The sequence below is a fragment of the Fistularia commersonii genome, chromosome 24 (genome assembly GCF_037954325.1).
Source record: "Fistularia commersonii isolate RoL2024-O1a breed Wild chromosome 24, RoL_Fcom_v1.0, whole genome shotgun sequence".
NCBI classification, from domain to species: Eukaryota; Metazoa; Chordata; class Actinopteri; order Syngnathiformes; family Fistulariidae; genus Fistularia; species Fistularia commersonii.
Genome location: NC_141307.1, coordinates 1707632 through 1766363, shown reverse-complemented (window position 1 = coordinate 1766363; position 58732 = coordinate 1707632). Strand labels below are relative to the sequence as shown.

The 58732-nt window shown below is 44.1% G+C and overlaps 3 protein-coding genes and 2 long non-coding RNA genes across 7 annotated transcripts; 3 read left to right on the top strand and 2 right to left on the bottom strand.

Annotated features, from left to right (window-relative positions):
• Positions 1–1199: 1199 nt before the first annotated feature.
• Positions 1200–5414, bottom strand: LOC147219624 (serine/threonine-protein kinase SBK2-like). Its single transcript, XM_086171333.1, has 5 exons — positions 5185–5414; positions 3363–3507; positions 3095–3297; positions 2855–3016; positions 1200–2715 (listed from the first exon to the last, which is right to left on the bottom strand). The coding sequence occupies exons 1-5, from the start codon at positions 5299–5301 to the stop codon at positions 2116–2118; spliced, it is 1227 nt and encodes a 408-aa protein (XP_086027459.1). The 5' UTR covers positions 5302–5414; the 3' UTR covers positions 1200–2115.
• On the top strand, positions 4158–12159 carry LOC147219623 (uncharacterized). Of its 2 annotated transcripts, XR_015108011.1 has the most exons (6): positions 4158–4455; positions 6622–6743; positions 6823–6968; positions 8856–9120; positions 9945–10653; positions 10816–12159. It is a non-coding gene; the product is annotated as an uncharacterized LOC147219623 (long non-coding RNA). The 2 variants fall into 2 exon arrangements; XR_015108012.1 differs by lacking the exons at positions 4158–4455; positions 6622–6743 and having other exon boundaries at positions 6763–6968.
• On the bottom strand, positions 8935–15125 carry LOC147219622 (uncharacterized). Its single transcript, XM_086171334.1, has 5 exons — positions 14976–15125; positions 10446–10600; positions 10183–10278; positions 9936–10103; positions 8935–9102 (listed from the first exon to the last, which is right to left on the bottom strand). The coding sequence occupies exons 1-5, from the start codon at positions 15073–15075 to the stop codon at positions 8935–8937; spliced, it is 687 nt and encodes a 228-aa protein (XP_086027460.1). The 5' UTR covers positions 15076–15125.
• Positions 15126–29017: 13892 nt separating this feature from the next.
• LOC147219621 (C3a anaphylatoxin chemotactic receptor) lies at positions 29018–34989 on the top strand. The gene is made up of 3 exons (XM_086171482.1): positions 29018–29165; positions 32283–32469; positions 32723–34989. Exons 2-3 carry the CDS (start codon positions 32290–32292, stop codon positions 33626–33628), a joined length of 1086 nt encoding a protein of 361 aa, XP_086027608.1. The 5' UTR covers positions 29018–29165; positions 32283–32289; the 3' UTR covers positions 33629–34989.
• Positions 34990–38086: 3097 nt separating this feature from the next.
• On the top strand, positions 38087–39305 carry LOC147219620 (uncharacterized). Of its 2 annotated transcripts, none has more exons than XR_015108038.1 (3): positions 38087–38127; positions 38730–38747; positions 38928–39305. It is a non-coding gene; the product is annotated as an uncharacterized LOC147219620 (long non-coding RNA). The 2 variants fall into 2 exon arrangements; XR_015108039.1 differs by lacking the exon at positions 38087–38127 and adding an exon at positions 38278–38583.
• Positions 39306–58732: the final 19427 nt, after the last annotated feature.

The window sequence follows — 58732 nt, the reverse complement described above, 5'->3', positions numbered from 1 at the left end:
GTTAATCCTGTCTGCCTGCTGGTTTCCTCTTTACGACCTGTGCCGGGGGGGCGGGAGGTCAAAGGTCACAGCGACGACTGATGGCTTTTTTTCCGTGACATATGAGCAAGGAGCATGCTGGAAAGTGTGTGTGTGTGTGTGTACCACAGCGGCGACTGAAATCAGTGCATATTGAAAGTTTTAAACCTGCAGACAGAGTTTTAACAGCGAACCGTCTTCCCACGTTTCCCTCCAATGCTGTTACCATGGTTACCCCCAACCTGCTTGTTGGAGTTAGTGTGCAAATCTGAGCCGTACTCATGTACTTAATGATAATCAAGTCATTTCCTGCAACCAAACGTGTTTGCCTGAACTTTATCCTGTTATTTCCAACTCCTGTATTGTTAAATCGCCGCGGTGGCGGAGGAAGGCTGTGTCACCCGTCCCCGTGACCTCACATGTTTTCCCATGTCGGTGTCAAAGATCAAATGTTCCTCGGCTAACAGGCTGTACCGTCGGCGGGCCGGCCTCCGCCTCCCCCTCCACCTCCGCCGCTGCCCAGGAAACCGAGCAGGCGTGAAGTAAACACACAGGACAAACAGGCAAGTGTGCCAGTCAAGTCAGTGTGTGTGTGTGTGTGTGTGTCACGTCATTTCAAAAGTACCGGTCCTGTACTGGTTTATGATATTATAGATTGTGTTGCAACTAAGAAATAAAAATAAATCTTAATTATTTAGCATCGATATGATCCCGAGCTTCGAGGCGGCCGCCTCACGCAGACCCGCCGCTCTAAAAAAAGGAGCTGCATGAAGCCGTCCTTGGCAGGGATCCGGGGGCCGAAGGCCCCGCGGACAGGAACCAACCGGCCTGCAAGTATTCACCTGATACCCTCGCACACGTAAACAAATTGCCCTTTCGAAAAAAAGCTGATGCACGCAGCTGTATTGTCGGACCTGAAGCCGCGAACGGTTTATGACTTGTGTCTGAGGCCAGGAGGGGGGTGGAGGGGGTCAAAGCTGGACCTACATGGTGCTGAAAAGATGAAGTGTCAAGTTTACAACCGCGGGTCTATTTTTGAAACCATCTGGGCAAACTCTTTGCTCACCCTGTGAATATTTGCAATGTGATTTATTTGCCGCTCCTGATCCTTCAGCAGGGCCTCACAAAGACCCCTGACTTTATCACACATGTATGACACATCATGCATTGTACACGACATGTAGGATTTTTAAATTCCTTTTATTTGTCACTTTTGGACATTACAAAATAAAAAGATTTCATCATTTATTCAAGTGCCGAAAACATTAAAGTTGGAATTCAACTTAATGTACGACTTTGCATCACATCAAAACAACCCACAGCTGACAGGGATGCAAAGTGCTGCAGAAAGTGCTAGCGGCGCCAAAGGACAAATGCTAAGAGTAGCTAGCTGCCGGCTACCATCCGAGTGGAAATGTACCGAATCGCTGCGTCCTATGAGTTCTGGGCTCGCTCTCCAACCTTTGAGAACGTCGGGATCCCCTCCCTGCAGCTGGAACCCCGTCTCAAACAAATTTACAGCAGCGCAAACCGGGACGCTAAAATTTACGCACCTCATCGTTCAACACGACCCGGGCTACATCACGCCGATACGCCGCAAACACAAATCGCCTCCTTCATCCTGGTTCTGGTTTTTGTTGAGGATTGCGATGCTAACGCCAGTTTTTCCACCGATGTTTTATTTCGATAGGACAAAAACAAAACAGCTGATCGGAAAGAAATATGAAATTAACCGCTCGGACGTAGCAAGGCTTTCTTCTAGTGGAGTACTTTTGTGCTTCAGAGTTGTCCGACCTTCATATTCCATCTCTTTGCAAAGGTGGACGCATGGATGGCGACCTGGTGGATTATCTGCGTTAGTAGTCCAGCGGCCTCGTTTTAACGCAGTTAGCCAGAGTAGCTATAACAGGCGTTGGCTATGCGGGCGGAGAGCTGCTACATGTTCTGCCATTACAAATACCAAGATTTTGAGATTACATCTGAAAAAAAGACAACAGAATGGCTGAATATACACATACGTGTATATTAAGACGTTTACACAGCGCCATTGAAACCCTGTGTCTAAAAAAAACCTCCATACATCAGGGTGTGAAGCCCCTATCTTTGCCCCCTCCCCTCCGTCTCCTTCAGGCTCCGGACGGCTCCTCCACCCCTGCTCTTCTTCCTCTCGGCCTCCATCATCCAGTCCCCCCCCAGGTAGAGCAGGGCGTCCTCGGGTCGGCCCCGCAGGCCGGGCCTGGGGTGGAGCAGCGCCTGGAAGAAGGAGCGGGCCAGCGGGGTGAAGCAGGCGAACTGCGGGGCGACGGCGGCGTCCTTCTTCCCCGGGTCGGACTCGGCGGTCGGCGTCCGGGGCTCCGCCCACGCGTCCGGCCCGTCGTCCGGACCTCCCGCCGCGTCCGACCATTCGCGGTATTTCTGGTATGAGCGGCAGTCGCTGGCCGTCTCCGCCCAGGGATGGCTGCCGGTCAACATGGCGTAGGTCAGGATTCCAAGAGCCCAGCTGTCGGTGCTGGGCTCCACCGTCGCCCAGACTCGGGGCTTCTTCTCCTCAGCCTCCTCCACGCCGCTGCCGCCGCCGCCGCCGCCGTCCTTCAGGCCCCGCCAGCTGTCCCGGTTCCCTCGGGCCGCCTCGGCCTCGGGAGCGCAGTAAGGGGAGCTGTACCACACCTCCGGGACTCGGGCGCCTTTGGCTTTCACCTGAGGTGAGACGCAAGGTTACTGGTGGGCCAAGAGGATCGGAAAATGCTAAGCTAGGAGCGCAACTCCGGCTCCAGTCTGACATTTTTTTGTTTTTCGTTTAATTTGTCTCGGCAGGCGCTTTGGTCGGGACGCTCACCATGCCGAAGTCTCCCAGCTTCACCCAGCGGCAGGCGGCGTCGCACAGGAAGACGTTCTCCGGTTTGACGTCCCTGTGGACGAAGCCCAGGGCATGCAGGTGGGACAGGGCGCCGCAGAGCTGGGAAACCACCCGCTGGACGCGGTCCTCCTCCACGCCCACCTGGGAGGACGACGGGGGAAAGGTGAGAAGAACGTATCGCCGGCGAAACCGGGGGGGGAAAAAGGGAATCGCGCTTACGTCGGGCGTGATGACGTCGAAGAGGTCGCCGAAGAGGCTGGCCTGCTGAGCGAAGATGTAGTGCGACGGCGTGGCGTAAGCGATGCCCAGCGCCCGCGTCAGCGATGGATGCGTGCAGAAGGACAGGGAGAGGCTGTACTCCCTGAGGAAGGAGAGCAGGGAGGTGGACTCGCGCGGGAAGAACTTCAGGGCCATGGGCGTACCTGCCGGGACGGCGGAGAGTCAGCTCGCTAATTCCGTTAGCCCTCCCGCTGCGGTGAATCCTCACCCGTCTTCCTGTGCACGGCCAGCATCACTTTCCCGTACGAGCCTTCGCCCAGGAGCTTCAGGAGCTTGAAGTGCTCCGGCGTGTCCATGGGCGCCAGCGACTGAGCCGTCAGCTGGCACATCTCCTCCAGGAGCTGCGAGGCCGCCTGAAAACACCCACACGGCCGTCAGAAAGCTTAGCGATTCCGCTAAGAATATTACACTTGGATTTGAGTTGATATTTTCAACCCCGCCTCTGTGAAAATAAACATCGGGCCTTCGCGGGGGAAAACTGCGAAAGGATTCCAGATAATTGTCCCGTGAGGTGAAGAAAGAAAAGAAAACACGCCGCGAGAGGCGCAAAGATGCCTCCCGTCGGAGCTGAGCAGGGTGTTACCATGGTGACGATGCCAACACAAACCCCCAGGACATAAACGCGTCCGCAAATAGCAACCCGCCGCCAATCCCGCCAAATCCTTTTTTCCAGACGTGGATCTTTGTCCCGGCCGTGGCAGCACGTCGGCGTCTCCGGCACAGCCGGCGGGTGTCGGGTGTCGGCGCTCATTACGCCTCATTACGGGCCGGCGAATGTTGTTCGCGGGAATACCAAGAATCCCGAGCGGGCCGTCGCTCTGCTGCGATGCCGCTTGACATATCCGCCATGTTTGAGCGCCGGGGGATCCACCCCGCGGAGGTCGAGGTCGGGGTCGCTGCCCCTTCATGGGAAGCATGGTTTCAATATCCTGTTTTTGGCGATCGACGACTCGCTGACCGACTTAAGGAGGGACGCCAGGGCCGAAAGAGTTGTTACGTAAGACACGAGGTCCCCGCTGTTTACACACCAACGTCCGCGGCGAGGACAAATGGTGACGCGACGACTGACGGGACGCGGCGTGTGTGTCAGAAATAGAAGTGCGTTTGTGTTTTCAATAAATAGCGGATGTTGACGAGCACCGCAGCACTCACAACTACATGGACTTGTACGTTTAGAAGGTCCTGTGACTTCACCGTGCACGCTTTCAACGCAGCCGAGGCAGACAGCGGGCTACGGGGTTAGCGTGCTAGCTGCAACGCACGGCTCAGATGCTGGTCCAGATTGGTCCGGGTCATGACGGGTCAGTCCAGGTCAATGCCGGTCTGGTTCTAGTCTGCTCCTGGCTTGGTTCTAGTCTACCCGTAGTCTGGTTCTAGCCTATCCATAATCTGGTTCTAGTCTGTTCCTGGTCTGGTTCTAGTCAGTTCCTGTTCTAATTCTAGTCTACTCCTGGTTTGGTTCAGATCTGTTCCTGGTCTACTTCTAGTCTGTCTGTAGTCTGGTTCTAGTCTACCCATATTCTGGTTCTAGTCAGTTCCTGGTCTAGTTCTAGTCTGTTCCTGGTCTGGTTTTAGTCTGTTCTTGGTCTGGTTCTAGTCTACCCCTAGTCTGCTGCTTGTCAGTTCCTGGTCTAGTTGTAGTCTATTCCTATTCTAATTCTAGTCTGCTCCTGGTTTGAATCAGATCTGTTCCTGGTCTGGTTCTAGTCAGTTCCTGGTCTGGTTCTAGTCCGTTCCTCCTCTCCTCTCCATGAGTTTCCTCTCTACTCCTGTTTATCTGATGCTGCAACTCTTAGATACCTGAGCCACGTCACACGCTATAAATACATTTGGAAATCAATAATTAAATAAAGTAGTTCAGATTCAATGAAACCAACATGTTTAGACAAATAATAAATTAGAAGAAGATTATTGCTGCTGCTACAACTACTAATAACCGTTACAATTATCTAATAATAACATTTTCCCGGTGTTGCGTGCATGTGCTGGGTTCCCAAACAGCGACGTGCACGGCGAGCACGGCGACTCACCGCCATCCGTCCCGGTTCCGTCCCGGTGTGTGTCGGAGGTCCTTCTCTCTGGGAGCAGAAGCTCTGCAGACGCGCATCAGCCGTGCGTGCGGTGCGTGTCCTCGATGCTTCCCGCATCTGCGGCTGCAACTTTTATCCCAAACCGCTTCGTTCCCGCGTCCACCCCCCAACCACACACACACACACACACACACACACACACACACACACACACGCGCGACGCACACCACACATCGAGGCGTGTCCTGCGCTGCTGCGTGCATGTGCGCGCACAAGGTGCACAAGTGACGCGCCTCGCTGCCGGACCGCGATCAATAATCAATACAGTGATGGATCGATAGCTATGTTTAGCTACATCTACATATCGATATCTTTATTTGTTCGATACATTGCTGTATCTGTATCTACATTATCACGATATCTTCATATATTTATTTATAATATAAGATAAAAATTGTTTGTCACAGCACCGTAACAGTTATTGTGTCAATAAATATGAATATAAATATAAATAGATAAGGTGGAGGGACTTTTTTTAATGGATTTTTCTTTATGCTTTTATGTGTCAGTTTATTTATTTTAATTTAATTTTAATTTATTTTATTTTGTTTATGTATTAGTATTTATTTAAATTAATTAAATTCATTTGTTTATTTTAGCGAGCTTGTCACTGTCTTGTCCCTGCATGTCTTGCGAAACTATTTCCCAAGCATGACATCATTAAAGTACGTCTCATCTCATAAACATGTTGATATTTACCATATATCTCGAACCAAAATGTCCGTAAATCTATCTTTCTATGTATATATATATATATATATATATATATACAATGTCTATATATCTTTATATATGCTGCTCAAAATAAATATAGGGGACACTAAAATAAAACATCCTAGATCTGAATGAAATATTCTTATGAAATACATTGTTCATTACATAGTTGAACGTGCCGAAATCACACAAAAATGGAGGACTGGATTTGGAGTCACACTCCAAATAAAAGTGTGAAAACACACTCCGGGACGATCTAACGTTTATGTAACGTCCTGAAAACAAGTCCGTGTTGCTTCCCAAGTGGACAATTTCATAGACTTGGAGTTACATTGTGTTGTTTCAGTATCCCCTTTATTTTTTTTGAGCAGTATATATAGATATATAAACATATATATGCATATATGTGTGTGTGTAATGGCGTGTAAATCAAGTTTATTCAAATGTTGTATTTCCTTGTCTGCGTCCTGTCAGGCTCCGAGTTAAAGGAAGAAAATACGGAGTGTAAAAATCCCCGCGCGTAGTGAAAGAAAACAAACCTCTGTTGTCGATGTTGGAGCCATTAACCTGTCAGTCAGCAGAGTATCAGCTGCCTCCACACACACACACACACACACACACACACACACACACATATTGCCTCTCTTCCCTCTCCATATTCAGCCATATTACTCCGACAGCCCCTCCGCTGGCCTGCAGATCCCACGACGCTCCCTGGAGGCATCCCGTGTGTGTGTGTGTGTGTGTGTGTGTGAGCTCATCTGTCTGAAGCCACATGTCAACAGGTCGGTGTTATGCAAGTCGGCGTCTGTTACTTCATTTCAAGCACACTCAGACAGACACTGTATCCTCCGCTCAATTCAGACGGCAGGAAATTACCGAGGGCTTCACGCGGAGGCGGAGGAGGGAAAATAAAAATCTAAAGGTCAACCACGCTGACCGGATCCCGATGTCTCGGCGGTTTGGAGGGAATACCGCAAAACATCTGGGACGGTGGATCCTGCGGCGAAGTAGGTCAGCTAACTCCTGCTGAGGAGAGCTGTGGATGTTGTGCATCCTGTCCGCTCACCGCTGAAAATAGTATAATTTGTCAATAAATTGCTGTATGTACACCTCTATATAATGTTGTTGCCTTATCATAAGAAAAAAGAAAGAAAAATAGATCACCTTGCAACAAAGAATTTTTTGGTCTGTAACAGAAAAGATTTAAAGTGCCTGAAATTAAAAAAAAAATCCTTATTTAAACTATAAACATGTTTTTAACCATTTGATACTGAAAAATAAAATTTTGTAAATTCAATAAATAATAATATTAAATTCAGTTGATCAGGACCACAATATATAAAATACTTAAAACTACAAAACAAATCAATTTGTGCTGTTTTTCTTTTCTTCCCCCAATGAATGGCTACAATAAGCACGTTTTGCAGCGCACATCTTTTCAAAGCAGGGTTTCCAGCATGATACTACAACTGTCAAAATATTTTTCACGTTTTTATAACCTCTTGACATCAAGAGTCCGGAAAATCCAGTCATAATTATTGTCATTTTGGCGACATTCATTTCGTGAAAATAACAGGGCATCATCTGCATATCGCCGAATATGGACCGAGTAATTATGGATAAATCCCCTCATCTGTAAATATCTAAAGACGGCATCACGAGCCCCGGTGTCAGCGGAGTGCGGTAATTCTCAGGACGCGCTGTAGTTGTACAGATTAATAATTTATTGAAAACAAATAGGTCATACAAAAAGTGAATGAGATGCACCTCAATCCCAATAAATAAACAAGTACTCTGCATTAGTGCTTGTTCAAAGGTCACCAGGTCAAACACTTTGATATTTGTCCAAAGCAGATTTCCAAAGAATTCAACAGAACAGATAAATAAACAGCTGGATTCTTTGCCACTCGCCAGGATCTTCATTTCTATTGTAAAACTTTTATTAATAACTTCATGAACATCATACAAAAAGAAATTACAAAACACATAAATAAGGTGTGAGGGTCACTACGGAAGTACAATATTTATTATTAATACTATTAAATATTGTAAATATTCGAGATGCCTGCATCTCAAAGTAAACACTGTCAGAAACATAGTATAAAAGCTCATAAATAGTACACTAAATAGATTAACATAAAAAAAAAAACCTGCAATGGTAGAAAAATATTTACGGTTGAGTCATTTAGCTTGTGAGTACAAAGTCACTGGCAGGCACTGTGAATGTAAACACTCTCCGAGAGAGTCGAGGTCGCAGCTGAGCGCAGTGCGTTAAGTACAACACCTCTTAAGGCTACACGTTAAATACCGCCCAACTAAAAACATACATTCTATCCCGTGTCCGTGAGATGTTAAATGTAACAGCCTACAGTGTAAATCGGAGCGCCGAAGCACCCGCCAACGCCTCGTTTCCACGTAGCGGCGTGTGTGTGTGTGTGTGAGTGTGAGTGTGTGCGCGGGGCGCTCGATCGTCCGCGTGTGTGTGTGTTTATGTTCCTTCTGCTGCAGATTTTAATGGATCTGCGGGGATAAACAGAGAAGCTAACAGTGTAGCCGTTAGCGGTAGCCTGACGTGACACGCTTTAGAAGCTAAAAGATGTATTTTGAAAAAGTGGCGGGCGCTTTCAGGCAATTAGGTGATTGGTTGAACCGTCGCTTTTCAGTTCTGATAAGGTAGCTTTGCTAACACCCAAAGCGGGTTCTTAGCAGGATCTCGCTAAAACTGCCTCGCTAAGTTAGCTGATCCCTAGAATCAAAATAAAAACAGAAACTTCTCGTCGTCGGACGGTCAAAGACGGTGGAAACTATGTGGAGACGAGACGCCTCGGGAACTCCGTGGCTTCTCCCCGCTTTTTTTTTACGTCAAGCTAACAGTGGTTTGTTTTGTTTTTTAGGAAGACATATTGAAGCCGGGCGGCCGCGCGGGAGGCGCCGTCCTTCACACTGCCGAGAGGGCCGGGGTTTTTTTTTTGTTTATTTGGGACAGCCGGACATCCTCTTCACGTTGCGCACCACCGTCTTGGACCACATGCTGAACACGTTCAGCTGCGCCGAGATCAAGCTGGAGAACTTGACCATGTCGAAGGCGGTGGAGACGGCGGGGAGCGCCGGGGCGACCACCTGGGGAACCTCCTCGTTGAGCTGACGGAAGAAAAACATGTACGTCACATAAAATCCAGCTACCGTATATAAGGCGCACTCAAAATCCTTACATTTTCTCAAAAATCAGGGGCGCCTTACAATCCAGTGCCTTCTATAGGAATCCTTATCGTGCTGACTGCTGCACACAGCAGCATAACAGTTATTGTGTCAAGAAATAAGAAATAAGCAACCACAACATAACACAGAGTGACAGTAGCAGTGATAAAAATGGGTCGAGACCAAAAGGACTAACTAGTTACCAGAGTTTGGACATGACACGAGTGTGGAGCTGGAATACAACAACCAATCAGAGGACAGGATGTAGCACGCTTATCGCCGACACTTTTTGCGACACTTTTACGAACTGCTTCAAACTCTATCATGATGGAAATCGAGCAGCCGCCAAATAATTCAACATTCATGAAGATGAGCTGCGGCGAGTGAAGAAGACCAAACCGAGTTTCCGAGAAGATTAAAGTTGGACATTTTGTTTTGCTTTATATAGCGTATGTTTTATCACGTCGTTTAGTTCTGGTTGTGTATTTTTCTCCCTTATTGTTCCTTCACGTTGCCCGTTATTATCCCTGATATTGTTGGTATTGTTGCTATCTATTTATTCGTGGATGTCTTGCTATCTTCTGTCTCTCTATTTATATTCAGATTTATTTGACATTAAAACTGTTATGCTGCTGTGAGAAAGGAATTTATCTTATCTTAACGCGACGCACCTTACGTGTGAAAATAGAGCCTTTCATTGATGCTGCGCAAAATACCGATATTATGTTTTCTTGAAGACGATTTACATTCTGTTTTTCGCCTCTGCGGTTCCTCACCTGCCGCAGGGAGGCGTCCAGCAGGTTGGTCAGCTGCAGGAGGTGACGCCCGGCGCCTCCTGCTGCCTGGGAGGGTAAGCTGGTGTTCTCCAAGCCCGTCTTCAACCAGTCCATGTGCAGCTTGTAGGACTGGGTGTACATGAAGAGCTGGACCAGAGACTTGTTCACCTGCGAGGGGCGGAGTCGGTTGTTGACGCGGATCTGGTCTCCGCGGCGAAGAGACAAATCTTGAGAGACGAAACGTTACCGTCATCCTGCGGATATGCGACGCCGTGTGGTTGATGTGAGGAAGGCTGGTCAGCTCGTCTCTGGCGGCGAGAAGAAGGGCGACGTCCTCGTCCGCCTGAGGAGACACGGACCAAGTTACGCGACTTCTAGATCGAGATCGACGCTTGATTGAATGTTTGTTTGCAGAACTGATGCTCTCAGACGAGGAAAGACGGTAAAGTCGGATCCGATCTTCCTCAAAGGTCCGAATCGGTCATTTTTTCCTAAAAGCTGCAGCCTCACCAGGCCTTGGAGGTCCTTGGACAGGTTGATGAGGCTCTCCAGGTGATGCACCATGGATCTGAACCTGCTGCAGAGGGACGCGGGGCGGCACGACGACTGGACCAACTGCTTGGCCAACAGGAGCAGCAGGAGACAGGGGGCGGGGTCGTGGAGCACTGCGGGGACCAGAAAAGTCGACCTTCATTAAACATCCGCAAAGGACTCGCAGGTGAGCTCCGACGCCAGGAACCTCCCGACAAAATTGTAAAATAAATTCATCCCCGCGGGCGTTGATGTAACTCCAGAGAGCGCGGGCGGCTCCGGGGTCTGGAATGAGAGAAATGCTGAGGGCTTCTTTTCTTCTCCTTGTTTTTGTTTTCCTCTGACTCAGGGTGATGACATCAACCTTTGGAGGGAAAACTTCAGCTGCCGAATCCACGCCGCTCGGATTCGGGGCGGCGGCGGCGGCGGCGAGAGGAAGTGACTCTGCAGAAGTTACCGCGCGATCAGCAGGACGAGGTGGACAAACAGTCCCGTCCACACGGGGAGGGGAAAGAGTGACTTCAGGGTCAGACCTGGACGCTTCTCCTGCCTGGAAAGGAGAGCAAACCAGGAGGTGCAGAGCGTTGTTTTGTCTGGAAGTCGGCGCGTTTTGTCCGGACCGCCGCGGCCGTTTCCCCTCGCGAGAAGCTCGGCGAAGCCCCGCCGGGGGTCGGGAGCCTCTGGAGGTCCTGGACCTTCTCGCCCGTAGCGACCTCGGCCCTCTGGGACCTCCGGGAAGATTGAAACCCAGAGAAGGAAAGGCGGGAATCCTGCAATGCCCGTGCGCAGTGCGCAGGCGCGGGGTGCGAGTGGAAACAGATGCGCGCTTGTCTGATCGGCGGCCAGCTGTTCTTGCGTGCGTGCGCACGTACACGCGCAGCTGGCCGGAGGTTCTGACAGCGGCGGTGGTTGGCGCGAGCACGGGCTTCTGGTGCCTCCGGGCGCTGTTTCGTCAGCAGAACCGGGGAATCGTCACGCACGCACGCACTCGCTGACACGCGGCTTCCGTTTTGGGGTCGGACTCAAACGCATGCGTGTTTCCTGAGTCAGAAGCTGCAGAGAAACACTGGAGTTTCCTGTTTTCACTCTTCTATCCCTCTCTCCTCTCCTTTTCTTTTTTTTTTGGTTTTCTCTCTCCAAAGCTGACCCCCGTTTGCCCTGGAAATTCCCAGCAGTGAAAGAAGGAAAAGAATCGAAATGAAATAAAATGATGAAAAACAACCCAGATCCGAGTTGTGAGATGAATGATCCACACAGAACTCATGAATGAACGTTGAATACAAGTATATTCACGGAAGAAAAACGACAAAAAAGTACACGAATAAATACTACTACTGAGTATTTTCATGTCACTGGCTTGAAATCCGTGAAGCCGCACTCGGGTTGTAATTACAAGTCACAGAGTGGCGCCATGACACACGCCATCCCAGTGGGAAAAAAACATAAAACACACACACTCACACGTAAACCCCCACACACGCGTGTCGCGTTTTGTGAAAGTCAGCAAGAAAGTCAATTTCAGTTGAAAAAGAAAACAAACGTCGCTTTGGCTTTTTCTGTGGACTGAAAAAGATAAAAATACTAAATAAATGTAAGAGAACTTTCAGTTTAGTCTCGTCCGCGTTTTAATTACCTATTTATACATATTTCAGTTCATCTAATTCAAATTGTAATAAAGTTCCCCGGTCAGACAGTTGTTTTTCGTTATTTTTTCATATTAATTAATGTATTCATTTTTGCTATTTTTTTATTTTTCTATTTTTGTTTTCATTTTCTCCGGTCAGGTGCGGACGGTACTTTCACCTGCTTCCAAAACAAATGTAAACAAAACAAACCTTCACCTGCTTCCTGTTTCCGGTCAACGCAGATGACGTCACACCCGGAAGTGGTAGCTCCGGTTTCTCGGCGTGGAATTCAACATTAATTTTCCTTCTCTTTTCATTTTTTCACCGATTACCTCCTCCCGTTTACCCTTTTTATACCCACTGAATGACGTATGGTAAGTTTTTTGATAGAACGCTAAGTAATATCAATAACACTTAATGTTATGACTTCATGTTATGAACATGAATGAAATAACTCGCAGTAACTTGCGAGATAATCCCTCAACGATGTCATTTAAAATTATTCAACGCTGTCAGAAGACTTACCCTGCTCTTAAATCAACTTTTCCATGAAGAATATCATCGGCTTTTACAATTATTTACAAATATAAAAGCAAAGAGAGGTGTCTAATGGAAGGGAACAACACCAATACATTAGTTTCAGTATAAACGTATTAAAACATAAGTTGCCATCAAGGTTCGAAGAATAAAAAATACATGATTTCTATAATATCTAAAAATATATAAACAAGCTTTTATGAAGACCAACTTGTATTTTTCCCACTTGCAGTACCACAACTGGCCACCAGGGGCAGTGCAGGGCGGCTGACTCACCGGCGGCCCTTTGACCTCCTGGTATTTCTCCCCTGACGGTGACGGTGCAAATAGCATTACAGTAAGTGTCCGATGATGTAAAAGCATGACATCAGCGTCTGCCTGCCAGACGGAACCGGTCCCAGTGTCGCATACTCGTATGACTGATGGTTTGTTATGACCCGGTTTCGCCGCCCCCGGGGGGCTTCGGACCGCCGCCACCGCCTCTGTCTTTGCAACATATTTTCCTGCTCACCGAAACGCATTCTCTCGGCCAAATCCTATTCTTTTGGGATGGACTGAGATGTAATTTCTTCTCCAGATGTCTCCACCTCATTTTTTTCTTTTTACAAAAGTCTTTTTTTTATCATATCGTTAATTATATCGGTTGTTTTCCCGTTGAGATTATGAAATATCTCTGCGTTTTGAAACGTATTAGCTCACTATTTATGCGTTGGTGTGTTAATGGAGCGGGGGTCGCTAGAAAACCATGAGTTGATGATTTTTTTTCCCAAGATATATTTTTACATGTCTTCATGTGCTCTCGATCTGTCTCCTAATTTGGTGGAAACATATCGAACAAAAAACAGTGGCTGTAAAAATAATAACAACAAAACGCCGCTTTTAGATTCCCTGCAATGTCCGGCTCTAAAATAACAATATGAATATATATATATATACAAAGTATAGCTCCATTGAATCTCATTCTATTGATTATAAAATACGAATCACGGACGGCCGCTCCTTGCAGGTGCACCGCCGTGTCATGGACGAGCTGCTCATCTCCAAAAATCCGTGCCGAGTCGTTGCCGAAAACATCTGAGTCAAGTTACAGTTCAAAGCAACGTTTGTGAGTCGCGGTGATTCAGAGCGTCTCTTTTTAGCAACTTAGCATTCTCAGCTAGCGTCTTGTCCGGGAGGGAGGGAGGGAGGGGGGCAGCACCTGTCAGCCCTTCCGGCGTTCGAAAAAAACATAAAATACGTGAGCGATCGCAATTCCCGCTTGTTTTGCCTCTTTTGCCTGCTGTAACTCCAGGTGGATTGCTTGCTAACGGCCAACCTAACCAGATGCTTATTTCCACGGAGGGAGCCGTCGGCCGCCGGCCCGACAAACCAGCGATTGGATATTTGTCCCCAAAGCCAAAATATATTCTCATATATAGTTTGATTTTACTTTCCTGGTTCAAGTAAACCTACATAAACAAGAGTTGTTCCAGGCTATCAGTGAGTCGCTGGCATAGCCTCGTAGCGCTAGCTGCACGTCACACGTGCCATTTGACAAACTCCGAAATCGCGGGTCAAGTCCACATGTTGCACCAAAACCTGAAGCTGACCAGCTCTGAACAGCTCGGCGTGTGAAGACAGGAATGAATGAATGAATGAATGAGTGAATGAATGAATGAGTGAATGAATGAATATCATTATAAAGAACTGAATATTTACTGAAAAGGACAGGAATCAGCAGCGGGTCTGATTCAGGTCACAGTTCCACAACAGTGATGTGATTCGTGTGTGTGTGTGTGTGTGTGTGTGTGTGCGTGTGTGTGTGTCGGTGTGTAAATACACAAATAATTCAAGTTCATATGACAAAATACTTAAGAAACAGTAGCTAAACTATTTCTGTCTTCAATTCAGACACACTTACTGGTAAACACACACACACACACACATACACACACACACACACACACACCTGCTATTATGAGCCAATCAGTCCCCAACCTGCTGCCTAACAGCGTAGTTTAGAAAAGCAAATTAAACACATTGAGGAGGAAAGCCCTTAAATCATGTGGTTCCAACCACAATTGTGAAGCAATTACTCACTAATACACACACACACACACACACACACATACACACACTCAGATACACATATACACAGAAGTTTACAAACACTTGAAAGTAAAACATAAAAGTTAAGACCACGTGTAGTTCAGATCCCCTGTGCCTCACCTCCTCCTCCTCCTCCTCCTCCTCCCTCTCCTCACCACACACACACACACACACACACACACACACACACACACACACTCCCACTCACAGTTGTTTTCTTTTGTTTCCTTTCTAGAGAAAGTATCACAAACACACTTACGTCTCATCTCTGTGTTGATCGTGAAGTTAACAAAAAGCCCAAGCGCCAGCCCGCAGTCCCGTGTGTGAATATATGTATGTGTGTGTGTATGTGTGTGCATGTGTGTGTGTATGTGTGTGTATGTGTGTGTGTGTGTGTGCGGCCGGCGTGCTGTTGGCGTGTGTTTGTGGACAAAATGTAAAAGTTCCCCTTTATAGCATAGAGTATGACACATCACCTGAGTCATCAGCCATGGTCGCCATTGAAGCATCAACGCCCACGCCGCTCGCCCCCTCCCCCCTCCTCCTCCCCCTCTCCCTCCTGAAAAACAAAAGCCAGATTTCTTTCTTTGTTCAGTTTATTCTCAAAATCTTTCGTGAATAAAACAAAATGTTGAATCAGCTTTTAAAAAAAAAATAAAAAAATAAAAAAAAAAATTGAGCAACTCCCTCTCCGGCTCTCTCCTCCCTCCCAGGATTATGTCACCGGCTCCTCTTTTGTTCGGCCAAGTCTTAAAAATTAACCTCTCTCATCTTTCTCTGCTCTTTCCACAAGGAAGTGAATGAAAGCGTAAACTCTCTGCAGGGAGCGAGCGAGCGAGGGAGGGAGGGAGGGAGGGAGGGAGGAGGAAAGAAAAGGGAAAAAAAAGGCGTTGTGTACAAGAAGAGGAAGAAGTGCGATAAGGTTTTTTTTTTCTTTCCTGGAGCGAGAGAGAAGAGGTGGAATGGGTTCGGAGGGAAAGAAAAGAAAGGATCGATGACATCAGCGCTCCATTAATAATAGATGAGTGGAGAGCAGGGATCTATCTATCTATCTATCTATCTATCTATCTATCTATCTATCTATCTATCTATCTATGAATAAGAACAACTTTATTTATCATGAAGGAAATTGTTGTGCCAGAGTTTCAAGTAAAACATAACAATAATAAATAAAAGTAGGAAATTGTATAAACAGTTAAAAAACAAAAAAGAAAAGGGGGGAGAATAAGAACTATAAATCTATCTATCTAAAGGTTTCAGCTGTATGGGTGCCAATAATTGGTCGTCATGGTAACGAGGTCAGGGGTCGTTCAGAGGAGCCGTACGCTGGGCTCAGACACACTGCAGTTTAAAGGTGTCATAATAAATAATAATAGTAATAATAATAATAAAATAACAACAATAATAATAACAGTAATAATAACAACAACAATAATAATAATAATAATAAAACAATAATGAATGAATAAGGGGCAGGAGCCGCAGCAGGACAGGCCCATGTCTGTTTTTAGCTTTGACTTGCAGGACCTTTGACTCGGAGTCATTTGTAAACTTTCAGAACGTCATGAAGGTCCAGGTCTGGTGGGAAACCTCCTCCGTGGACAGAGAGAAAACATTCAACTATTAGCACACTTTCATCTGTTATTCATCTTCTCCATCTCCGGCGTTGAGCAACTCTCGTAAACTCCAAATTCACTTTCAGTCCCTTTCATATGACACACACACTCACGCACACACACACACACACACAAATTTAGGAAACACAGGGTGTAACAAGCCGCCACTTTCTGGAAACGGGAGGTGAAAGTGTCGAGCAGGGAGGAAGTGCATCTTGCTGAAGTTTTCTTCTCCGTCATGACGTGTCTGGATAGAATCCTGGCGTTGGTTGGAGCTCTGCAGCTCCGCCCTCCTCCAGCGCTCACGCCGCCCGACGGGGCAAAAACACACACTGCTATTTCTTTCATTGCCTCAGGAAACAGACATGTTCTCTCCATGTTCTCCTTCCATGTTCTCTCCAGGCTCCTGGTTCTTCCCACGTTCCTCAAACGGTCAGCAGGTTCATTGAAGACCTCGAACTGTCTGAAGGTGTGAATGTCTGGCTGCGTCCCTTTGGCCTGTGATTGACAGCTGACCGGTTCTTGTTAAGCCCCGCCTCTTGCTGTGTTAGGCTCCACCCCCAGCTGTGTGTGTGTGTGTGTGTGTGTGTGTGTGTGGGATACGAAAATTTGTATAAACATTGAATGAATAAATGACCTGGGAAGTAGCTCGCTGCATGCATTTTAGCTTCAGTTAGCTTACCGTTAGCTATTGGTAGGCACTGTGAGCGGTCAGTTAGGACAAAGTTAGCTTCAGTTAGCTACTGTTTGGAGACAGCTAGCTTCAGTTAGCTTCAGTTAGAATACAATTTTTACGGTAAGCTGCAGTAAGAGACAGTTAGCTTCAGTTAGCTACACTTAGGAGACCATAAGCTTCACTCAGCTATAGTTTGGAGACAGTTAGCTTTCAGTAAGCTACTGCTAGTTATTGGTAGGTAGATAGATAGTTGGCTACAGTTAGGAGACAGCTCCAATTAGCTGTTGTAAGGAGACACTTAACCTCAGTCAGCTACAGTTTGGAGACAACTAGCTCCAGTTAGCTACAGTTAAGATATAGTTTGTTACAGTAAACTGCAGTTAGGAGACAGTCACCATAAGTTAGCTTCTGTTAGCTATAGTGAGGAGACAGCTTCAGTCGACTACACGTAGGACAGCATAAGCTTCACCTAGCTATAGTTTGGCGATAGTTAGCTTCAGTTAGCTACACTTGAGACATCATAAGCTTCACTTAGCTTCAGCTAGGAGACAGTTAGTTTCAGTTAGCCACAGTTAGCACGAGTTGAGAAAATGCACATTGAGTGAGGAAGTCAGTTTGCATCAGGCAAAAGGAAGAAGTAAGAAAATATTTTTTTCAAAGAAGGACGCCAGCGCAGTTTGAACAGGAAACGATGTATATTTTACAACCTCAGTGTGGTGTATTTTGGTGCAAACGCATTCCCATAACAACTTCCCTTTCACTTTTCTACTTCGCCGTGTGCGTAAACTGACCCTGCTAAGCGTCTCTGACCCACTCGAGAAAAGCAAAAACAAATACACGCCAGATGACAATTAAATCAACTTCCTCTCCTATAAATGCAGCGACCCGTGGAGAGATTCACACAGCAGCTGGTTTCCAAGAAGCTCAGACTTTCCTGCTTCTTGAGAATTTCGCCGTTGACATCTACACCCACTGGGTTAATAAATAACACATGAGATATGGATAATTTCCCCCCCCGCCCCCTTTTTTTTTTTTTTTCGGGGCGCCGAAACTGCTGATGTCCTGCACGCCGCGTCACAACGGCCACCCGGCCTCCTTTTGTCGTCCGGCGGCGAATGCCATATGGGGGAATGTAGCGCGGGGAGGTGAAAGTCCCGTCGTCAGTGGCGGTTTTCACCCGTTTCATCATTTCCCCAGCCACCCACAGCCCGGATATCTCTGACTTTTTAATCATCTCCCTCTCTCTCCGTGTCCTTTGGCCTCCGCTGGAGGCTGGAATGCCAGGAATGCGACGGTGAATGGGCGGCGAGCGTGGGAGGCTGCGCAAACACACACACACACACACACACACACACACATCGCTCGCAGGGAACCAGCGCGATGGGGCCACACAGGAAATCCCGCCGGGTTCAAGTGGAAGTTTTTGACGTCCTCCACGGAGGAGATCCGACACTGTCATTCATTTGTGCGCTGAAGAAAGCGCTTTTCTTAAAAATGAGTGGAAAATGAGGTGGGCGTTAAAGATGGATTATTATTTCTGTGGTATTTTGGGTTGTGTTTAGCATTTCAGGGCAATATCTGACATCTTATCATTGGTGGTGGTGTTTTATTTTTTTTTTGCATGATTTTGCATTTTTTTTTGTGATTAAATAGCCATATTCTAGCCCAAGAAGAAAAAAAAACAGTTAAAAGTATACTAAAATTAAGCTAAAATTCATTCACCTGTCTCTTTGAATTTTCCCTCCGTTTGTCGTCTTTCCTCTCCCACATCTGGCTTCCGCCGATATTTACACCTTTGCATAACAGTTTGTCAACAAAGAATATCTTTATTACACAATAATTGTTTTATAGCCTGGAACGGAAAAGGTTTCAAGTGCATGGATTTGCCTGAAATGTTAAAAAAAAATCCTCTGAAAACTAAAAAAAAAATTGAATATAATAAATAGATAAACATGATGATAATAATTTCAAATTGATCAGCAACATTAGGTTTAAAGTGCATCAATTTGCCTGAAATGTAAAGAAAATTAAATCCTTATTTATACTATAAAAGTTTTTGACTGGAAACTGAAAAATTGAATAAAATCAATAAATAAAAATAATACCTACAAATTTATCAGCAACATAATTCAGGACCTTTTTTTTAGACAGCCAACACTTTCCTCGTAGTCACAGGGAAAGAAAAGAAAATCTCTAAAATGTTTTTTTAACATTATTATTTTTATTTTTTTTTTAATATTTCTATTTTTTTGAATTAATTTTTCTTTCTTTCTTTCTCATCTCTTCGATTGAGGACACGGATAAAAATGAGAATTATAGATCAACTTACAAAAAAAATAAAATAATGAGCATTTATGAACATAACAGTGCTTCCTGGTTCGCTGAAGTAGCTTTATAAAAGCTGATGATTCTTGCTAATATTTGGCAAGTCTTTGCTGAATAAACTCAAGCGGCTTCTCATTTATTCGGCTCCATGCCGTCCGCTGCCAACAGTGCAATGAATCGTACAACAGACTCGCCCACTGCTTGATGGCGTTTATGGAAGCAATATATTCGGCAATCATGATGGGTTTTGGGGAGAAACGTTCCCAAAGTTCCACACTTCCATATGTTATCGGCTCGTTTTGAAGCCTCCTGTCGCCCTCGAGGCCAGAGGTGTCAAATGTACGGGTCCAATCCGGCCCGTGGAATAAATCTACAATTTGAAAAAATACATAAAAGTAATGAACTACTCGACCCGATATCCTATTTCCCTATCTTAACACGATCACCACTATAAACACTCTGATGACCAGAGCAAACAACCCAATAAATCACAATTTCTCTGATTTTCTTCAATGCATTTATTCCTTTTTTCATCCTTTGCTGCCGGAAAAACCCCGGGTTTCCCCAAGTGTGGTCGTGTCCGAGGAAACCACAGCGCCCCCTTGTGGCCGGGAGGACTTATTTATTTTTACAGCTTCACGGAGAATAGTTTGATCCAGCTGCTTTAATAACGGCATCACACACGCCATCTGTGTGTGTGTATGTATGTGTGTGTGTGTGTGTGTGTTGTGGTGGTGGTGAGGCTACCTCACACGTGACCTTTGACCCCAAAAGGCAGGCAAATGCATTCAATTCATGGGGTTAAAAAAACCAAAACGCGTGGCAGTGAAACTCACACACACACACACACACACACGACATGGACGATGCAAAGAAATAAAAGCAGCTTGTCGCTCCGCCGATGGAGGAGCAGCCGAGCGAAAAAAAGGGCGGGAAATTTGAAACAAACACAGGAAGTAAAGGCGGCGTCGCACAGCTCGAGACGCCGCTTTTCACTATAAAACAGGAAGTGGCCACGACAAAAACACGTTTTTTTTCCAGCGCACGGGGGTGTGTACATTCCCACCGAGCCGCACCTCCCGTCATTGTCTTTGCGCGAATCGTGCAGCGACCTCGCCCGCCATATCTCTCACCGATGATGTCGTCGTCTGGGAAAACCTGCGTGATGTCATGAGGTGGATTCTTGTTATTTAGAGATAACGACGCAAGTGATCTGGACAAGACAATGGAAATTATCTCACCCCGTGTGTGTGTGTGTGTGTGTGTGGGATCGGCATACGTTCGCCCAGGGCTTCCGTACCGTGATGCAAGCGCGCACGTTTCGCCGCGAGGCATGACCGGACCGATCTCCCTCCACGCATGTGTCGACACGGATCCCCCCCCCTCCTCCGCAGCTGCGCTTCCACCAAACCGCCAAAAATGTCAACCATCAGGCCAGGCAGAAAATCGGGGCGGCGGGTCCGAACAACGGCCCCGTCGCCCCCATTGAGCGCGAGCGGAGCGTGAAATCAAAGCAAAGACAGAAATAACTGGCGTCACTGCTTCCTCTGGAATTTTCTCGGGAATGTAGGAGTGGGTTGTTCTGCTTCGAGACCCCGGCATGCTTCTGATCTCATCCCTGGTCCCCTTCCAGGTGGGACTTATCGCTAGAAAAACAAGCAAAAGAAAATTTATTTTCTCTGTTTTTACACGTCTTCCCGTCACAGTCGACCCCCTTTGAGTCTTTTTTTTTTTTTTTTCTACTGGAGGTGGATACGTCAACATGGTTGTGAAAGCGGCCACAGGGGGGCGCTGTGGGGATCCGCTGATCAATAACACCGTTTTCAGTTTGCGTCCCTTTTAAACGTCAGGTTACGAGCGGTAAAGTTTAATTTGACTGTTCCTGCGACGTCACCATGGCAACACGTCCATCGCTGTTCACCTCCCGTCAAGCAGGTGGCGCCGTCATAGACCTGCGTCCTTGCAGCAACTTGTACTTTGCGGAAAATTGTACTTTTTGTTACTTGTAAATACACATGTACAGGGCTGTTGCAGAAAATTAGAATATTGTGATAAAGTTCTTTACCTTTTTGATGCAATTAAAAAAACAAAAATAACTTGTTCATGATATTCTAATATTTTGAGATAGGATCTTTGAGTTTTCTTATGATGTAAGCCATAATCAGCAATATCAAAATAATATAAGGCTTGCAATATTTCAGTGGATTTGTAATGAATCCAGAATGTATGACATTTTTGTTTTTTTAATTGCATTACAGAAGATAAAGAACTTTATCACAATATTCTAATTTTCTGAGACAGTCCTGTATATACGTTGTACATGGAAAAATGTATATAGGTTACATATATTTTCACATATTTTTACATACCTTTAACTTTATTTAGATTTTTTCTTTTGATCTTAACTGTTCTTTTTTATATATTTTTTTTTATATATTTTTATATATGTATGTTTATATGTATGTATGTATACATTACATACATTTTTATATATTTTTACATATCTTTAACTTATTTATTCCTTCTGATCTTTACTGCTCTTGTATTTTTATGTTCATATATTTTTTCTATCTTTTTGATATATTTAAGTATCTATGTACATACGTTAGATATATGTTACATATACTTTTATATATTTTGACATATTTTTACATACTTTTTAATTTATTCCTTTTGATCTTTACTGTTCTTTTATTTTCACTATTTGTTATTTTTATTCTTATTTTTATGTACAGTTCTATTCTGATTCATCCCTTTCTACCTTTAATTAAATTTTCATTTATTTATTTTGATTTTTACTGTTCTTTTATTTTTTTTGTATGATTTGTTATTATGAGTTTTATTCTGATTCTTCTGCAGCAGGAGCTGCCCCTGGGGATCAATGAATTCTGATTTTTTTGCTCTATTTATGTTTTCCACCGGCTGCCGTGAGTAAAAACCCTGTTGTGCGACCCGGAGCCGAGTCCAAGTCGTGTAGAATGTAGCGTGAAGAGCGAGTGAACTCTCTGGACGCCGTTCCTGGCCTCGGATGCGGAAAATAGCGGGGAGGCTTACGCTGGCGGGCGACGGATGGCGCTCTGAGAGGATCGCCTTTCCTTTTACGACCCTCCGCTTGTCGTCACTCGACCGGGAGGAAATACAGTTTAGATAAAAATAGTTCAAAGAAGGACCCAGCAGAGTCTTATACATGTGTGCGTATGTAGTGCATCTAAAGAATCTTCTCAAGGAGATACACATTAGATGTATTTATAAGATAAGAACAACTTTATTTATCCCGATGGAAATTGTTGTGCCGGAGTTTCAAGCAAAACATAACAATAATAGATAATAGTAGGAAGGAGGGAGAATAAGAAATACAATAAAATATAAAGTGTCAAGTTAAGGCTATCAAGTGTTTTAAGGTCTAAAAAGTACAAACATTTGAATATTCCCTTCGGCTGAAGGAAGAGGAATTAAAAAGTCTGATAGCCTCAGGTAGGAAAGACCTCCTGTGGCGTTCAGTGGAGCTCCTTGGGGGTATCAGTCTACGACTGAAATCACTAATTATCACTTAATCTTTGTAAATTGACATTTATTATAAATTTACTTTTTTGACAAAATGTGGCGGAAGTAAGTGTACAGTGGACCCTCGCTACTTAGGGGTGTTTTATTCGTAATTCGGTTTTCCCGATTTTTCATTCTTTATTTTTTTTGCATTATTTTGCTTTTTTTTTTCGTGATGAAATAGCCATATTCTTGCCCAAGAGGAAAAAAAACAGTCAAAAGTATACTAATATTTTTATAAAATATGAGATCGCCTTTGCTGAATGAAGATACCTGAACTCTCGCTCTGAGCATACATGTCCTGGTCCACTTTGCTGTCTATAAAATTTACGAAATAATGTGGAAAAGATCCCTCGGCTAATGCGGTTCTCGCTGTTGTTCCATGTTAACGTTGTTGAAATTGTGATTGTATTGGATTATATTGAATATGATTGTTGAAATTAGTGATTTTGTTGATTTACTGTTTGTGTCTTTGGTGAATCGCAACGCAACTTTTAAATATTCATCTTTCTACAAATGATCTTGTCGCCATTCTGAAACAAATTCCAGGTTTATCGTCTTTTTTCTCCTTCTTTTTATTTTCCTGCAAGTGTTACCATTATTCATCCTATTTCCAATTTATTACTTTATTTATTTCTTTTTAATTTAATTTAATTTATTTGCTGTAAACAAGCTCCTGCGTGCAGTTCCGGTCACGGCCAGTAGGGGGAGCGGTGAGCCTGCTGAATCAATGCTAACGCTAAGTGTGTCACGTCATCCCATTTTTTAAACATATTTTACATCTTTGATAATGGAATTGGATATATTCGTGTTAGTGCAACATTCCAGTAGTGCTTATTTCAAAACATTAATTTTTTCACTTTTTATCTAATCTTGCACATATTTCCCATCCTGCCAAAAAAATTCCCATCATGCCAAATAATTGTTTTTCCGCTCTCGGAAAGTGGATGAACTCAGGAATGTTTACTTTGCGAACGCCGCAGGGGAGACATTCACTCTCCGAGCTAAGATGACATGCTTGATGATTAGTCATCCAGACTTCCTGTGACAGGCGATGCCGGGGGGACGTCAGCGAGACCAGACCGTGACTGGTTCCTGACGCGCCCGCCGCGTCCGAGCACCCTAATCTGATCTGGTGTTTTGGCTTTTCCGAACTTTTGAGGTGATTAAATGTACTTCAGGTGAATACTCACCATCGGTAAGACCGGCGGGATTCGTCCAAAATGAATGAATCCCGAGTCACAACAGCTGCAATTTCCGGGAAATCCAGTTTTGATTCAGCAAAAACGGGTCATGTTGTGACCCCCGATGACCCCGCTGACAAAGGTCACGATCTCTGCAGCATGTTCTTTTGGTTCCTGTTGCTAAAGCAAAACAAGTTGAATTTATTGATGACAGTGGACTTTTGCTACTTCCCGGTTCGGCTTTTGTACCCTCGCTACTTTGTGGATTGAGCATGCTGTTCCTCTTGTTGATTGGTTCATGGACAGTAGCAGCCGATCTCCTTGTAGGTTGTGTCAAGCATACAAGTCCTGGTCCACTTTGCTACCGTTTACAGATCATCTCACCACTGTCTCTTCCACCTTTCCTTTCATTCTGGCTGAGGTTCTTCTATCTCTTGGTACCCCTGACACTTTTCTCCACCCCTTCCAGCCCCCTGAATCCACCTCTTCACCTCTTTTCCACACTCCTACGCTCTGGGCTGTGGACCACAAGTACCTGAAATCCTCAACCTTCTTGATCTCCTTGATTGTGAATATTATCATTGATTCGTGAGGTTGGACGGCCCTCCATTGAATGTGCCGTCAGACTTACTGTAAGCGTAAACAAACCGAATAAGTTAACGGGGATGTTAGCTTGCATGCTTTCTAGCAACACCCGCATTAGCATGGTTTGAGCACCAAACCCAAACACGGAGATGTTTGTTTTTTTTTTGTTATCTATTTAAAATTTCTGGTTCTTTTGAATCTGTCTGTGAAGATGAACCCTCTCAGCCCTGAATCAGATCTTCATTGACTTGTTCTGCTGATGGTGAAATGACTCAGCACTTTTTCAAAAGGAATGCTGAGTCTTTGTGAGGGATGTTTCATCACACACTCACACACACACACTCACACACACTCACAGCCACCATGACTGTACTCCTTATTATTGACATAATGGAGGTGAATGCTGGTAGTGCTGGCTTGTTGCTTCACCCCGAAATGATGTCACACGATGAAATAAGAAATGATTAAGCAGATCATTTAAACCGTTTTAGGAAAAAAACACGACTTCTTTGTTTTCCTTCTGAATGTCATTTATTTTTTGCGGAGTTTCTGTTAAAGTGATGTAGCCTTATCGAATTTTAATGTCAGTTATATACATTAGGATTGTTTTCTCAGGTGTAACATGGCTTGTACTCGTACTTTTCCCTTTGAAGTAGTACTTGTACTTGTCGTTCTCCCTTTGAAGTGGTCATGCTTGTTCTTGTGCATTTCCCTTTGAAGTAGTAGAACTTGTACTTGTACTTTTCCCTTTGAAGTAGATGTACTTGTACATGTTCTCCCTTTGTAGTAGTACTTGTATTTGTACTCATATTTCACCCTTTGGAGTAGTACTTGTACTTGCACTTGTAGTTCTCTCTTTGAACTTGTACTTCTACTTGTAGTTCTTCCTATGAAGTAGTACCTGTACTCGTAGTTCTTCTGGTCGAGTAGTACTTGTAACCGTAGTTCCCCCTTTGAAGTAGCAGTACTTGTATGTGTTCTCCCTTTGTAGTAGTACTTGTACTCATAGTTCACCCTTTGGACTAGTACTTTTACTTGTAGTTTTCCCTTTGAAGTTGTAGTGCTTGGACTAAACGTTCCCCCTTTGAAGTTGTACTTCTACTTGTAGTTCTTCCTATGAAGTAGTACCTGTACTGTACTGTAGTTCTTCTGGTCAAGTAGTACTTGTAACCGTAGTTCACCCTTTGATGTAGTACTCGCATTTGTAAAGTCTCCATTTGTAATTCCTTGTGTGTCCACTAGAGGGCAGACTAGCCATCATTTTCTGCATTTTTATTCCCGATAGCTGTTAAATATTTATTGCTTGCGTGAATCCACCCGATTCTAAGTTCTCATTGATGTTTCTGGACTTGAACGTCCTCATTTGTGGAGGTTCATTCCTCCTCCTTCGCTGCAGGACCACCAGGGATTCCTGCTCCACTCCCTCCACTCCAACCCCGAAGGGCATTTTCACACCAGCCTTTTTCTTCTCCTTTCAAGGTAGCGATTCCACTTGGAACCACAGCTCATCAACCATCTCGGTTTGTGAGCCTCCGGCGCCGGACGTTCATCTCCCACGCCGACGTCAAGCCGGTGCAGGCCCCCCCCACCATGAGAAGATCCCCTCGGGCCCAGGCAGGCCCGGACGGGTCGGCCTGCCGCTGCGTATCCTGTCGAGCGAACATACCAGAAGAGAAGATATTACTCGAAACATGATATTTATTTGATCACAGTCGGGAGTTTGACGGCCACAGGTGAGATGGGAGATCAAACATCTAGATCTGCTGACACCGAAGGAGCCGAGTCTCCTGAGGAAGACCCTTCTGGGACAGCAGGTACTTGCACTCGTCCACAATGTCCACATCTTCAGGAGGGTTTCCTGAAGTCCAGCACCATCTCCTTCGCGTTCGTTGCGGAATTTGATTGACAGGTGATGCATCCAGGTGAAGCTCCGCCTCTCGCCCGGAGGTCAGCCTGGGATTGGCTCACGGATGACAACAACATGCTGGGGAATGAATGAATAAAGATGATTTATTTCATTCATTCAGTCGCTATTAAATGGAAAAACTTCACAGTAAAGCGATGCTTTTTAATAATTACTATAAATTGTATAATTTGTCTATAAAATTCTTGTATGTACACGTCTGCATTGCGTCCTTATTTACATTATAAAAAAGATCAGCTTACAACAAAGAATAACTTTATTAACATTGTTTTTTTTAGTCTGTAACAGAAAATATTTGAGTGCATCAATTTGCCTAAAATGTAACAAAAAAATTAAACCATCAACATCTTTTGACCTTTTGATACTGGAAAATAAAATAAAAATCAAATCAATTGATTAAAAATAATAATTACTTCAAATTGATGAGCAGCTTCAGTCCAGCAAAAACAAACATGTTCCCTGGGGTCTCACACTGTTTGAGAAGCAGTGCATTCGACGTGTGTGTGTGTGTGTGTGTGTGTGTGTGTGTGTGTGTGTGTGTGTGTGTGTGTGTGTGTGTGTCACATCTCAGTTCTCTGAGTGTTGCTGCTCTCTTCTGGTGCAAAAGGGAATTCGGACAAGGATGAATCTGCCCCGGGAGTCGGAATCAGAAATGCTTTAATCGCCAAGTAATTTTACAACTGTGAGGAATTTGCTTTTGTTGACGTTGCGAAACAGACAAGATGTTTTCTTCTCCTCTGGGCTTTTCTCTTCAGGCGTCTCCACAGCGAATCCACCTTCTCCATCTAACCCGAATCTCTGGATCCTCCTCTCTCAACCATCTACCTTCATATCCTGTCTCACCAGGTCCATACATCTTCTCTCTGGTCTTCCTCTGGACCTCCTGCCTGGCAGCTCCACCTTCAGCAACCTTCTAACCAGATCTTCATCATGGTTTGGACATGAACAGAGGAGTGTTCATGTCCAAACCATCTCAGTCATCACTTTGTCTTAGTCATACATGTCCTGCACCCCCCGTGACAAATTCTTCTCCTTTGAGCTTTTCCCTTTGAGGGTCTCCACAGCCAATCCACCTTCTCCATCTCACCATTTTCTCTGGATCCTCCTCTCTCACACCTACATATCCTCCCTCACTATGTCCATAAATCTTCTCTTTGGTCTTCCTCTAGACCTCCAACTCCAGCATCCGTCTACCAATATATTCACTCCCTCCTCTGTCCATGACCCAACCATCTCAGTCTGGCTTCTCTGACCTTCTCACCAAAACATCTAACATGCCGTCCCTCTGATGGACTCATTCCTGATCCTGTCCATCTGGTCACTCCCAAAACGAAACTCATCTTCATCTCTGCGCCCTCCAGCTCTGCCTCCTGTCTTTTGGTCAAAGTTTCTGTTTCTAGTCCAAACAGCATTGCTGGTCTGTCTTGCAAACCTTTCCTTTCATTCTGGCTGAAAGACAAGATGTTACAGGAAATGTAGAAGTGTACCATCATCGCATTTGGCAGGTTCTTTAACTGCCTGAGGAAGATCATCCTTTCCTGAGCTGATGTCCAGCTCCTGCTTGAGGTCCAACTTGAAGTGTCCCTCAGGAGGACAGGGGAGGGTGAAGTCCACCACCATCTCCGCTGTCTTGAGAGCATTTACGACCGCACCATTTGGGTCAGCAGATGGTCCGTCTCCCATCTGTCGTACCGCTTGAGGAATCCCCTGGAACCGAGGAGGTGATGAATTTAGAAAGAAATAAAGCAGAAGTAGCGGTTTGAAGAGTTTGGCAATGCGTTTCAATCAAACCAAACAGGAACCAGAGGACAATTTCCCGATTCATCAACTACGCGAAGAAGTAGAAACCGGGGAAAATAAAATGCCAAAAAATATAAAAAAGATGGTTTCGATATGAGCAAACGCGCGACTCCTGATTCAACAATTCGCTAACGTGGCCTAGCCCGTTCCGCCGGCCGGCTTCCACGTGTCATTCGCCGTCTCCGCCACTAGGGGGCGCCAAAAACACCCTTTCCGGCCGAGGGACGTGAAGATGGAGAAGAAGGTGCTGAAAGATGGAGAATGCAGTGGTTTCATCTGAGGACGGAGGGCAGAAGGAGGACAGAGGTCAGAAACCAACCCTGTGAGCTTTCAGGCTAAGATCGAAAGCTGTGTCGCGTTTATGTTTTGGGAAAATATAAACAAGGAGCATAAATAAATCCACCAGTGGGATCAAGAACCTCCAGTGGTTTTGATGATAAACAGAGGTCATTGGCCCGATTTGGGGGAATTTTGTGCTTTCCAGATGTGTGTGTGTGTGTGTTCAAGAGTGTGTGTGTGTGTGTGTGTGTGTGTGTGTGTGTGTGGTGACATGACAGGACTGACAGAGATGGTGACATCAAGACTTATGAGAAAAAAAAAACAGAAGCGGCTCCGATTTAGTGTTAGACACTAGAAGGGAGCAAGAAAGAGGAAGTGTGTGTGTGTGTGTGTGTGTGTGTGTGTGTTGGCAGAATGGCAATGGCGCAATGACACTCCATTGAGGACCAGCTTCTTGTAAACACCGGAGCCCAGAGACCGGCGGCCGAAGTCAGCGCTGCAATAACTCGAGCGCCAGGTAGGAAACCATGATGATTGTAAAAATTAAAAAGAAGGCTGGCCTCTTTGACAAAGTAAATAGTATTTAAAATTTATTTTTATTCACTTCAGTTTACTTCAATTAATTTCTTACATGTTTTAATATCATTTTATTGTTATTATCTGTTATTGTTTGCTCAAATTAAATTATATTACATTAAATGAAATGAAATGAAATTAAATTTAATCATATTATATTATCTTATCCATCCATCTACCGGGGGATGGTGGAGCCTATTTTATTTTATTTTATTTTATTAATATTGCTTTGATGAGAATGTGGAAATAATATAATATAATATAATGAGATTAATAGAAGTATCAAGAAGGATTTCTCTCGTATTTTATTTTCATGTAATTAAATCTTCATCCTGATCCATTACAACTGTATTTCCGCAATTTTATGACTTTTATCACATTATATTAATATTATTGCCTTTATCCTTCTGCTGTTCTGGCTCCTTCCCTGAAAAAATTACAGTTTTGATGGTTTGTGTGTTTACTGGGTATAAAACAGGAACGTCCAAAGTCCGGCCTGCGGGCCAAAAGTAGCCCGTGTTCAAAATGTTATAAAATCAAAAATAAGATCCAGTTTGATCCGTTTGCATTTCTGATCTGAGTCTAAATTTGAAATCATGAAAAACACAGCATTTCTCTTTTTTGATAAAACAAGGATTCATATGGCCCTTAATCAATAATATCACTGATATTATTTGTTTGATCTGTTCAAATTGATAAAAGTTATGATCTGCTCTTGTCTTTTCTTGCCCAGGTGGTCGAATGCTTTACACAAAGACATGTTTTAACAGAACACTAATATAAAGTTTTTACCAAAATCATGCATTTCATATTTGAACACCACATAAAATGAGGAATAATCCTGTCTGGGGAAAAAAAACACACATCTAAATTCATTTGAAACATTAAATATTATTCACCGATAAAAGCTCACTTTGAATTCCTCAATTCCAAACGCTTGAACGGGAAAATGACACTAACATTATGAATCCGTGTGAATCATTTTATTATCAAAAAGGAGAAATGTAGTGTTTTTCATTTTAAATTTAGACTCAGATCAAAAATATGCCTGTTTTTAACCCAAAAATGACACAATTCACCCGTAAAATGATTCAAACAGGTCTTTTTTGAACATTCCTCAACTTCCCCAGTTTTTTTAGGAAGGTGTTTTGCAGGCATTGAATTAAAAGCGACTGAATATTTGCAAAAAACATTAAACTTTATGAGTTTGAACATTGAATATCTTGTCTTACGGGTGAATTCAACAGAATGTTGGTTGAAAATGACTTGGAAATCATCATATTCTGTTTTTATTTATGTTTTACACAACATCCAAACTTCATTGGAATTGGGCTTTGTAGCTAAAATAGAATAAAATAAAATTAAATTAAATTTGATTAAATTAAATTGAATAAACTATGACCCAAACTGTCTAAATATTTACAATAAATCATGTAAACATGAGCAAAAAAGAGGTTCATTGATGAGAAGAGGCATAATTATTTATCTCAGTATTTGGAACTTATTTACTATTTATTATTATTGTTTATTTATGTCAATGATTGTTTTTTTTTCTCTTGAAACTTTGTGGACAAATTTGAATGAAAATGAGCAGAAATAACCATAATAATCTTTCCAGTTGACGGAGGGTTCATTGCATCTGAGGATTACACACACACACACACACACACACACACACACACACACAGTGACTCACCTGGCGACTCGTCAATGTCTCACCAAAAATACACTTTTATTTTAATTTTATGTCCCAAGTTTATTCCTGCGCAGAACCTTTTGACCACAAACGTTTCCTCTTTTTCAAGTTTTCTTTTAATATAAGATAAGATAAGAACAACTTTATTAATCCCGAAGGAAATGGTTGTGCTAAAGTTACAGAAAATATAACAGTAATAAATAATAAAAAGAAAAAGGCAGAATTAGAAATAAAAATAAACAATAAACTATAAAGTGTCTCAGTGGAACTATAAAGTGTCTTAGTAAACAAGTGAGGTAAGGAGTGTGCAATAGTATGATAAAAGGAAAAATTGTAGTGTAGCTGTTATGAAATGAAATATTGCACAGTTCTGAATATTGCATATATTGCATATTTACCGTCATTTCCGGACCGAAGAAGACAAGTTTAACGGTTTCAGTGCGCAGGAGGAAGACCGAGATAGCAGGGATGGAAAATGGATGCGTCGTATTATCTATTATTCATCTTTTTCATCCGTCATGTTACAGGCGCTGCTCGGAAAAAAGAATTTCCAGTATTTATTTTTGGACGTTAAGATTAATTTATTGTCATGTGCACAGTAAGGAAACCTGCTTAACTATCTCATGTTAAAATGTAAACACCTTTGACTTATAGACAAGTGCGCCCGATATACGCACACATAGATTTACTTAGTTACTTAGTGCGGCTTATACTCAGGTGCGCCCAATAATCTGGAAAATGTGGTATATTTTTCTACCCTTTTACATGAAGTCAGTGACGTGCGCTGAGGTTGAAGGCTTGTGAGGCACTGACTTTATCAAAATCAGATTTGCAAGAATCGAAGTTGCAAGAAGAATCCCTGGAATCATGAGCGCCCCCTACCATGAGGCAGGGGAACTGCGTGCCTCACTTAGTGGCTCTTGGCGGTTGTTTTATGATCGCTCAGCAAGAAACTCGTAAAACACATAAAGCTGCTGACACATTTGAGATGTTGTCCATCCAGAAAAAGAGTTTAAACATTTCGATATCGACACAAAAAGAGACAGCAACCCGGTCTGAGTGCAAAGGACGCTAGCAGTCAGTTGAGGCTCAACAATCGTCCGCCTCACGGCACGTCTCTTCGCGGTATTTGAACAGTAAATCAGAAAATCCAGCCATTTTGAATAAAATGCAAAACTGGTGAAGTTCAATGAAAATACCTTTACAGTGCAAATCACTAATAGATATAACCATTGACTTTTTTTTTTTATTTAACAATTCTTATTCCCAAGCTTGGCAGGTGAGGCACGGGCTCTCCTGCCTCCGCTGTCTGCACCTCACCGCAATAAGTTCTGTTCAAATTCATTTTTTTCTGCGTTCCAGTAACACCATGCTTCCCAACTCCTCCCTGGAGCTCCTTCCCAAGCGGTCCTCCGACGGCGGTCGGGGGACGACGGTGGACGTCGAGGCCATCATGGAAAACATCACCATCATCTTCTACACGGTGACCATCGTGCTCGGAATCCCCGGGAACCTGGTGGTCATCTGGATGGCGAGTTTCAAGCTAAAGGTTAAGACGGATATTTTTTTTTTGTTATTTCCATTTCGGAAACGCGGTTCACGGAAGGCAAACGGGGTTTCGGCTTCGATACGAATCTAGAAAATAAATAAATGGATGAATGGCAAATATTTGAGGAACCCCCTCAGAAAAATGAAGCATCGGCGCTAATGAAGCATTAGCATATGCGTTAGCTCCCTCCCGTTCCTGCCTGGTTTCTCTCCAATATCAATTTTTTTTGGTGCTTTTGTTTCTTTTCCTTCAGCCAAACGTCACCAACGTCTGGCTGGTCAACTTGGCCATCGCCGACCTGGTCTTCTGCTTCTCGCGCATCTCCTCCGTCATCAAGAAGATCTTCTTCGACTACTGGCCCTTCGGTTCGCTCCTCTGCAAGCTGAACGGCTTCTTCAAGTACGCCAACATGTTCTGCTCTGTTTTCCTGCTGGCGGTGATCAGCCTGGACCGGGCGCTTTGCGTTTGGCTGCCGATGTTCGCGAAGCGCCGGCGAACCCTCTGGGGCGCCAGGCTAGTAGCCACTTGCGTCTGGGCGGTTGCCATCGCCTTCAGCTCTCCGTATTTCTTCTACCGCCACATCATCGAAGGGAAGCGCAACGAGAGCAAGTGCTCGATGGAGATAAAGGATTCCGGGGAGGGCGTCAACCCGGTCAAACTGGCCCTTTACTCCATCCGCTTCCTGTGCGGCTTCCTCCTACCCTTCCTGGTCATCCTGGTCTGCTACATCTGCGCCGGGGTCGGGATCCGCCGCACCCGACTGTCCAAGAAGTCCCGCCCCCTTCGGATATTAGCCTGCCTGGTGGTCGCCTTCTTCCTGTGCTGGGGGCCGTACCACTGCCTCCTGCTGGTGAAGATGGTGGACAGAAAGAACGCCGTGCTGAAGATGTGGCAGCCGGTAGCCAAAGGCGTGGCTTACTTCAACAGCTGCGTCAATCCCTTGCTCTACTTCTGCTTGGGGATGAACGCCAGCCGGAGGTTCAGGAAGAGCCTGTCGGGGGTCTACAGGGCGGCGTTGGCGGACGACGGGGACGAGCAGGGCGCCAAGGGGAAGGATCGCTCCACCGACAGCAGCACCGGGTCGAAGTGCAGCAGCGTGGCGGGGACCATCGTCGGGATGGAAAGGAACCGGGCGCTGGAGAACATCGCCGATGTTTAAATGCCGATTACATCAGGACGCCACTGTAGCCTGATGTGCACCTTCTCAGATAATAAGACGTTGGGGTTCCAGCCGACAAGAAGTTCCCACCGGCACCTCCTCCGGGCTGAGCTTCTAACGTGACCCCGAACAATATTTTTTCCCTTCAACCCGGTTTCCTCCGTGGGCAGGGGTCGGTTTGAAGATGCCGACACCTTCCGAGTTTGTTTTCGTCAGCGCGTTACACGTTGACGTAAGGCTAAACCCGGCTGTGAAAGCGATCGATCGATCAATCGTCGCGGCTTTTTATCGTCGTTTCCGCGCCGGAGAGACATCTCACGGTGTCGGGATTGCTAAGCTAACCATATCGTGACCTTCATGTGTCAGCGTGCTCGTTGCAAAGCCATGACTTCTGCTCTCTGGAGGTGACATTTGTTTGTAAATATCAGATAAAAGTTGTGAAAGTTCTCCTGCGTTGCGCTTCTGTAACAGCCACAGCCATCTTTGCATAAACATTAGCAGCATTTCAAGCTACTTTTAGCTCCGTTTGTTAGTATTTAGAGTTTTTGAGCTTCGCTGTGCCGGGCGAGGAGGAGTTCGGGTGAATGTTCTTCGTCCCCTCTTACGGATTACGGTATAAACAGTCAGATGTTTATTCCTTCGCTAAAGTTTTCCAGGCTTGGGAGACTCGTGTTTTTGTTATAAAAAAAAAAAGTGGAACTGTGTTAAGTGTGAATGGACAGGAAGAGGGTCAGACAGAAGTGGAAGTGGATGCCAGCAATAACTCAAAGGTCACGGCGAAGGCTACGTGACTCCATCCGTGTCAGTAAACTTTCCTCGCCATAATCCTGAAACCCGGACGGCGCTCTGGCTTTTTCACGGTCCACCTCCAAAACCAACACCAAGCAGACGTGGAGCAATAAAGCGGACGCTAGCTGATTAGCAACTAGCTAAGCACCACCAGGTACCCGCTGGCATGTGCACATTACTTTTTAGCTCCATGGTGCTAGAAGAGTGCTCTGCAGGTTCACCATGGGGTGAACACTGGGGTTTCTGCATGTGATTGACAGCTGAGCCTTTGATTGACAGCTGAGCCTGTGATTGACAGCTGAGCCTGTGATTGACAGCTGAGCCTGTGATTGACAGCTGAGCCTGTGATTGACAGGTGAGCCTTTGATTGACAGCTGAGCCTGTGATTGACAGCAGAGCCTGTGATTGACAGCTGAGCCTGTGATTGACAGGTGAATTTAAAAACTTAAAAACACGATGTCATCTGCAAACATAATACTATTATACAATGTATAACTTAATATTACACATATGCAAAATCGAAATTCAATTAAAAAAACACATTCATCTCTCAAATAAAGATTAAATAAAAATTGTGTGCCTCTTTTTATTTGCAGCCTTCTGAATTACATTTTAACACTAACATTTGTCCGCAGGCGAATAATAAATGTAAAAAAATAAAAAATGAAAATAACAATCAACCCATTAACTAATCAGAATATTCTTGAACGGTTGTGAAACCGTTCAAGTTTGTGTCTCGGAGCAGCAGGAAAAAATGCATAAAGAAAACGATGTGAAACCAAACCGCTTTTCATCTCTTCTACTTTGCGTCCAGATCCTTGTTCTTGTCTCGGTTTCTGTTTTCGCAGCGTCGTCTAATATTGTACCAGCAGAGCATTCTGAGATTTTTATTATCTGCATTGAATGCCGCTCAGCTCTAATAGTGATTCGGTTCGGCACCCATCTTTTACATCAGTGTTTCCCAACCTTTTTTGAGTAAAATCACACAGCACACCACCAAATATATATGTCAAAAACATTTTTTAACGAATAAGAATGAAACCGTAGTCTCAATTTACTGAGTGTGAAATCTAATATATCTAATATTTGTGGATTTGTTAAGTTGCAATGCAAATTTCCCACTGATGTGCAACTTTTCCAGAACACTTTTTTCCAGAATATCCAAAGACATGTCATCAATATGTCTGAAAATGGTATTATTTGAGAGAACTGGCTATTTCTTCATCATCGCCAGAGCCGAGCTTTTCTTCTCCAATGATTTTTCCGGCAGGTCGTATTAATGTTTTGCTGTTTGGATTCAGAGACGAGCAACTTTATAGCAGCTTTCACTGCTTTCTCACTCGTCTTGCTAGTTTCCAACAACGCTGCCTGTTTGTTTACGCAGATATAAGTACTTTTTATTTTAAAAATGTATCACGCAAAGCGTCACTAATCACTCTGACACACAGACGCACAGGTTCATTCACTACTCGTTGCCATGGAATGGACACGCTGCCCACATAGACATAGGAAGACACATTATTTGCGTTGGATAAATAATTTTCGGACCAATCGGGTGAAAGTGGGCATTTTTCCACGCCACACCTGATGATCTCTGGTTGGGAAACCCTTGTTAACGGGATGACCGATCGGACGAACGGTTCACTTCCACGGAACGGAGCGGATTCGTTCGAATGTATCGACGAGTGACCGATTCGGTCGTAAAACCGGCGTTCGTCCTTACATGACTTACGTGTTCAGAGGGTTCATTTTTCGATCTACAGGAAGTCACAGCAGGAAGTGGCAAAGGCGCAAATAATTTTTCAGATCGTGGGACAGAAATCATCCGACATCCGGACCCGTTTTTCAAAGAGTCGAATTCCGACTGAAGACGAGCCAGAGATGCACAATTTTTGGGGTCTCATGGGGGCAGTTTTGAAAAAAAAAAGAAAAATAAAGTCCAAATGCCGAAATGTTGTCTTTTAGGCTTCCGGACAAACCGGGCTGCGTCCGACCGGACAATGAACTCATGTTGCCACGGCGACACTGTGTGTTTCAAGGTGGTCCAGATGCGCTTTAACGTGGCAGTTTATTGAGCGGTCGTAAAAGCGGTTAGCGCAGGGGTTGCCAAGGTAGCGCTAGCGTTTCAGTAACTCAGTGAAATGACCGGCAGCGTTTTGAAAGGGGAAGGAAATTAAGGAGAGAAGAGACGGAGCTCAAGGCCTCTAGATTTGTTGGTAGAAGAATCACAGAAACTCTTTCACGGGTCGAGTTCATGCAGTTGAGTTCCTCTTCCAACGAAAGGGAACTTCTTTATCGAGTTTCACCCTGAGCCCCCCCAGAAAAAGAAAGAGAAAACTGAAAAAGAGTTCTGCTTCCAGCTCGGACACAAGAAGTGAAACTTCAAGTGTTTTTTTTGTTTGTTTTTTTGTCTTTGGATTTTTTTTTGTTGCAGTTACACGCTGTGGCCTCTAGGGGGCGCCACAGCAAAAAAAAACACTGGAAAACGCACGCAAAGCACCACATAAAACCAGCGTCTGCACAGAAACCGTGCAAAAGTCCAGCTTTGTAAGCAGGTTTATCCGTCACGTTGTGATATTTGATCGTGATATCATCTGTCAGAGGCTGACGCACAAACACACACTCTGGAAATTCAATCACAAGGAAGCCACATGTTTTCTCTGAGATCTGCATGAAAGTGTTTGCGTAAACCGCTTTTTAACCTTAAAGGGAAGAGATAAGCAGACAGTGTGGTTGTGGACAAACGCGATCAAATCCATTTTCTTCCTCAATGTTTTGGCTTCGCAGTTCCTGTGAGAAACTAGATTTCACTGCAGCGCGACAAACCGTGTTGCGTTTAAGTTTGCAGCTTCTTTGCTTTCCATGTTTCGGAAGGAATACGCAAGTTCGCCTTGTTTGAGTCGTCTTTAATTTTCTTTTTCTTATACAATACAGCGTGAGAGGAAACTCCCGCCAGCACAGCTGTAGAAAAAAAACTGACGTAAAAACTAGAGTCGAATTAGCCGAACGGTCGCAAAAACCAAAACGAGTCCCAAACCTTGTTATAAAGTGTCAGACATTTCCTGAGTGCAAATACGACATGTCTTCATGTGTAAACTAAAACGTAAACTCAAATAAAACTAATGAGAAAATTTCATTTTCCGGAAAATCAATACGATTCCTGACAGAACATGATTTTGATCGATAACTTATTAGAAGTTCAGTCGCAGAGGCTGAAAAAGAAAGTGGTTTCTGTTCCGGCTTCTGCATTTTAAGATTTCCTGATTTCGAATTCACAAATTGTGACACACATTCAATAAAAAGAAGGAATGGAAACATTTACTTTCAAGTATTTAATGCAGCAAAATATTTGTGGAAACAGTTTTACAACCTATATTTGCAGAGCAAATATACTTTTAAACTTTGATCAGTAAGTTACAATATGACTTCGGAACAACAAGTAGTCGAGAAACTGGACATAAATCGTATTTGTCTTGAAATCGCCTCATAAAGTGGATAAAAACAACTGCGTCGTTTTTCTACTTCCGCTTCCAGGCGCAGCATTTGAGTTTGCCTGGTGATCCGTGACGTCATCAGCCAATCTGAATTCTCATTGGCTCAGACGGTGGTTTATTCCACCCTCCTCCCATCCGACCCTTCATTTAGGACCTGATCTTCCACCTGGAAGCTCAAACAATCCGTGAACGTCTGAAGGTTCTGCAGACCTGAAGGTGCGACCGGTAACAATTAATGTCTTTTTTTTTACTTGTGTTTGTCATGGGAACGTCCAGCGTGACGGCTGGTAAGAGCTTTTTCTAAGATTTATATTGTTTGGGCTTCAAGATCCCTCCAAAGCAAAGGAGAAAGCAGAACTAGATGTGAAAAGATCCAGGAAATCCACGATTTCCACTTTTGCCTGTTCAAATTTTCCACCTGGAAATAATCCTTCACTTTGAGATTAATTTGCAGCATTTCTGTCTGAACATTGGACTGCTTTTCTGATAAATTCAAACTTTCGTAGCGTCTCCGTCAGAAAAAACACCCGGTCGATGCTGAAACGTCCATTTAATCATTTAATTGGACACTCAAACCTGCCGTCAATTCCAGCCACCCCATAATCGCACAGGAAACCAGCATCGACATAAACACCAATGTGACTCGCAAGAGTTTTGTCAAGAAGTCGTCTGGTGAGAGACCTCCACACACAGATGTTTGACTTTGACTCGCTGCTTCTTCACTGCAAACATCTCTGTCCCAGTGTGAGGCTCTGAGACACATTGTCTGCAAACTATTCTGGCAAAGCTGAATTATTTCTCTTCTCTTTGTATTTCAGCCAAAGCTCCTCCGTCTCGTAAGTAAAAGCCGTTTTCGATTCTCTGAATCAGCAGGATGGAGTTGCTCCTCAGTCTTCGTCCCTGGTGGAGCATGTTCACCTGAACCTCTGTGAAACCACCAAAGAAGTGTTTCCTGCTGACACTTGGTGGTAGTTTGGATCAGGACCGGTGATAATTGTGTGTTTTTGACCTTCCAGGGTTTACAGCTTCTTCCTGTTCTTTCATGGCCTGTCGAAGCAGATCCATCCACACACACGCTGGTGATGTTTGGAGAACCATCTGAGGTGTAAAGACACACACCTTAGCAGCCTCTGCTGGACGACGACGGATAAACGTGTCTTTTCGGGCGATCGGAGAGTTTCTTCGTTGGACGTTCTTGACTTTTTCAACACCGAATCCTCAAGGTTTCCGTTTGAAAACCTGCCCATCACTTCTTTTAAGAAGACAATTCATTTTTCATTGTATTCTTATTCTTCCCCCTTTCTACTATTATCTATTACTGTTATGTTTTTTTTATTTGAAACTCTGGCACAACAATTTCCTTCGGGATAAATAAAGTTCTCATTTTACCTGCACCAACATGTCCATTGAGTTCTGCACCAAGTTCCACCATCTCCTCTCTGCAGCACATCATTCAACTTGAAACAAAATGCTTTTTTTAAAAATAAACCCCTGCATTTTTAATCCATCCAGAGATGTTTCCATCAGGAGGAACCTCGTTGGCCTGCCGACACTGACGTGACCTCGCTTCGGGTCAGAGGTCAACCTGGAACCGGAGTGTTTGGTTTTGGTTTGAACTCAACCGGCGCTGAATGAAGCTCAACAGCCGGCAAACAAATGATCTGCTCTTTCCATCGAGGTCTTTGGTTGTTTGATAAGTTCTTGTTATTGCAGAAAGAAGAAAAACGGATTTTCAGGGAACTAGAATTTGCATATATTTGGTCAGAAAACGCGACCTGCTAATATCAGTTTACTGTCAGCAATGTCTTTCCAATGTCAGAAAGAAGCGAGTCGCAAGTAAGACGCATTGATTTGAAGTCGTCTGTTTAATGGTTTCATCCGGTAACATTTATATAACTGGGATTTTCAAAGACAACATTTTATTTTTGCACAGGTGAGGACAAGTATCTAAAAGCGGTGCTGCGAAATGTTGAACCCGTCGATCTCTGAGCGGGTCGAGGTGCCGTCGTATGAAATTGTATCCACAGGCCCCTTTTTTTGGACCAAAAATGTAAATAAGTGAATAAGCTTTTAATCTGCTTCCCAGCCTGGAGGACCAGGATCCGAGTCCAAGACCTGGATAGACATAGATGTGTGCCATCATTTGTAAAATGTCTGATTCTGTCAAATAAAGCCAGAACGTACATAAGCATCAATCACCAGTCTGGACAAGTTATTGACAAGCAAACACTCGACTCTTCTACAACCAAGACTTTCTAATCATGAGGGGTGGACTGGTGTTCTGTCAAGTTGATCTTCTCCTTCTGATGAATTCATAGAGAGATGTATGTGTACATCTGGATATACTAGTCATTGTCCACATTGGGAAGAAAGTTGCATTTCCAGACCGACGAAATAAAGCATCCATGTGCAAAACCAGTGTGCCTGGGCCTGTGTGGTTCAAAACCTAAGGGCCTCGCCCCATTTTTTATCTAAGTGTTTTTCGCCAAGTGTAAGGTTGTATACAGGCAACCTGGATTATCTGTATCTGACTGGATGGCTCAGTGCCTTAAACCGCTGATGCTGTGTTTGTATGCTGCTGGTTCAAGTCCAGTATCAGGGTGCATCCATATTGGTTCCTACTTTGATGAAAGAGCCAAATGAATCTAAGTACATTTTTTTTTTCCCCCCCCCCTTCTAAGTGCTTTTCTCTAAGAGTAGGGTTGTATACGTGAAACCCGAAAACATGACACCAACTGGTTAGCTCAGTGCCATAAGCTGCTGACACTGCATGTGGAAACTGCTGGTTCGAGTCCAGCGCCGGTCAATATTGCCTACATCAAGTCTCTCTTTGCCAAATGTATCTAAGTACAATTTTTTTTCCTAAGTGCTTTTTCCCTCTAAGTGTGACGTTATATAGGAGAAACCCGGATTTCCCTCTGTGACTGGTTAGCGCAGTGCCATAAGCCACTGACGCTGTATGTGATACCGCTGGTTCAAGTCCAGTACCAGTCACACAGCCACATCGGGTACCCGCCCGGTGGAAGGCCGACAACAGCCAGGTCGGGTCCCAACCCCGATACAAGGCCGACGTGGGGGAGTCAGGCGAAGCAAGGAGGAGGGCGGGAGGCAGACAGGCCGAGATAGGGAGGAGGGGGGGCCCCACTAACCAGGGCCCCCCGGGGGGACTTTGGGGGTAGAGAGAGGGGGGCAGGCAGACGAGCACCGTAGAAACAGCCCTGCTAGAGAAATTTCTAAATTTTACTTTTTGGAAAATTACACATAGGGGGCCCACACACACTCTTGGAGGGGATACATACTTTATTCATTTTTGTAAAGCTAGCCACAGTGCACATCACTCTTACATGCACAACTTCTGGCCTCACCACACCTGCAACAAGCACAAACAACAATTAGAGATGCACTCTCAAACAATACTTTCATTTCAACACATACAAAGAAAACCTCCTCAACTACACAACAATTCATCTTAAATATCAGCAATTAACATTGTGCTTAACACTAAATAACATTATACAAAATTAACAACAACAATTCAAGACATCACTTACCATTATATTTACAAACACTTGGGATGTACATTTCTCCACTCTCAGGACAATCTGAAAAACACAGATTCTCGTCACACTTTGCAAAACAAATACAATGACGTTCCATCAAGCCTTCTTTTACCTTCAACCTTGTTTCTGGATGCTAATTCACAGTCTGCATTGAAACCCAACAGTCACCTCAGTGGCCAGACATCTTTAGTGACAATTTACATATTTGACTATTTGTGAATGTCCACATTGAGTCTACTTTTGGTATATCAAGACAATTTTTAGTTTGCCCTTCAAACAGGAGCGTCCTGAGGAATACGTGCAATCCAGCAAGCTGTTTTAAAGACAGAACTACTTCTCTATTTACAGAGACTACAAAGATATATACTATATACATGGACTTGAACCAGTGCCCTTCTGTTTCAGAAGATCAGCCTGCTGATGCCTGATCTGGTAAATATAAATCTACATAAGCATTTGCAATATGAAGCAAATGCACTGGGATCCTTCCTGCCAAGCTGATTTGAAGTATATATATATATATATCTATGCAGGAGCAGAACCTGCTTTGAGACAGATTTTACATCCTGTGTCCAACAGCTATATAGTGAATAGATTCACATAAAGACCAGCTAGTAGACGACGTTCCAAGAAACCACAAGCATGTCAGAGAACATTTCAATCTGCAAAATAGTTACTCACTGAACCTCAGGTGAACTCTTAGACAAGATGTCTACCTCCGCGCTTAAGTCATTTTATTCACTAAAGCTTATGCTGGACACCAAACCTACCCACCACATCTTCCATTACAGAATTAAGCCTGACTTTCACCTCCAAAACATTCCTCAAGGCATCACCAAGTCACTTCCTGTCAGTACAACTGACTCTGCCAAGTCTTTAGCTTTGCACCTGCTCATCCACCTTTCCTCTTATGGCACAAGTTTATTCTGATGCAACTTGTGCATTCATTAATGGCATTTATCAGGTCCGTCTAGGCCAGGGAGACCAAACAAGAGGAACCAAAGTATCCAGACACAAGTTATAGGAAAGGGTATTTATTCAAAATTGCAAAAAATGGTACAAAGTGGAAAGTCCTCGGCTCCTATGCAGTTTGTGGCTTGACAACCGCTGCCTCCTCCAAAAGCAATTCCCAGTTCAGAGACGGTGCAGCTCCCAGAGGGTATCTGGCGTCGCCCAGGACCAATAGGGGACGGCAACTGGTTACCATTTACTAAATGCTCTCAGCTGCTCAGAACTACCTGCAACATACAGAGGGAAGCAGAGCCACAGATGAACAGACAGTGAAACCAACATACACTGCAAAGAGTTACAACACTAAAGCACTTCCATAGGTTAACAGACACCACTTTAACAAGCAGACAAGCGCTGTGCAAAGGAAGTTGTATCTCAAATCTCATGCTAATACAGCCGTTCCACAGTAATGACCAATAAAAAGTCCAAGAACAGCCAAACACCATTTTGGTTTTCTAAGCTCCTCTGGCAACATCAGCTCTCATGTTGGCAAGTTCTAAGTGCACCAACTGTCAAATGCTACAAATGTTATCTTGTCACTTTAACAAACACCTACACCTCTGGTACCACCTCCTAGGCAGTATTGCCTGTTTTCCCACAGCCTGATTCTGAGCCCTGTTGCAGTTCATGCAGAATACTAAGACTGCATCTTGTCACTCAGGACAGTTTGCAATAGCAATGTCCAAATGTCTCAGGGCCACTTGTGTCACTCTACCCTCTCAAAATGAACGGTTTCTCCACCTCACATACATTGAAAGGAGAATCATGCAAACATACCGACTGACATCCAGAGGTGGTGATCCAAACGAAAGCCAAGCATTGCGTTCCGTACAGACGAGCCTGAGGAGTCTCTTGTGAAGGCACGGGGTCACGATCGCCCATCAGAGGAGACGAATCAACAACACCTACTTGGACAGAAATAAGAAAAAAAAAGCAAAACAGTCTTTGTTCCTCCAAAGATCCAAAAATGGGCAGTAAATAAAAGTTAAATTGAAGCACAACCTCTGGTTCCTTCTTACCTTCCAACACTAAGATGAAGCGCAGCAACTCAACATGTGCAAGACACCTCTTGCAATTCCACAGCCGAAAGCGACCATCCAGCACTCAGCAGGTTCTCCTCAGAGCCTCGGCATCTCCTGGAAATGACGTCGCGGCCGGTATAAAAAGGCCGCCATCCTGGCACGGACCAATAGGAGGCCGCGACCAATTAGCATTTACTAAACACTTTCACCTGCTGCGAATTTCCTACAACACATAAGATCGGAGCAACTTTATTCCTTTATTCCTTTATAACTTTTACACTGGTGTGAAAAAAGGAATTTCCCCTCTGGAGATGAATACAGTGGATCAGATCTTACTCCATGTTGCAGGTGATGTGCAGCAGGTGAAAGCGTTTAGTAAATGCGGCCTCCTATTGGTCCCTGCCAGGACGCTGGGCTTTTTATACTGGCGTCATTTTGGGCGACGCCTGATCTCTGTGGAGAGCCAGCTGAGAGGTTGAGGTTCACTGGGAAATTACTGCCTTTTTTCTTTTTTTGTGTGTGATGAAAAACTACTTTTTGTTTTGTCTTTCAGAGCTGATGCATTTGTTTGGAGTGTTTTTGTGTCCTGTGGTCTCTGGTGAGTGTTTGTTCCTCATTTTTTATTTGGAATTGGGCTGATTGAAGCAAAGCCAGGGAGAAGATTCAGATGATATTTGAGGTTTATTTTTGTGTCCGAAGGTAAGAAGAGACCAGAGTGTGTGGTTGCTGTGTTTGCTTCCTCATTGGGTAAGTTGGCACTTACACTTTTTTTTTTTTTTTTATTAAATGAAAATGTGCTTAAATATGTTTCTGACCTCTGGTGATCTTTGTACCTGTGCTCATCTGTTTAGGCTCATGGAGACCGTTTGCGACCAGTTCTTCATGGGAAGAGAACTGGGGTTCCCCTGAAGGAGGACTTGAGGTGAAAGTAGAAACTGCAGATGTGATGCTCAGTGTTAGTGGCTCTGCCTCAGAGCTGCAGGAGTTACATGTCAGGTTACGGCCGTGGTTAAATCAATGCATTTAATTCTAAAGTGTTCTTTCAGACGCCGTCCATAAATGTTGTGTTTGGTCTTGTAGGCGTCCTGACAAGGATCCTGAGCCCCAGAAGAAGCCTGTCCAACACCAGCAAGGTAGTGTGTGTGTGTGTGTGTGTGTGTGTGTGTGTGCGCGCACGCAATAAGTTTACTTTTGTGTAAAGTTAGCAAAATGTTTGAGGTGTCTTTACCTGTTGCAATTTTGAATGCTTGTAGTTTTCCTGCTGTGAAAATAAAGTGTACTTGTACACCCTGATATCAGTGTCACTTTATTTTTTAAAATCCTTTTTAGTTTATCCTTTTCCTGTTAAACATTTTTCTACGTTTGACTCCGAGTCTGATGCAGTGACTCTTTAGTGCAAAGATAATCTTCAGTATTTCTTTGAAATCTTGCGCTTGGAAATCCTTCACTTTGAGATTGACTTGCAGTATTTCTGTTGGCATTTTGGACTGTTTATGATTAATTCAAACTATTAAGAATAATTCAATCATTCACTGGTCAGAAATGACCAGGATGTGTTGCATGTTTTTAAGCTGCACACTCAGTGCACCGCAAATGAATTAGATATGGAGCCTTTTGTCTGTAACTCTGCCCGGCGTCCAGCCAATCATACGATGCAATTACGCATCGAATCACGGCATTGACAGTACTTGCTCTGCCCGTACACGCGAGAGAACAGTAAAAGTGTGGCAGAGTTAATTGGATGCTAACGCCTTATCAGGGCGTCCCCTCAAAGTAAAAGCAATGCGGTTCTTGAACGTCTGCTCTGCAAAACATGCAGCGAAGCCAAAGTAGGAAGTGACTTTTCCAGTGGAAAATATGGATGAATTGGAAGCCATGATGGCTGTTGCTCTGGTGGCCGTCGGATACGTCCTCTATGGAGGAGTCTGGGGAGTGACCTCCACAGATGTTTGACTTTGACCTGCTGTTTCGCCACAGCAGAGGGCTGAAGCGGAAGTTAGCGACGGAAGCTTCGAGTGCTAGTTCAGGGAAACTAAATTTAAAATGCGTAGATGTGATGCCAAAGAACACGAGTCGGTATAGTTCATCCTCTTGGTGTTTAATGACACTAATTCTGTCAAATAAATCCAGAACACACATAAGCATCAATCACAAGTCGGACAGTTTATTGACACACAACTCTTCAGGACTGGTTCTGTCAAGTTGATCTTTTCCTTTCCATGAATTCAGAGATTTCTGGATATACAAGTCAGTGTCCACATGGTGGAGAAGGTTCCGTTCCCAGACCGACAAAATACGGTTGCCGGTATGTTTTTATACGTGCACACGTATGTGTGTGGAGAAATGACATTTGGTGATTTTTTTTTTTCTCCCTCCTAAGTGTTTTGTATAAAGTTTGCAAAATGTTTTCGTGATGCTAAAGTAAAATAAAGTATCCATGTGGTTCAAAACCTAAGTGCCTGTCCAATTGTTTTTCTAAGTATAAGGTTAGACACATGCAACCTGGATTTCTGCACCTGACCAGACAGCTCAGTGCCTCAAGCCACTGACATTTGGTGATTTCTGAATCAAGTGTTTTCTGAATCAAAACCTAAGTCATTTTGCCTATTCTCTTTCTAAGTGCTTTTCTTTAAGTGTAGGGTTGTATACGTGCAACCCGGAATGAATCCCCTGACCGGTTAGCTCAGTGCAATAAGCTGCCGACGCTGCAAGTGGATACTGCTGGTTCGAGTCCAGTGCCGGCCAACAACCTTGTTGGGTCCTAAACCCCGATGAGAAGCTAATCCAGTCCAGCATCTCATTTGGGTGGAGCTCACAGATGTAGTGGGTTCAGGTCTGGCTTTGCCAAATGTATCTAAGTACAATTTTTTTTTTTCTAAGTGCTTTTTCCCTCTAAGTGTGACGTTATATAGGAGAAACCCGGATTTAGTCTGTGTGACTGGTTAGCGCAGTGCCATAAGCCACTGTCGCTGTATGTGGATACGCTGGTTCAAGTCCAGTACCAGTTTACAACAGCCCCGTCGGGTACCCGCCCGACGCAAGGCCGAACGCCAGGTCGGGTCCCAACCCCGATACAAGGCCGACGCGGGGGAGTGACAGGCAAAGCAAGGAGCAGGGCGAGAGGCAGACAGGCCGAGAGACAGGGAGGAGGGGGCCCCACTAACCACGGCCCCCCGGGGGGACTTCGGGAGGAGAGAGAGGGAGGGATGGAAGGATGCACCGTAGAACGCGCCCTGCTCGAGAAATTTCAAAAAAAACGGCTGTGGCACTTAGGTTTTTTTTTCCACATAGGGGCCCCAGAGACACATTTAGCAGGGAGGAAGATACTTTATTGAATTTTTTTTAAGAAAAAAAAATTAAAATAAAAAAATACAAAAGAAAAAAATTAAAAAGAAAATTTAAAAAAAAAGGAAAAAGAGTAAAAAAAAACTAAAAGAAAAAAACTAATTAAAAAAGGCTAGAAAAAAATTAAAGGAAAAAATTTGAAAGGAAAAAAAAACAAGAGAAACAATAGATGAAAAACATACAGCAACAGGATTTGCTCACTTTACACCAAACTATCCAGACCTTGGCTCTCTTACAGACGCTGCTTCTGGGCTTCAACACACCTGCAAGCACAAACAACATTTAGACATGCAGTGTCAAACACCTTACAATTACATACAAAGAAAACCTCAGGGAAAAATGGGCATAACCTGACATCTTAAAGATGTTACTGACTTTAGTAAATATCATCAATGAATTAATATTATACAAACTTAAGAAAATGTAAGGACTTCACTTACCATTATTATTGCCAGCAGGTGTGATGTCCACACACACACAGTTGTCTTTTCCTGGTCAGAGCGGAGAAGGTAAAGGCTTTATGTCCATCTGTGGACTGTTAGAGGAAAAACAGATTCTCATGTCTGCAAAATAAAGATTACAAGGTCAGACAAAGGCTTCTCTTACCTTCAAGGTTGTTTCTGGATATAAATGCTAATTCAGTCTGCAGTCACATAAATGGCCAAACATCTTTAGTGTTTGTCTTATGGAGTCCCTACATGACAAGTCAGAGTTATGGCTCTGCAGGTTGGAATTCAGTCTGGACTTAGAGCCAATACAGAGACACTCTTCCCTCAAAGTACTATTTTTGTTGTTTGCCCTCCATCACAAGAAATATGAAACTTTCCTATTCAACAAAAGTCCAGACAACACCAAGTGCTAGTTCACAAATCACATTAGCTGTAGCCGTCCAGCCACCTGGGAGCTCTCATGACCATCCAGAGCCTTCAACTCCTCCCATTCCAGCTTCCACTTCACAATACTCAGAGGACTTCTTGTGTACAAGATGTCGTCTACCAGTCACCTTATGAAGTGTGTTGAAGTCCTTTTATGCAAAGTCCACCATCTTTCCCTCAGTGTTCCTATACTGGATAGGAAACCTGCCCATCTCGCCTTCAACAGCAACTGAAGCACCAATTTCCACTCCTTGCATCCATCCTGAGTCACTTTAACTCCCATCAAACCTTCAATTTCAGACTCCAGTCTGACTTTCCACCTCCAGAAAGTTCCTCAAAGTAACTCCTACTCTAGTTCTTCTTGTCAGTCCAACCAAATCTGCTCTAAGCCTCTAGCTTTGCACCTGAACACAGTAGATCCACCTTTTCCTGTCATCTACCAAAACTCCTTCAACCCAGTACCTGTAGGTTATCGGACCTGGTACAAGACTTCCTTTTGTCTGAGACCAAACAAGAGGTTGGGAACGAAAGTATGCAGACACTGAGTTACGGGAAAAGTATTTATTAACACAATGCAAATACAAAGTGGAAAGTCTTTGGCTCCTAAGCAGTTTGTGGCTCGACCAAAAAACTGCTTTCTCCCCCAAAGCTCAGCATGGCACTCCGGCAGTTTCCAGTGTCAAACTTTTTGGGAAACAAGGACGATCGAACCCATCCGTTCCGTCCTGCTTGAAGTTGGCAGTACTGAGCACCGGTGTTCTGAAAAGCAGACTCCATCATTAGACCACACACTCAACACCACTGTGAAGATTAGTCTGTGGCAAGACTGACAAGTTGCAACAGAAGCTACGCTCGTAGCCAACCAGTCAATTCCAAGAACTAGCAGACCTCATGCTTGGTCTTGGGAAACCCTATCACCTGGTTAGGTAAGTGACCATGGCTTTACTGAACTCATCTGGCAAAGTTCAAGGTCGGAGAGGCTTCACGTAACCGTTGGAACACCGACTACGGCGGGATGACTAGACCAACAGGACAAATGCAACATGTCATCTGGGTCCACTAACATCTTGAATCAGAGCTGAAACTTTGCACAAACAGCAAGAGAACATCTCACCCCAAATCACTACCAAGACAAACTGAACACCGTTCATCTCAGACCAGCCACGTGAACAAGCCAACAAGTTATTCCAGATATGAACAGTTCAAAGGAACTTTGTTTAAAACTTAACCTTAATTTTAATAACTGCAGCCTTTTCAGTTAAAGATCTTTTCTGATCTTTGTAGAAACTCTTTGCGCACATCAACCAGTATTCCTTGATTTTAACTTCCAGATCTTAAACTTGTCTTAAGTGATGAAATTAAAGCTGAAAATACAACTGGAGCTTCACTAAAAGATTTCATTAACGCATCCTAATCAAACAGCTTTAAACTAATTTTAGTTTCTTATTAAACATTAATCATGCTTGCTATCAATGAATTGGTCCTGAGTGCAGTGAGACAAAAGCAACTTCATGAGCATTTTATAAATTCTACAACAGAATTGATTGCAATTTAGAAACAAAAATAAACATAATCAAATTCAACTCACTAATGACCGACATACTCACACAATCCAAAGGTGAAAAAAGTCTGTCGTTACTCCAGAAAAGGTTCTTCAAACAGGCAAAAAAAGGCAGCAAAAACACTGCAGTCCAAAAAAAATCTTCACCATCCACAAGAATCTTCAGTCACTTGGAAACAGCCTTCATGAACCTAGACAGACGAGCACAGGTGCAAAGATTACGGTATTTATAATTTACTTAAGCACATTTTTATTGAGTTAAAACAAAAAAAGGAAAACCGGAAGTGCCAACTCCCCCAACGCGGAAGCAAACGACGCACCCACGCGAACTCCGGTCCCTACTTACCTTCCCGACACGAAGATTAAACTCAAATATCTTCGTCGGAACTGAAAGACAAGAGAAAAATGTGCTTTTATTCGCCCCAAAATGAAGAAATTTCCCGGTAAACGAGTGAAAAGCAACCTTGCAGCGTTCAGCTAGCTCTCCCCAGAGCCCTGGCGTCTCCCGGAAATGACGTCGGGGCCAGTATAATAAGCCCCGTGCCCTGGCAGGGACCAATAGGAGGCCGCGACCAATTAGCATTTACTAAACACTTTCAGCTGCTGCACATTATCTGCTACATAGAATAACATAAGATCAACTTTATTCATCTACAGAGGGGAAAGTCATGTTTCACAGCAGTGTAACACTTATAATGTCAATTTTTTATTTTTTATTTTTTACTGTTTATACAATTTCCTACTATTATTTATTATTGTTATGTTTTACTTGAAACTCTGGCACAAAAAAAATCCTCATGATAAATAAAGTTGTTCTTATTCTTAAAAAAATAAAAAAGTATGTACATAAATATATGCAAATGAAGTATGTATATAAAAAATAAATAGACAACAGATACAACAACGACATTAGGGATAGTAATGGACAACAATAAGGAATAGTAAGGGTGAAAAATACACAACCAGAACTAAAGGACAACATAAATACAGTGAAAACAATGTAAATAGTGGCAATTTACTCAAGAAAATAAAGAGATAGAATTAAAGATCTTGAAAAAAAAACAAGAGAGAGAGGGAAACAGTGCCACAGATGAAAACACCCCAAAACACATGCGATGACCTGAGGGAAGTAACACCCCCACTGCCAAAAATCAACATCTATTGGAAAAAAAAGGAAAAACAGGCATTATTCAGTGAATGCTCGTGACAGAGTGTCAACCAGGATATTATCACCACCACCCTTGTACTTAATCTCCAGGTTGAAGCCTTGTAGATGGAGTGGCCGACCCATAACGACCCCTGGAGATGTAACACATTTCAAACAATGTGCTGTCAAATAAATAGCCGGTAGAAGTGAAGCTGAACACAGTCTGGTGGCAACATCAGTAGCTTCAGCTCCAGAATTAAATGCTGGGTTTAAGTGAATAAAGATTTGAAGCGGCGCCTTCCGGGGCCAAACCTTCTGAGATCACCAGCGGCCTGCGAGGTCCAGGACTGTGGACGGAGAAAACGGGGATTTTCATCAAGAAGAAGTATTCTGATCCTGGAGAAGCCACGCAGACGGCTGTGGAGAAAATGCAAAGGCCTCGGATGTGGAAGCCGCCTTCAGCTTCACGTCTGTGGAGGTTCTCTGTCCTCCAGGACACCGTGGAGAATTCTTCTTGTCGTCAGTGGACTTGAATTTTTCTCAGAGGAAGCGTGTTTGCAGCATCGTTACAACCTTGTCTTTGTCGCCCTCTGCTGGACGTCAGGAGGAACTGCAATTAGATTTGCATTTATAGCATTGGTGGGCAATTAGTTTCTCATTTTGATGCGCCGGCCTAATACGTAGCATATAAATGGAAGCAAATAAAAATTGCAATTTAAATAATGCATTTTTTTAGGCATTTTACTTCAATTTAATATCATTCATGATCAAATATTTAAAATTATTAATGATCATATAAATGTACCGACATTATTTTGTATGTCATCATCCATACAAAATTAAACAAAAGGAAAAAAGTTTCTAAATTCAATATTGATTGAAAATACTTAAGAAAATTAAAAAAAAAAAAAATCTTTAAAATGCCCAGGTCTGATTTAGATGTGAAATAAAATAAAATCAAATTAAAAACGTATTGCCCTGAAAATCCACCGAAGCAGCTGAGATAAACAAAACAAAGTGTTTTGCAGCTTTTATTCCAGATGTGTCCTAATTTAGATAAGATGAATAAAATTATTTTATTACAACAGCATTACAGTTATAGCATGGATACATATGAATATCACTATATATAGAGACATTTAGAAGATAACAAAAGAAATCCACAAATAAGTAGACAGCACGGGAAAAAACAACCCGGTTTGGGTGAAAATACACCAAAACGACAACATAACAATATCAGTGGCAAAAAAATAAAATAAAATAAACAAACAAAAGTAAGCAGGATGCGAACGGACTAAAACCAACCAGGATAAAATCGACTGTAACAGAGTTCCAGCACGACACGTGCGAATGTGTGAAAATAAATTCAATTTATCTCCACCGCTCCGTCTGCGTCCGGTGGGTCGGATCAGCTGATTGTGTCGCCGCCGCGCCATCTGCCCAATCTGGCGCCATCGATCTCGTCCAAGTCAGGCGACCAACGCCGGCGTTTGTTGCTCGAACCGAACGTGAGAACGCTTCGTCCGCCTGCCTTCCTTCCTTCCGCTGCAAATTTCAGGGGTTTTCTCTCGGCGCCGGGACTCCAGGACCGAGCATTGCCAGCTTAAACCCACCCGCCGCACATTTGGACCAATATTTGTTGACGCTAATCGTTAGCGGTCACCTCAGCCGCAGGCTAACGGTCTCTTGGCGGGGCTAGCCGCTAGCATAGCATTAGAACATGTCGTGTTTATCAACTTTCCCATCCTGAGGACACGTTCAAAAGATGCAAACGGTTACTTTTGTTTGTTTTGAAAAGGTATCTATTGATCACCTTTATTTCTCATGTCTTGTATCAAAAAAATATGAAAGATAAAATCAAAAGAGGAAAAAAATTTCAAAATAGATTTTATCTGAATGATTGACAACATCAACAATAATAATAATCATCAAAAGAAAAACATTTATTTTATCTCTTGCTAAATTATATTCAAGTTCTATACATTTTAAAAGTATATATCATTATACGTTTATATTAATTCAGGCATTTCAGGAAGACTGAAAGTTGAAAACCATGACAACGACATTCACTCCTGGTTTTGTGGGATGTTGCCGTGACGACCAATCAGACAGTGCATGTGTGTGTTTGGGTCTGTGTGTGTGTGTGTGTGTGTGTCATTGGCCTCTCACGCTCACTCCTCTTCCGCTGCAGCGCCCCCTGGTGGCCCGGCAAAGAAGGGCGGCCTCTGGGTGGGACATGCTATGGGGATGCTAATGCTAATAGCAAATGCAAATAAAGCATGAAAAAATAAAGAGAAAAAAAAAATCCCCCTGATTATTGACCTGCATTTGCCTCCTTTCAAAAATAAATGCGAATCTTACGCATGCTAACTTTGAACTCCATCATTGGGATCCAATCACGGCGCCGATTTGAAAATAGCCTCACACACACACAAAAAGGCAAGATGTAATTAGCCTCGTAAATTAGCGCGCCTGGTCTCCCGACGTCCAATAAAGGCTTTATTTCACCCGGCGGTGGCGGGAAATCGCACGCCGTCGACGCCGACTCCACGGCCCGAAGAGCGTCCTGGGGAACAAAGAATGAAACGTTAAATGATGCGGGAGGTCCAAAGCGCTCGTTTTCCATCTTTTAAGCGGCTGTGACGGGCGGCGCTCGGCGTGGGAGGCAGTTAGCGAGCTGACAGTTTGACAGGAAGTACCATCACGCCGTTTTTAATTTCGACTGCTATTATCAAAAGTGGGGGTTCTGGGCTTACGTAGGTAATGTGGATCCAGTAGACCTGCAGGACCAGGTGTGTGTATGTGTGTGTGTGTGTGTGTGTGTGCGTCAGGACACGTCTTCTTCCGGCTGTCACATCTGCCGCCTCCCCATCAGGCTCCGAGGCAACGTTTGACCTCCAAAACCTTCAGCGGGCCGTTCCACCTGATCCCAGCCTGCTGTCAATCAAAGAGAGCCTCCAAGAATGTGTGTGTGTGTGTGTGTGTGTGTGTGCGTGTCAAGGGTGAGGCACACGATATGAATGTGCCGCAACCATCGACAAAATTTTGCTTTTTTTTGATGAAAAAACAGCTGCTAGTTTCATAAATTGGTGAAAATAAAAGATCAGAAAATGATAGAATTAATATCTAAGAATTAATTATAACTGCTACTGAATGTATTAATTGATCACATTTATTTTCCATGTCTGATATCAAAATAAATGAAAAAAAACAAATAAAATCAAAACTTCAAAACAGATTTTATCTGAATAATTAACAACAATAATAATAATCGCAATACATGAACATGAACAAGACTAAAACATTCGAAAGAAAAACATTTTTTTCTGATGATAAAACAGCTACTAGTTTCATAAATTGGTGAAAATAAAAGATTAGAAAATGATAGAATTAATAACTAAGAATTAATTAACTTTTATAATTCTTTTACAAGTTGAAAAATACAAGTAAAGCATGAAAATATTGTCATATAATATCTATATATATTTATTTATTTTTTACAAATGTTCAAACAATCATTAAAATCAAATATTTGTTATTCTATGAATTTGCCGCAACCATCGATGAAATTTCACTTCTTTTTCTACAGAAAAGCAGCTGTTGAAAAATACAAGAAAAGCATGAACAATTGTGAAAAATAAAATGTATTTTTAACAAGTATTTCATTTATTTTTTACAAATTTTCAAATGACCACTAAAATAGTGTCAAGAGTGAGGCAGACAATATGAATTCAACGCAAGCGTCGATAACATTTCACTTCCTTTTCTGAAGAAAAAAACAACTGCTACTTCCTGTTTTATCCCAAGAAATAAACGAATAAATTGATAAACATTAAAAAATGATAGAATGTGTAAATAAAAAATAATACCGAAGGTTTAGTTTAAAGTTGAAAAATAAAAGCTTGAAAATATTGCAATAAATAAAACATCTATAAAATATATATTTTTAATTTTTTTTATTTTATTTTATTCTATTTTTAGCAGACTTTTAACACCAAACATTTCCGCCTGCCACTTCCCGTTTACCATCAAACCACCAAAATAAAACGCTAGAATCTTTATCAACCTCAACTTCTACTGCGCTTGTATTCAGGCGTGTGTGTTCCTGTGTGTGTGTGTGTGTGTGTGTGTGTGTGTGTGTGTGACCATCAGGCAGACGGGGAAATGTCAGCGTTGGAATACTGATGAGGGAATCAGCCGCTCTGATCCGATTGTCTCCGGGCCGTCGGCCTCCTGATTCGACGGCTCCATCAGATAGGAGAGGAGTCGCGTTGTGGCGGCGGCGGCGGCGGCGGCGTCCATTGCCAGCACCTGACATTCTCGCCAACACGTCCCGCTGACGGATGCAGCCGCAGGCGAGGCCGGGGGGGAACTTCCTGTCCTCATTTGCATGTTAAAACGGCTCTGCTGTCAGGGGTCGGCGCCGACGGAGGCGGGGCCTAACCTGGACGGGTCAGCTGTCAATCATTCCAGAGGACAACCAATGGGGAACAGGAGGAGAACCTGGAGAGAAGGTTGTAGCCAAACCAGGAAGTTGCACGCGTGGCGAGCTAAGCTAGCTTCCTCCACGTCACTTATCCACATTGGATAAGTGACGGTTGACCGCGTGGAGGATGTGGAGGACGTGTGCACGCCGCCGCCGCCGCCGCCGCTTCAAAGCAGCCCAATTACACCTGTCAAGGCTCGCCTTCAAAGTGGCGGCGCGGCCCTGACATTTCCAGGCTCCCAGCGGCGCCGGGGGTTCGAGAGTTAACGGAAAGGTGAAGCTTGATTAATGAGAAGATGGACCAACTGCAGATCTGATCTCTGAGGCTTGTTTTGACAGGAGGACCAGGGAAAGACTTAACGAGGTTTTCGGTTAATGGGAACTATTACGACGGGATTTCTCATTCCGGTGCCTCGGAGGCCCCCCCCCCCCCCCCCCCCTCGCCGCCGCGATCAAAGTAAATATTTGGATGATTTTGTGTATTTTTTTGCCGAGAAACTACAAACAAAATGCTTCAATCTGTCAGTGGGCACCTTCACCTGCAGGGGGTCTACTTCCGCTCTACTTCCTGTCCACACAGGAAGTGAAGGCATGCCCGGCATCGTCGTAGCAACAAGCACCTGTTTTGGTCCGACGAAGCATCGGACTGTTCGCGCCTCTTTCCCGGCGCCGCTCGTGACGATACCCTCGGCGGCATTAGCGATGTAGCATTAGCGAAGTATGTGATGTCATCGAAAAAGACAAACGAAAACATCAGATTCGGTGTCTTTTCTTTCCCCCCTCCCTCACAGATCGGGGCTGACGGGCCAATCGTCACTCGCCTCTCCTTCCCGGCGTCATGACGCCGATGGAACCTGTGGCTCCCGCTGTGCTTTTGTGGCTCCGGCTGCGTGTCAAACAGGGTTTGACGCGAGGGCGGGGGGGCGGGGGGCCCCCGGGGGCCCCTCTGCAGCTGTCTGGCTTTGAACGCCGCTGCTTTTTGTTAGCGCCGCCGTCACGCGACCGTCCCCCGCAGCTCCAGAAGGGGAACGCGCAATCGCTTCCAAAGCAGGGTCGACAACTCTGGCCCCTGGACTACTCTTGTCCTGATGGCGGAGGGGGGGTTCCTCCGATGAAAATGAGCGAATTTGACGGCTGACGCCCCGGCGGAGTCCGAAACACGCGAGCAGAACTTGATGTCCGCTGGAGTGAAGGCGAACAACTTGTTCCGTCGTCATCAGTTCTGGGAAATACAAAGGTCTGGTTGCCAATGTTGGGCCTGATGACCCCAAAGTCACCTTGATGATATCGGTCGGACACTTCCTGTCAGGGCAGGTGTGACGGGTTCGGCGAGCCAAAAATCGATCAGGCCAAAAAATGCAGAGCAGAGATTCCTGTCTTCTTCCTCACCTTTAGGCTTTCCCTGAAGGCGTCCCTATTTTCTGGATCTCTGGATCCTCTCTCACACCAACTACCTTCATATCTTCTCTCACGATGTCTACAAATCTTCTCTTTGGTCTTCCTCTAGACCTCTCTGACCTTCTCTCCAAAACATCTAACATGTGCCGTTCCTCAGGTGGACTCATTCCCGATCCTCTCCATCCTGGTCACTCCCAGAGAGAACCTTAACATCTTCATCTTTGCGACCTCCAGCTCTGCCTCCTGTCTTTTGGTCAATGTCACTGTTTGTAGAGCATCGCTGGTCTCACCACTGTCACCACCAACCTTGTTGAGACCTCTTCCGGTACTCCTCCATTAGTCCTCCAAACCTTGTTGAGACCTCCTTCAGTACTTCTCCAGGACTGTTGTAGACCTCCTCCAGAAGTCCTCCAAACCTCGTCAAGACCTCACCCAGGACTGTCCTAGACCTCCTCCAGTACTCCTCCAAACCTCTTTGAGATCTCCTTCGGTATCTCTCCAGACTTCCAGACCCACGATGGCGGATGTGAGGAGGTCAACATGGCGGCTTCACCCACTCCTATGGACCTGTCAATCACAAGACCACTTCCAGAGACATTAGCTTCCCCATTCACACCTGTGTTTCACAATACTTAGCTTTGCTAACTGCTAATGTGATCTCTAATCTTTTGCTAACTGCTAATGTGATCTCTAATCTTTTGCTAACTGCTAATCTGACGGGAATACAACTGTTCTTTATCCCGTCGCCTCCTTACAATTCGGTTTGACTTCTTGGCTGCTAACGATGCCGCCCCCCAACTCCCGCTTCATTTTCCCTCATTAGCTTCACCGGCGGGATTTACTGGGACAAAAAAAAAAAAACAATTCGGAAAGGATGAGAAAAAAACCCGGCCATGCCGATGTTCATGAAGGCATCACGCTGAGAGGAAGTCACTTCATTAGACCGAGTTCCAGTCTATTAGGGCCCATTAAGTTAAAGGAGATTTAGGTGTTTGTAAAGCAGGACGTGGGAGGAGGTCCTGCGGAATTAGCACCCCAAACAAATTAAAGCTTAGGGAGCTGACACACACACACACACACACACGGACAAACACACACACCTGCATGTGTCTCGGCTGTCAGAGAAGCTCAAAACAACAAAAGAATTTTTTTTTTAAATTAGTATTTTGAAAGTCCGCTGTTTTTGTGCGTCACTTCCTGTTTTGGATGCTAACCCGCGCGCGCGTGAACGCGTCATGAATTTGAACCGACCAGACGTGTGAATGTGTGTGTGACGCACCGTGGAAACGGAATTCACCGGAACATGAACACATCATGAATATTCTGACGGTTTGCAAACTCAATCTCAAGAGACGGTTTTCAAATTATACAACCGAATCGTGGACATCAATGTCAACGCCGCATTACGCGCATTAGCATGTAGCGATGTACCTTCCCCGCCTGTGTATCCACACACACACACACACACACTCATCCAGTTCGACACGCCCCATTTGCTGCCTCGTTTGTCCGCTGAACCGTCTTGTTCTTTATGTTTCGTGTCGTTTCGTCTTCGCGACCCCGGGTTCCGGTTCCGTGGCTTCCGAGGCGCCGTGGCAACGCCGCCGCCGCCGTGGCTAATTACCGTGCGGCGGCGGTGCTGCCGACCCCTGTCGCTGTCAAGACAAGCTGTTTGCCTTTGGCCTCGTCAGCAAAGACAAAGAGTTTTACAAAAGTACTCGCGTCTGCGGCTTCAACAGCAATGCGGCTAATTTTTTTTTTCCTCGCCGCCAAAACATTCGCCCTTTGACGGTTTTAGTGCCCTGGAGGAAGACCAAGATAGCGATCGGCTAACAGCTATAAAGTATTTCTGTGCGCCGTCTTTCTGTGTAAATATCTCATGTTACAACGTCGCCTTATAAATGTACACATGGATTTATTTCGTTATTTTTAGGCGTCCAGAAATGACAGTAGTCGTAAAAAGTGAGTAGAAAGTATCACTGACAGAAACTCTGATAAATAACAGCTCGTGAACGATGTTATAAGAATTTTTTTTTTTTTTAATTCATTCAATTCCAAATCTCCGAAAAAAAAAAGGTCAGCTACTTTTATTTTCATATTTTTGCTGTTTTGTCATACCAATTCTATTTTTATCCACTTTTACTCTGAATTCTACTTTACTTATGTCTATATAGGTAATAGTTTTATTTAGAAATGCAACAATTGTTCCAAAGTCTCCAAAGGGGCGCCGTCTCACACACACATACACACACACACACACACACACACACATACACACACATACACACACACACACACACACACACACCTGCACCTGTTGTGGAAAAGTAGGATAAAGTAAGGGTAAACTTATACTCCCTTTGCTGTTGTCACATACACACACCCACAGATGAATGTGGACACACACACACACACA

Excerpts from the sequence above, each read along its gene's own strand:
- LOC147219624 (XM_086171333.1), bottom strand. The coding sequence starts at position 5,301 with ATGCGGGAAGCATCGAGGACACGCACCGCACGCACGGCTGATGCGCGT. Across the intron at positions 3,508-5,184 it reads CGGAACCGGGACGGATGGCG|GCGGCCTCGCAGCTCCTGGA; the intron begins GTGAGTCGCCGT and ends GGGTGTTTTCAG. Across the intron at positions 3,298-3,362 it reads GGCCGTGCACAGGAAGACGG|GTACGCCCATGGCCCTGAAG; the intron begins GTGAGGATTCAC and ends CCGTCCCGGCAG.
- LOC147219622 (XM_086171334.1), bottom strand. The coding sequence starts at position 15,075 with ATGCACACACATACACACACACATACATATATTCACACACGGGACTGC. Across the intron at positions 10,601-14,975 it reads GATCAACACAGAGATGAGAC|TGCTCCACGACCCCGCCCCC; the intron begins GTAAGTGTGTTT and ends TGGTCCCCGCAG. Across the intron at positions 10,279-10,445 it reads CCAAGGACCTCCAAGGCCTG|GCGGACGAGGACGTCGCCCT; the intron begins GTGAGGCTGCAG and ends GTGTCTCCTCAG.
- LOC147219621 (XM_086171482.1), top strand. The coding sequence starts at position 32,290 with ATGCTTCCCAACTCCTCCCTGGAGCTCCTTCCCAAGCGGTCCTCCGAC. Across the intron at positions 32,470-32,722 it reads TGGCGAGTTTCAAGCTAAAG|CCAAACGTCACCAACGTCTG; the intron begins GTTAAGACGGAT and ends CTTTTCCTTCAG.